Genomic DNA, 72089 nt, shown 5'->3' on the forward strand with positions numbered 1-72089 from the left:
TCAAATTCAACATGCAATTTCGCCATTTTTTAATATTTTCACATTTTTTTGTAACATACTTAAATACATGGTCAGTTACACCCCAACTATTTTAACTTGTACCAAAAAATATAAAATAAAATCAAATAAAAAGACATCCAATAAAACTGATTTTTGGGTCCTAATTTTTTAAGAATTTCTTGATTTTCGAAACTCTTAGTTGTCTTGATACTATGTTCTCCAAAAGTTAGTTGAACAGTCAGTAAATTAATATATGTAAAAACACAAACACGTATAGTAAAATATTGTTTGTGGAAATGTTATGAAATCCATGTGCCCCCACCCACCCCCGTTCTTTCCCCCTCTCCTTGATACGTTGCTGGATATACAGTCGCATTTGGAAAAGCAATGTTCCACAAGCTGTTCCGTCCATCCAGATTTACATTGTTTCCATAAGTGCCATAAGGCGAATAGCAGGATGATTCCTTTGAAAAGGAGACGTGTAATTTCGTTTCTCATTCTTTTCCCAATCAGAGCTAGTGGGTAATCAGGTATTTTTCCCCTATCTAAACGCCTACGAAAATGATCCCCCTTGCATGTGTGAGTACTGAGTTTTCTATATTTGCAATCTTTGCCTAGCATGCGCTAGCCGGTAAACCTTAGGCGCCCCACACAAGAGCGAAGGATCGTAGCGATCTGTCACATCTGATGTCGTTAAAATTGGTCGCCCGCGTAGACCCTGCCACACATAGCGATACGTCAAGCAATTTCAGTCAGTACTACGAAAGCCACAGTTTCGAGAAATGCTATGGAAAATGAACTACCTCATTTAGCAGCGGTTGCAGTTTATCTCCATATCCCCTCGAATACTTGCAAAAAATAAAGTAAGAGAAACAGGAATTGTTATTTCTTAAACTTGTTTCGGAACGCTGTTCTCGTGAATTTTAGGTTACTTTTAGAGTCCATTGCAATTGTCGCTGATGCCAATTGGGTTGTGTACATCTTTTTAGTGTGTTAATGCAAATTGTTTCTTCCTATTAGTCCCCAATATTCATTCATTAATCTTACAGGTCAACTGCAAGTATTCTCGCAGATTGTTTTGCAATTTCGCAACTGACTTTTACTTATTTTTTTATGATGGAGGTCGCAATGAGAAGTCCATTAGCTCCAGTTATAGTCAACCTCTTCAGAGAATACTGCCGCGCGGAATGCCACGTGGTTTGAGGCACCATGCACGGACTAGATGGCCCCTCCCACTGGAGGTTCGAGTCCTCCTTCGGGCATGGGTGTGTGTGTGTGTGTGTTGTTTTTAGCATAAGTTAGTTTAAGTTACTTTAAGTAGTGTATAAGTCTAGGGACCGATGACCTCAGCAGTTTGATCTCTTAAGCATCCACACACACACACACACACACACACACACACACACAAATGGGATACTTTGAGAACATATTCCTGGCCACGGCTCCCGCAAAGTTTGTTGCTTTTACCGTTACGCCAACGACACATTCGTTGTCTGGCCTCATGGGCGTGAAATTCTGCGTGAATTTTTCAACCACATCAACAGCACCCGCTTGTCTCTCACTCCGTTTCCCACCCCAGTCCGCTGCCACGCCTGTACTCCTGCATCCCACCTGTTCTCCATCTTACCACCCTCCATACCCTTGCCCAAGGTGGCTTCCGCCAACTCCCCTTCCCAGATGATGGCCTCGCCCCTCTATCTACCCCTCCTACCAGATTTGATCCTCCCCTTCCTCCTCATGAGTTTTTCCTTCAGGGCTCCCTCTTTCCCTTCCCTCCCTCCTAACTTCCTTCCTCCTCCTCTCTCCCTCTCCTCCCCCCACTAGCATTCCACACCCAACCCTATCCTCTCCCCTCCCCCTCACTTCTTCTCTCCCGCTGGCGTCCTCCCCAACTCCCTCCAACACTCACCTATTGCCTGTGGCAGCCCTCCCCTTCTTTTTCGTGTAACAGTGTGTGCAGTGCGTCGAAGATCATCGTCAGTGTTTTCTGTGCGGTGTTTCTCCATTCCAGTGCAATTGTGCCTCTTCAATGTCCTCCAGTGTTCGACAGTGTACTCATTGTGCTTTCGTGTACAGTCTCACTTGCTTATGAAATTCAACGTCTTCAGTTTGAATGTCTTCGTTATTAACATTGTGTGTGCCACCTTTTTTTCATATTCATATTTTTCTTTATATCTGTCTAAATGTTATCTATTCTTTGGTTTTCTATGGCCGAAAAGCTGCGTAGATAGGACGCTGCCGACCTACCTTTTGCACAAGGTTTTAAAATAACAATAAAGGCAAAAAAATCATTCGAGAGTCACCACCTGACAATGGCCGAGGACAACACGGCCGAAAACTCGTGGATTTTAAACCATTGGACGCGGATGAAAGCCAGAGAAAATTTTATCAGTGCATATCGTCGAGAAACTATACATTCGTATATAACAATTCCATGAACGCACAAAACTTTACAGTTTCGTTTAGCCCTACCCCAAGCAGGCTCAGTGCTATGAAGATCCGGCGACTGATCTCATATGCGATCTGTGTAAACTTACTAGTTGGTATAATAACTTCTGGGCAGTTTGGACAAGCAATAATTATCGTGAAGCCTAAGTCTCAAGGAGTTATGTCTTGTAAGATGATGCCTGCATTGTACGTTCTACATTTCACATGTTGCGAAATAACAGAGAAAACGGCGAGAAAATTTACAATGCTATAGCTCCGTAATTCATATCAAAATCCTGGTCACTGTCTTTCAATTTCCTAGCAGAGGCACTGGCTCTGTCCGAACTACTGTCAGCCTCATTCCTGTTCTGTAGACGCTTTGATGAGATATTGTTTCGACGGCGCGTTGGATACTAAATTTTCTTATCTTTTCGGCCCGAGAACACTTTCTTAACACTCATTGTTACTTGAGAGACAAAACCGAATACTATAAGAGCACAAACAAACTATCAAAGTCTATACTGCGCAAAATAATAAAGATTCGAAGAGAAAGAATCGACTTTCTCGTATACATACTGACACTTTCTGAAGCCAAGCTGACGTATTATTGTTTTGAAGTGACCACGCGCTACAGGGATATCGAGTTGACGGAGGTACACCGCATCGGGTCATCCAAGGTGTCAGAGGAGGAGCTAGGAATTCCACAGAACAATTTGTTTTTCAGGGATTAGACTTTTCTTCTCACATTTCAGACTAACTTGCTGTAGAAGACATTCCAGACAGGAAAAGACGTAAATATTCACAAGCTGATTGTGGCTGACGCCAACAACAAATCTGACGCGATCCACGTGACAATAGATGGAAATGGCAAACCGCTGGAGGTGAAGAAAAGGAAGACAGAAGGGGACACACGCTCGGCTAAGAGAAGGTAACAGAAAGACAGACTTTTACGAATGTAGGGGAAAACGAAAGATATAGCACTCTCTCGATTTACACTCAGATAGCTGTATTCTTGGGTAAGTGAAACACTGTTAATGGTGATTGCACACTTAGCTTTTATATGATACCAATTGTGAAGCTGTAACAGTTCGTTGCTATTACAGTTCATTAGCACTCTTCCGCCTTTAGGGACAGTTTCCGACACCGAGGACAAGAGAATGCCCTGAACATCTGTCCGCTGCTCCCCCCTCTTTGACAAGGCCGTTGGCAGGATGAGGGTGACTTCTTATGCCGGAAGTCTTCGTCCGCCAATGCGGATTATTAATCAAAATTTAAGCGACGGTGGGATTCGAACCCGGGTTCGAGGAAGTTCTGATTGTGAATCAAAGATGCTACCATTTTTTTCCATTTTGTTCGATATGGTTCGTTGCGTTTGGTTTAGGCGGACGTCACAAAACATACATTCATGTTGATCGTTGATTCGTTTACTCAGTTTTTTTTTTATTACACAGGCCAAGCAACCCTCTGGCCGAACACGCTGAGCTAACGTGCCGGCTTATTTTTTTGGATAAGTTTTCGTCGATGGGAAGTCCTGATCGGAGACTGTGGTAACAATAAAAGTGCCGCAGGGAAGAGCGATAGAACTGTTGCTATTTTCTATACATATATCAATGATCCAGCAGACAGGGTTGGAAACAATTTTTGATCGTTCGCTAATGCTGCTGTGATATACAGGAAGGTGTCGAAGATAAGTGACTGTAGCATTATACAAGATGACCTAGACAAAATTTCTAAGTGGTGTGATGAATAGCAGCTAGCTCTCATTGATGAAAAGTTTAAGTTGATGCAGATGGGAAGGAAAAACAAGCCCGTAATGATCGAATACAGCTTTAGTAGTGTCGTGCTTCACATAGTCACGTCATCTGAATATCTGGGGATGTCAATGTGAAGGAATAGGAAATGGAACGAGCATGTGAGGACTGTAGTAGGGAAGACGAATGGTCGACTTCATTTTATTGGGAGAATTTTAGGAAAGCATAGTTGATCTGTAAAGGAGACTGCATATAGACTACTGACCATTAAAGTTGCTACACCAAGAAGAAATGCAGATGATAAACGGGTATTCATGGGACAAATATACACTCCTGGAAATTGAAATAAGAACACCGTGAATTCATTGTCCCAGGATGGGGAAACTTTATTGACACATTCCTGGGGTCAGATACATCACATGATCACACTGACAGAACCACAGGCACATAGACACAGGCAACACAGCATGCACAATGTCGGCACTAGTACAGTGTATATCCACCTTTCGCAGCAATGCAGGCTGCTATTCTCCCATGGAGACGATCGTAGAGATGCTGGATGTAGTCCTGTGGAACGGCTTGCCATGCCATTTCCACCTGGCGCCTCAGTTGGACCAGCGTTCGTGCTGGACGTGCAGACCGCGTGAGACGACGCTTCATCCAGTTCCAAACATGCTCTATGGGGGACAGATCCGGAGATCTTGCTGGCCAGGGTAGTTGACTTACACCTTCTAGAGCACGTTGGGTGGCACGGGATACATGCGGACGTGCATTGTCCTGTTGGAACAGCAAGTTCCCTTGCCGGTCTAGGAATGGTAGAACGATGGGTTCGATGACGGTTTGGATGTACCGTGCACTATTCAGTGTCCCCTCGACGATCACCAGAGGTGTACGGCCAGTGTGGAAGATCGCTCCCCACACCATGATGCCGGGTGTTGGCCCTGTGTGCCTCGGTCGTATGCAGTCCTGATGGTGGCGCTCACCTACACGGCGCCAAACACGTATACGACCATCATTGGCACCAAGGCAGAAGCGACTCTCATCGCTGAAGACGACACGTCTCCATTCGTCCCTCCATTCACGCCTGTCGCGACACCACTGGAGGCGGGCTGCACGATGTTGGGGCGTGAGCGGAAGAAGGCCTAACGGTGTGCGGGACCGTAGCCCAGCTTCATGGAGACGGTTGCGAATGGTCCTCGCTGATACCTCTGGAGCAACAGTGTCCCTAATTTTCTGGGAAGTGGCGGTGCGGTCCCCTACGGCACTGCGTAAGATCCTACGGTCTTGGCGTGCATCCGTGCGTCGCTGCGGTCCGGTCCCAGGTCGACGGGCACGTGCACCTTCCGCCGACCACTGGCGACAACATCGATGTACTGTGGAGACCTCACGCCCCACGTGTTGAGCAATTCGGCGGTACGCCCACCCGGCCTCCCGCATGCCCACAATACGCCCTCGCTCAGAGTCCGTCAACTGCACATACGGTTCACGTCCACGCTGTCGCGGCATGCTACGAGTGTTGAAGACTGCGATGGAGCTCCGTATGCCACGGCAAACTGGCTGACACTGACGGCGGCGGTGCACAAATGCTGCGCAGCTAGCGCCATTCGACGGCCAACACCGCGGTTCCTGGTGTGTCCGCTGTGCTGTGCGTGTGTTCATTGCTTGTACAGCCCTCTCGCAGTGTCCGGAGCAAGTATGGTGGGTCTGACACACCGGTGTCAATGTGTTCTTTTTTCCATTTCCAGGACTGTATTATACTAGAACTGACATGTGATTGCATTTTCACGCAATTTGGGTGCATAGATCTGAGAAATCAGTACCCAGAACAACCACCTCTGGCCGTAATAACGGCCTTGATACACTGGGCATTGAGTCAAACAGAGCTTGGATGGCGTGTACAGGTACAGCTGCCCATGCACCTTCAACACGATACCACAGTTCATCAAGAGTAGTGACTGGCATATTGTGACGAGCTAGTTACTCGGCCACCATTCGGCAGACGTTTTCAATTGGTGAGAGATCTGGAGAATGTGCTGGCCAGGGCAGCAGTCGAACATTTTCTGTATCCTGCAACATGCGGTCGTGCATTGTCCTGCTGAAATGTAGGGTTTCGCAGGTATCGAATGAAGGTTAGATCCACTGGTCGTAACACATCTGAAATGTAACGTCCACTGTTCAGAGGGCCGTCAATGCGAACAAGAGGTGACCGAGACGTGTAACCAACGGCACACCATACCGTCACGCCAGGTGATACGCCACTATGGCGATGACGAATACCCGCTTCCAATGTGCGTTCTCCGCGGTGTCGCCAAACATGGGTGCGACCATCATGATGCTGTAAACTGAACCTTGGATTCATCCTAAAAAATGACGTTTTGCCATTCGTGCACCCAGGTTCGTCGTTGAGTACACCATCGCAGGCGCTCCTGACTGTGATGCAGCGTCAAGGGTAACCGCAGCCATGGTCTCCGAGCTAATAGTCTATGCTGCTGCAAACGTCGTCGAACTGTTCGTGCAGATGGTTGTTGTCTTGCAAACGTCCCCATCTGTCGACTCAAGGCTCGAGACATGGCTGCACGATCCGCTACAGCCATGCGGATAAGATGCCTGTCATATCGACTGCTAGTGATACGAGGCCGTTGGGACACAGCACTGCGTTCCGTATTACCCTCCTGAACCCACCGATTCCATATTCTGCTAACATTCATTGGATCTCGACAACGCGAGCAGCATTGTCGCGATACGATAAACCGCAATCGCCATAGGCTACAATCCGACCTTTATCAAAGTCTCCGCCGTACACGAGGCATCATAACAACGTTTCACCAGGCAACGCCGGTCAACTGCTGTTTGAATATGAGAAATCGGTTGGAAACGTTCCTCATGTCAGCACGTTGTAGGTGTAGCCACCGGCACCAACTTGTGTGAATACTCTGAAAAGATAATCATTTGCATATCACAGCATCTTCTTCCTGCTGGTTAAATTTTGCGTCTGTAGCACGTCATCTTCGTGGTGTAGCAATTTTGATGGCCAGTAGTGTAGGATGCTAGTGTCTCATATTCTTGAGTACTGCTTGAGTGGTTGGGATCTGCACCAGGCTGACTTGAAAGGCGACGTTGAAGCAATTCATATGGGCAATGCTAGATTTGTTACTGATAGGTTCAACCAGCATGCTAGTGTAACAGAACTGCTTTTGGAGCTCAAGTGAGAATGCGTGTAGGGAAGAAGCCATTCATTTTGAATAAGACAATTGTAAAAATTTAGAGACCAGCATTTGAAGCCAACTCCAGAATGACCCTACTGTTGCCGACATATATTTCATGTCGGGACTACGAAGATAAGGTACAAGAAATCAGGACTCATATTGAGGCACATAGACATAGACAGTCTTTTTCACCCCACTCTACCCGCAAGCGGAACAGGAAAGGAAACAACTAGTTGTAGTACAGTGTACAATCTGCCACACACTTTGCAGTGACTTACAGGGTATGTATGTAGATCTAGAGAGATTGTATATGGTAACAAGCCAGATAAGAAATGTGGTAGGACTGTGAAAGTTTTCTATGTAGCACGAGCCCCACAAATCTTGTAGTTTCCGTGACCTGAAGAGCAACAGGTCCAAGATGTAAAGACAAAAAACAAAACAAAAATGTTCAAATGTGTGTGAAATCTTATGGGACTTAATTGCTAAGGTCATCAGTCCCTAAGCTTACACGCTACTTAACCTAAATTATCCTAAGGACAAACACACACACACACACACACACACACACACACACACACACACACACACACACACACACCCATGCCCGAGGGAGGACTCGAACCTCCGCCGGGATCAACCGCACTTGCACTGTTAGAAATTCATACAAATGGTTTTGTCTGCGGAAAAGCTAAAGCCATTGTCGATACTCCGCGAGTAAAGATGCTCAAGTCATCGTTTAAGACAATACTTATGGGGAAAAGTCAAAGCTAAAATTTTGACAGAGCATTTATTTCGGTGTATTCTTCCGGTATGAAAAATTTCGGATAGGTTTCAACATGATGGACTGGACCATTCGCTTGTAAGTACTGACAGGCTCGCAAGCACTGTTATGTTGTATGATTTGAAGCATACTCACACGCACTACACATTGGGTGATTTATTTCAGCGCTTTTATCAAAAGTTGTGTGATTTTTTTCAGGCAGTCTTGCAGCAGAATGTTACATTACAGGTGGGGAGTCAGATCTGAACTGAGCTGTGTTACCCTTGTTGTGCAGGTTGATATTAGGGGCCGTGAGAGTACAAGGAATTTTTAAAGATTTACACATTACTATACAGATTAGTATCAATGACCGTGCGTCGTTGTTTTATACGTCAGTTAATATCTCAGACTTGATTTTTGTAAGTCATCAGTCACAAACACTACGTCAAACTGCACATTGTGTTGAAAAAATTCCCTTCACAAAGTTCTGTACCACTATATATATTCAGAGTTTTGTACAGGGACGTTTCATATTCAGAAAGTTGTCCAGTCATATTACTTTGGTGTCACAGTATATTGGCTACATAGCTTAAAGGTTATACAGCAGTCACAATTAGAACCTTCCATTCCATAATCAGAATATTACACAGAAAGATTATACCGTTAGAAGGCTACACAAACATAATTATTCGAAAGTTATGCAATAGTAGTACGAGGAGCGTTTGAAAAGTCCGTGCAAAATAAAATCTACTTACGTGTTTGGGGTAAACCTTTCTTTTTATTTTTGGACATAGTCTCCTTTTAGACTTATACACTTCGTCCAGCGCTGTTCTAATTTGTTGATCCCTTCCGAATAATAGGAATTGTCCAAGTCTGCAAAGTAGCTATTAGTTGCTGCAATCAGCTCCTAGTTTGAATAAAATCTTTGTCCCGCCAGGCATTTCTTCAAATTGAGGAACGAATAGTAAGCCGGCCGCGGTGGTCTCGCGGTTCTAGACGCGCAGTCCGAAACCGTGCGACTGTTACGGTCGCAGGTTCGAATCCTGCCTCGGGCATGGATGTGTGTGATGTCCTTAGGTTAGTTAGGTTTAAGTAGTTCTAAGTTCTAGGGGACTGATGACCACAGCAGTTGAGTCCCATAGTGCTCAGAGCCATTTTGAACAAATAGTAGTCCGTGGGAGCAAAGTCTGGAGAGTATGGGGGATGTGAAACGAGTTGGAATCGTACTTCCATTAATTTTGTGAGCACAACTTCTGAGGTGTGTGCTGATCCATTGTCGTGATAGAAAAAGGGCTTTTTTGCGGTCCAATCGCCGGCGTTTTTCTTGCAGCTCGGTTTTCAAATGTTCCAATAACGATGAATAATATGCATCTGTAATAGTTCTACCCTTTTGTAGATAGTCGATGAGCATTATCCCTTGCGAATCCCAAAAGACAGTCGCCATAACCTTTCCGGCCGAAGGACTGGTCTTCGCCTTTCTCGGTGCAGATTCTCCCTTGGTAACCCATTGTTTAGATTGTTGTTTGGTCTCAGGAGCATAGTAATGTATCCATGTTTCATCCACAGTGACGAAACGACCCTTAAAGTCCTGCAGATTCTTTCTCAGCAGCTGCAAACCATCTTTGCAACACTTCAAATGATTCGGTTTTTGGTCAAGCGTGAGCAATCGCGGAACCCTTCTTGCGGATAGCTTTCTCATGTCCAAATGTTTATGCAAAATATTATGTACCCGTTTATTCGAGATGCCCACAGCACTAGCAATTTCATGCACCTTCTGTCATCCGTCACCATATCATGGATTTTATCAACCATTTCTGGAGTCGTAACCTGCACAGGGCGTCCAGAACGTTCAGCATCATTTGTGCCTATATGGCCACTCTGAAAATTTCGAAACTACTTATGAACTGTTATAATCGAAGGTGCAGAGTCACCGTAATGTTTATCAAGCATCTTTTTAGTCTCCTGAGGCGTTTTGCCTTTCATAAAGTAATGTTTAATCACAACACTAAATTCTTCTTCGTCCATTTTTTAACAATCAGTCGACTTCCTGGATTCACACAAATGCCAAACACAAAGAAATAGACCAATATGGCTGAACCTTGGTGTGCGTTCTTTCCAAAGATGTTACTAACCAAACATGACCTCGATACGCGCCGGTGGTACCATCTCTCGGACTTTTCAAACGCCCCTCGTACAAACACGAAGGTTCTACAACAATTACAAGAAATAATATAAATTCAGATAGTTTCACAAACTAATATTTGATTTCGAAATTACATCTACAAGGCGCGTTCAATAAGTAATGCAACACACTGATTGAAATACACTGTGTTATTGCCAATCTTTTGGCTACAAAATCTTATATTTCAACATAATCTCTGTTCAATGCATTGGCCTTACGCCAAATTAATGGGAGTATCTGTATACCCGTATGTACCACTTTGCTGATCGATGTCGGAGTCTGCGTCTTGCTGTATCAGTAAGCTCCCCATCATCCCCATCATCCACTCACAGCTTACAGTGGAGTGTTTTCTTCATTGGGCCAAACAGGTGGAAGTCAGAAGGTGCGAGATTCGGTCAGTAGCGTGGATGAGGAATAACAGTCCAATGAAGTTTTGTGAGCTCCTCTCGGGTGCGCAGAAGTGTGTGAGGCCTCGTGTTGTCATGAAGAATGAGAAGCTGAAATACTAAACGCCTTTTTCCAAAGCAGAAAAGAAAAAAAATGGCTGACATCGAAATAAGTGTCCAAGGAATAGAAAAGCAACTGAAATAACTCAACAGAGGAAAATCCACTGGACCTGACGGGATACCAATTGGATTCTACACAGAGTACGCGAAAGAACTTGCCCCCCTTCTAACAGTCGTGTACCGCAAGTCTCTAGAGGAACGGAAGGTTCCAAATGATTGGAAAAGAGCACAGGTAGTCCCAGTCATCAAGAAGGGTCGTCGATCAGATGCGCAAAACTATAGGCCTATATCTCTGACATCGATCTGTTGTAGAATTTTAGAACTTGTTTTTTGCTCGCGTATCATGTCGTTTTTAGAAACCCAGAATCTACTCTGTAGGAATCAACATGGATTCCGGAAACAGCGATCGTGTGAGACCCAACTCGCTTTATTTGTTCATGAGACCCAGAAAATATTAGATACAGGCTCCCAGGTAGACGCCATTTTCATTTACTGCCGGAAGCCCTTCGATACAGTTCCGCACTGTCGCCTGATAAACAAAATAAGAGCATACGGAATATCAGACCAGCTGTGTGGCTGGATTGAAGAGTATTTAGCGAACAGAACACAGCATGTTGTTACCAATGGAGAGACGTCTACAGACGTTAAAGTAACCTCTGGCGTGCCACTGGGGAGTGTTATGGGACCATTGCTTAATGACCTAGCAGATAGTGTCGGAAGTTCCATGCATCTTTTCGCGGATGATGCTGTGGTATACAGAGAAGTTGCAGCATTAAAAAATTGTAGCTAAATGCAGGCAGAACTGCAGCGGATAGGCACTTGGTGCAGGGAGTGGCAACTGACCCTTAACATAGACAAATGTAATGTATTGCGAATACATAGAAACAAGCGTCCTTTATCGTATGATTGTATGATAGCGGAACAAACACTGGTAGCAGTTACTTCCGTAAAATATCTGGGAGTGTGCGTGCGGAACGATTTGAAGTGGAATGATCATATAAAATTAATTGTTGGTAAGGCAGGTAACAGGTTCAGATTCATTGGGAGAGTCCTTAGGAAATATAGTCCATCAACAAAGGAGGTGGCTTACAAAACTTTCGTTCGACCTATACTTGAGTACTGCTCATCAGTGTGGGATCCGTACAAGGTCGGGTTGACTGAGGAGATAGAGAAGATCCAAAGAAGAGCGACGCGTTTCGTCACAGAGTTATTTGGTAACCGTAATAGCGTTACGGAGATGTTTAGCAAACTCAAGTGGCAGATTCTGCAAGAGAGGCGTTCTGCATCGCGGTGTAGCTTGCTGTCCAGGTTTCGAGAGGGTGCGTTTCTGGATGAGGTATCGAATATTGCTTTCCCCTACTTATCCCGTGGAGATCACGAATGTAAAATTAGAGAGATTCGAGCGCGCAAGGAGGCTTTCCGGCAGTCGTTCTTCCTGCGAACCATACGCGACTGGAAGAGGAAAGGGAGGTAATGACAGTGGCACGTAAAGTGCCCTACGCCACACGCCGTAGATGTAGATGTAGATGTAGACGATCGTTTGCATTTCTGTGGTGTGGAACACACTGATGCCGTTCTTCAGTTTATGGGGGTAGCACAATACACTTCATCGTTGACTGTTGCATCATGAGGGAGGACATCAAACAGTTTAACTCCTTCAGGATCTCAGAAAATCGTCGTCATGACTTCACCGGCTGAGGGCGCGGCTTTGAACTTTTTATTCGGAGGAGAGGTTGTGCGACGCACTTCGTGGATTACGATTTTGTTTCCGGTTCGAAGTGATGAACCCATGTTTCATCGCCTGTGGCAACATCCGACAAAAATTATCACGATTATCATCGTAACGCTTAAGCAAATTCCGCACTGATGATCCTTCACTGGTGTTTACGGTCTTCTGTCAGGCAGCGGGGAACCCAGTGGTCACACACCTCTGAGTACTCCCAACTGGTGTGCAAGAGTGTCAGCACTACCAACAGAGATGTTCAGTTGCGCAGCAAGGTGTTTGACTGTGATCCGACCTTCACCTCAAATTAGAGCGTCCGCAGTTGCCAACACTGCAGGAGTCACGGCTGTGCGCGGACCGTCGGCACGTGGGACATCGGACAGGTTCGCGCGACCTTGTTACGATGATGAGAGACGCCTCACCCAACTATTCACCGTGGTCTGGTTCATTGAAAGGTCTCCGTAAACATTCTGAAAACGCCTATATGTCTGCGACGCTCTGGTTTTTCCTCAAGAGAAACTGACAGCTCTCTGCTTGGAACGCATCCCCATTAGACTCCGTCTGGATGATTACGCATAGCGCCAGCACGTATCGGATCTTTATGAAACTAAAGGGGCTAAGCGGGAATGCTCCATGACGTCCCACAATTAATTCCACATTTTTTTCAACCGTAACTGATGGAGGAAAACGCTCCTCGTATATCAATACTGCGTGAGCCAGCTGACTGTGTGTGGGAGAGGGTACTTCTGGTACTACAACTGATCTCTTCTTCCGTGCTCCTCGCCAATGGCGAATGAGAAAAATGATTGTCGGTAGGCCTCTGTGTTAGCTGTAACTTCTCGAATTTTCTGGTCGTGGTCATTACGCGAGATGTATCTGGGAGGAAGTAATATGTTGTCCGATTCTTCTCTTTCGCAATTTAAGTAGTAATACCTTACCTCATGCACAACACTTCTCTTGTAGAATCTGCCTCTGGAGTTTGTAGAGCATCTCTGTGACGCTCTCGCGGCGACCAAACGATCCTGTGATGAAACGAGCCTCTGTTCGTTGGATCCTCTCTGTCGCCTCTGTTAGTCCTACCTATCTCGCTAGGGTTCGAAATGGTTCAAATGGCTCTGAGCACTATGGGACTTAACATAGTCTGACCATGATGTAATATGCTATTTTTGAATAGCACATTTGCTACAGATAGCAGGGGTGGCCGAACGGTTCTAGGCGCTTCAGTCTGGAACCGCGCGACCGCTACGGTCGCAGGTTCTAATCCTGCCTCGGGCATGGATGTGTGTGATGTTCTAAGGTTAGTTAGATTTAAGTAGTTGTACGTTCTAGGGGACTGATCACCTCAGAAGTTAAGTCCCATAGTGCTCAGAGCCATTTGAACGCAGAACTTAGAACGTCTACTCTCTCGTTGCTTGTATGGAGCGTATGTTCTTCCGCTGCTGTGTTCTATTTCCTCGCCTACAACAACGTTTCAGACACTCAAGAATATTGGTTGCCGACAACAATGTTTCAGTCGCCCAAGAATATTAAATGTTCTTCTCTCTTTACATACTGAGTTGCATGTTGAATACCTTCATTTATTTCATCACTTCGCCTGTTGCGAGGCCTACGAGGAAGACACGCAGTGGCACATACGTCACAGCACGTGCACTGCAGGTCTTACGAGTGCCAGCAGCCGTCTATTTCAGGCGATTTTAATTATTCTTGACTGCGTGTTTAAATGCATGCAAGTCCTCCATGGCACAAGACAAAATGAAGACGTTTATTGGCTACCTTTTCAATCAAATGTCGATTTCCCGTGGAACCTGCACGGAACCGAGTGTTCGTGAAGTTAAGGCGAAATAGGTGATTAGTATGACGTCACAAGTTCGTTGCAGGGCTCATGTATCTCGTTGGCCCCGACCTTTCGCCTATAACGTCGGCAAATATACCTCAACTTTAGTTGGTGCTGATTTGCTGTCGATTCTACTGGGAATAATCCTATAACTGAGCTGTTCACAATAAGTCACTCTCTGCCCTACCTTCATCACTTTAAATCATTTTTTGCTGCTGTTGATATTACCTTAGATTCCTCTGACTGGAAGTCATTAGTTTCTTTCAAATTCAACTCACTGACCCCAACCATATCTAGACTGGTTCTTCGCTGTCACCTTTTGAGATTTCCTAGATTTCCTAATACATAATACTTGCGACATTCTACGTCTGACTTGTAGAATGTAACCCTTGCATTGATTATTCAATATTTTTTCCATGGCCACCTCCTCTTTGACAGTCATCTACGAGATATCCAAATGGGGTACTAACCCGGAACTTTCGCCAATGATAAGATCATCATGACTCTGTTTCAACTCAGGCTTTATGCCCTGTGGATACACAGTACCTGTCTTTAATTCTGTGGTTTCCATTGCCATCTGAATCTTCATGCCGTTGATAACTGCCGATTTTTCCGTCCTTTAGGAGCGGTTCCCGATCCCTAGAGCCATTTAGTACTCCGATCCTCTAACTGTTCTTCGTTTCTCTTTGACAAGGCCGCTGGAAAATAGGGGGTGACCCCTCATAGCGAAATTCTACGGCCAACATCGTCGATGATTTGATTTGCGTTTATGTATGTAGGCCTACATTATCTGATGAAAAGTAATCAGACACCACTATGTACTGCGAAATTGACCACTAGATGTCTCGAGAGGCGAACCCGCCAGTGTAACAGGAGGCGGGGAGTATTCTGGTGCCACCAGAGATGTAGTAAGAGTAAAGTAGATCAACCACGAGAGTTAACAGACTTCGAACGTGGGCTAGTCATCGTAATATGAATAACATATTTATAAGCAGTGTATTTACGCGTCTAAAGCCGCACAAGTCGACTGCTAGTGATATGATTGTGAAGTAGAAACGTGAGGGAACAATTACAGCTAAACCAGATCAGGCAGATCCCATGCATTGACTGATAGGGTCTGTTGAACATTACAGATGGCCACAGAAAAAAAAGTCGCTTGAGATCAGCGGAAGGAATCACTTGTGAACTCCCAAGTGCTACTAGCACAATGACTGTAAGAGCAAGTTAAAAGGAAACGTTCAGCGGCCGAGCAGCTTCTCGTAAGCCACATACACTCCTGGAAATTGAAATAAGAACACCGTGAATTCATTGTCCCAGGAAGGGGAAACTTTATTGACACATTCCTGGGGTCAGATACATCACATGATCACACTGACAGAACCACAGGCACATAGACACAGGCAACAGAGCATGCACAATGTCGGCACTAGTACAGTGTATATCCACCTTTCGCAGCAATGCAGGCTGCTATTCTCCCATGGAGACGATCGTAGAGATGCTGGATGTAGTCCTGTGGAACGGCTTGCCATGCCATTTCCACCTGGCGCCTCAGTTGGACCAGCGTTCGTGCTGGACGTGCAGACCGCGTGAGACGACGCTTCATCCAGTCCCAAACATGCTCAATGGGGGACAGATCCGGAGATCTTGCTGGCCAGGGTAGTTGACTACACCTTCTAGAGCACGTTGGGTGGCACGGGATACATGCGGACGTGCATTGTCCTGTTGGAACAGCAAGTTCCCTTGCCGGTCTAGGAATGGTAGAACGATGGGTTCGAAGACGGTTTGGATGTACCGTGCACTATTCAGTGTCCCCTCGACGATCACCAGAGGTGTACGGCCAGTGTAGGAGATCGCTCCCCACACCATGATGCCGGGTGTTGGCCCTGTGTGCCTCGGTCGTATGCAGTCCTGATTGTGGCGCTCACCTGCACGGCACCAAACACGCATACGACCATCATTGGCACCAAGGCAGAAGCGACTCTCATCGCTGAAGACGACACGTCTCCATTCGTCTCTCCATTCAAGCCTGTCGCGACACCACTGGAGGCGGGCTGCACGATGTTGGGGCGTGAGCGGAAGACGGCCTAACGGTGTGCGGGACCGTAGCCCAGCTTCATGGAGACGGTTGCGAATGGTCCTCGCCGATACCCCAGGAGCAACAGTGTCCCTAATTTGCTGGGAAGTGGCGGTGCGGTCCCCTACGGCACTGCGTTGGATCCTACGGTCTTGGCGTGCATCCGTGCGTCGCTGCGGTCCGGTCCCAGGTCGACGGGCACGTGCACCTTCCGCCGACCACTGGCGACAACATCGATGTACTGTGGAGACCTCACGCCCCACGTGTTGAGCAATTCGGCGGTACGCCCACCCGGCCTCCCGCATGCCCACAATACGCCCTCGCTCAAAGTCCGTCAACTGCACATACGGTTCACGTCCACGCTGTCGCGGCATGCTACTAGTGTTAAAGACTGCGTGGTGCTCCGTATGCCACGGCAAACTGGCTGACACTGACGGCGGCGGTGCACAAATGCTGCGCAGCTAGCGCCATTCGACGACCAACACCGCGGTTCCTGGTGTGTCCGCTGTGCCGTGCGTGTGATCATTGCTTGTACAGCCCTCTCGCAGTGTCCGGAGCAAGTATGGTGGGTCTGACACACCGGTGTCAATGTGCTCTTTTTTCCATTTCCAGGAGTGTATTTCCGTAGTCAATGCCAAGCAGGTCTTACGGTGGTCTAATGGACCAATAGTGAAATGTGAAGGAGGTGGTGTTACGATGTGGGGGGTTTCTTGTGGTTAGGTTGTGATTCTCCTTCTGCTCTTAAGGAAACGCTGACTGCGGAAAGATATGAGTACATTTTGCAGCTTTGCAAAATGTGGGGGAATAGTTCAGACACGATAGTTGTGCTGCGCTAGTGTCAGCCCTAGTCGAGGGAAAGGGAAATTTTCGCAAATAATGAAGGCGCGCTTTGGCGCTGGCAGAGTGTGGTAGCAGACGACAGCCAGCACGCCAAGCAAGGTAAACATGGCACTCGCGGGCGAGGAGCTAGGATGGCGCTATTGAAAGCACGATTTGTTTTGAATGGAGCAACAACGAGGCAGGAAACTGCAGCGTTGCTATAAATTATTGCGGTGTATGGGGAGGGGCACTAGGCCAGAGACAGGAGAGGCGATTTGTAAATGGCTGACGTGTGGGAATTTATCCCTGCCATTGTTTCTGTCTCCCTCTGACACTACGTCAGAAGCGAGGGAGAAACCAATATAAATAGACCGACAATTTTAGCTTGACAGGGTGTGCCAGGTCACCTGTGCTGGTCTACGCTTATAGGGGCCAGCCTGGCAGGAATGATATAAGTATTCTATATAAACTTGTACTTTGATTCTATGTACTTGTTCGGGCTGTATTCCGCCTCCGGGCACACAACTCTGGGGTGGGACAGAACGGCAGCCTGGAACTTGGAGATCACACGGTCTGTCTGAAAGAGGGCAGCGGTCTGCAGCGGGTCCAGGAGGGGCTCGGTTCCACTCCAGACTACGGGCCACGTTCGCTTGCCACCTTGCGTACCGGAGTCCGGGTGAGACGTATGCTGTGGGAGGTGCAGCAATGCCAGGGACAGCTGCGGGTGTTGCCATCTGGCAAGCACCACTAGCGGCAAGTTACGGCACCCCATCCAGGAGGGCGTGGGTTCGAGTCCGGTCCTGTCCTGGGAGCAGCGGCGACCCGAGGGCCACAGGTGACCACAGCCACCTTCGTCCCATGGTCGGACAGAGCAGGCCAAACAGGGCTAACAGGGACTGTAGCAGTCTCTGGAATCGCGGGCAGCAGCGCGGTGCAAGACACGACACATTGGCGGGTGGCGACCGAGTAGAGCGTGGCCGACTTCCAGCAGAGCGACCTGATGATGGCAGCAGCAGCGTCGGCATAGCAGAAGTTGCTGAGCCGCCTGGACTTGCTGGACAGTACAGCTGGCGGCACGCCGACACTACGCTGCACCCATCGATTGCTGTAAATTAGCTGAATAAAGAAATGCTACCGAATACCGCTGTATCACTCTGCATTGTTCTCGAACTTGCTCGGCCTCCTGGCGAAATACGGTGTGGGGGATCACAGCTTGAGCTCTGCCATCTGGAGCTCCGGGTACGACCCCCAACCCCGCAACAGTTGTATCTGCATGTCGATGCATCCTCTCATAAAGCAGCACCTGTCAGGCGATGATCCGTGGACGATAACATTCCTGAAAAGGACTGGCTTGCAAGCTTCGATCTAATTATACTTATGCTTGCACAGGTTCTTTAGAACTTTTGTTGTTGGTTTATTATTAAGGAGATTAAGAGCTATAGGTGTTAGATACAAGCACTAAGGTTTTAACGTATACCATTTCTCATTTGTAGAGTTTAAATTATTTATTTGTATTGTGAAAGGGTATTTTAATTTCTGAGTGTAATTCTGTGAAAATTTGAAGAGCCGCCCGCTTCTGTCAACTGGTTATTGTGCATTTGTTAAATGTATTCTACACTCCTGGAAATGGAAAAAAGAACACATTGACACCGGTGTGTCAGACCCACCATACTTGCTCCGGACACTGCGAGAGGGCTGTACAAGCAATGATCACACGCACGGCACAGCGGACACACCAGGAACCGCGGTGTTGGCCGTCGAATGGCGCTAGCTGCGCAGCATTTGTGCACCGCCGCCGTCAGTGTCAGCCAGTTTGCCGTGGCATACGGAGCTCCATCGCAGACTTTAACACTGGTAGCATGCAGCGACAGCGTGGACGTGAACCGTATGTGCAGTTGACGGACTTTGAGCGAGGGCGTATAGTGGGCATGCGGGAGGCCGGGTGGACGTACCGCCGAATTCCTCAACATGTGGGGCGTGAGGTCTCCACAGTACATCTATGTTGTCGCCAGTGGTCGGCGGAAGGTGCACGTGCCCGTCGACCTGGGACCGGACCGCAGCGACGCACGGATGCACGCCAAGACCGTAGGATCCTACGCAGTGCCGTAGGGGACCGCACCGCCACTTCCCAGCAAATTAGGGACACTGTTGCTCCTGGGGTATCGGCGAGGACCATTCGCAACCGTCTCCATGAAGCTGGGCTACGGTCCCGCACACCGTTAGGCCGTCTTCCGATGACGCCCCAACATCGTGGAGCCCGCCTCCAGTGGTGTAGCGACAGGCGTGAATGGAGGGACGAATGGAGACGTGTCGTCTTCAGCGATGAGAGTCGCTTCTGCCTTGGTGCCAATGATGGTCGTATGCGTGTTTGGTGCCGTGCAGGTGAGCGCCACAATCAGGACTGCATACGACCGAGGCACACAGGGCCAACACCCGGCATCATGGTGTGGGGAGCGATCTCCTAGACTGGCCGTACACCTCTGGTGATCGTCGAGGGGACACTGAATAGTGCACGGTATATCCAAACCGTCATCGAACCAATCGTTCTACCATTCCTAGACCGGCAAGGGAACTTGCTGTTCCAACAGGACAATGCACGTCCGCATGTATCCCGTGCCACCCAACGTGCTCTAGAAGGTGTAGTCAACTACCCTGGCCAGCAAGATCTCCGGATCTGTCCCCCATTGAGCATGTTTGGGACTGGATGAAGCGTCGTCTCACGCGGTCTGCACGTCCAGCACTAACGCTGGTCCAACTGAGGCTCCAGGTGGAAATGGCATGGCAAGCCGTTCCACAGGACTACATCCAGCATCTCTACGATCGTCTCCATGGGAGAATAGCAGCCTGCATTGCTGCGAAAGGTGGATATACACTGCACTAGTGCCGACATTGTGCATGCTCTGTTGCCTGTGTCTATGTGCCTGTGGTTCTGTCAGTGTGATCATGCGATGTATCTGACCCCAGGAATGTGTCAATAAAGTTTCCCCTTCCTGGGACAATGTATTCACGGTGTTCTTATTTCAATTTCCAGGAGTGTATTTATATGCTTCAGAAGTACCAGTGACTGCGCTATTTGTCCAGCGTTCTGTAGAACGTCGCTTACGGTACTATGAACTAGTGCTGTGTTTGACTTCCACCCGCACTCTGTTGATAGTAAAAGGAAGCTAACTGGAAACCTACTGGCGCTTTTAATTGCACGGTAAACTTCTGGGCAATCATTTCTATCTTGTTACTTAATGTGAGCAGTGCTGGTTTATTTTAATGCAATTGTCATTGTGCAAATGATGTTTATTTGACGGTGTAGCCCTACCAGTCCCAACTACCTAGTTAGCAGACAATTCCCATGTTAGCGTTGTTGATCCACAGGCCTCTGGATTATTGGCTCAGCACGCTTCCACTTGCAAGAACTGAACAGATTCTCCTTCGCTCCGGAGAGAGTGGCACTCACCTCACCAACATTGCCCTTAGTGGCTTGCAAAGACACGCCCCCAGCTGGGTGATGCTTCCCCCTGTCGACTGACCACATATCTGGGGCCTACACTGCAGCTGCTCTTTCTTTAAATGTATTTTCCCGAGGACAGTCGCTGTGGAAGTATGCTGCTCCGGAGGTGTCACTCAGCTTGTCCATTCAGAATGGACTCTGCACTTCTGTTCTCAGCTGGACCCTTCCTTCGTGATCGCCAGACAGACTCCTCTCCATGACCCCTGTACGCCTGTAAAAGGCACGGAAGTCACCACCCACGCCCTCTCGGGTGCCGTGCGCAAAGCCAAAGAGCATAATCATACTCAGCATCAATAAGATCTGGCACGGCTCAGTCTCTTCCCCTTAAACTAAAACACCATAGGGGTGAAGTTTACAAGCATCAGTCTCGACATGGTTTAGGTGTACTTGGTGAGCCTTACCCACGGATTGGTTCTCAACCAGAAAGCTAAACAAAGGGAATCCGATTAAAGTCATATAAGTCCCAATCAGTGCAAAAGGCGGTAACAGGCTTCAGATTCTCCGCCATACGTATTTGAAAAATGACCTTGCGATTTAACGCCCTATAATCCTCAACTGACCTATAGCTTACACGATTAGCCTTGAGAGTCAGGAACATCGGCGATGCATAAGGCGAGGTCGACGGCCTAGCCACCTTCTCATGTAACATCTGGTCAATCAAATGGCCCAGGATCTTCATTTTCGGGGCGACAGCTGATAAGGCGGTTGGCGCATCGGTATCTGACAGCTGCTTATTTTGTCCGTGACCTCTAGCTTATCAGTCAAAACAGGGAAACTCCATAAGCACTTTGAGTAATAGCTGCATCTCATCGGATCGTAACTAACCGAATTTGACTCATTGGACATGTTATACACACCTTGAACACCACTGTGTTCACATGAATTATGCAACTTATGGGACCGACATTTAAAATAAAATTGACTACCAGCATATTCTAAAACCAATCCAGTATCCTGAATAAAATCACAGCCTAGAAACAATTATGTACTTAGTCCCTTAGCTACAAATATCTTCAACGGCCATGAATAGCCCTCCATTTTACAATAGCCTCTTACCAATTCAGAGTCACGGATTTCAATGAAGAAAGCCTGCATAAGTCACGATTCCACAGATATCAGGTATGATCGAGAACAGAGGCACTGCACCCAGAATTCAATAAGGCACAAATAGGTCCTCGGTTGAGCTGTGCACACATAAAGGAAAGTCTACGTCTTGTCATTGCCTTCACCTTATTACAACCTCTTGGTTGGACTTCAGACCAATGCTTCCCCATTTTCAGATACCCGTCAATTTCTTTCGTCCGGAACGGCAGTCATGTCCTAAATGTCCAGACTGACCACAGCGTAAAAAGCTCCTCTGGCCTTACCATTTTGTATCACGTGCTCAACCATGGGATCCTTATGATCACATCTTTCATCAGCAAATCTGATACTTTCTATGCTCGCGACTATCTTATCCAAATCATCGAAGGTTACAGTTTCCTCAGAAAATAATTTTAGCGAACAGTCATCCGGTCGCATCCTTTCTAAGACATTGTTTACAACCGCGTCATCTGTAACACGAAATAAATGCTGACAGTTGAACGGAATGGATAGTGTCTTGAAAGGAGGATATAAGATGAACATCAACAAAAGCAAAACTAGGATAATGGAATGTAGTCGAATTAAGTCTTGTGATGCTGAACGAATTAGAATAGGAAACGAGACACTCAAAGTAGTAAAGGAGTTTTGCTATTTGGGTAGCAAAATAACTGATGATGGTCGAAGTAGAGAGGATATAAAATGTAGACTGGCAATGGCAAGGAAAGCGTTTCTGAAGAAGAGAAATTTGTTAACATCGAGTATAGATTTAAGTGTCAGGAAGTTATTTCTGAAAGTATTTGTATGGAGTGTAGCCATGTATGGAAGTGAAACATGGACGATAATAGTTTGGTAAGAAGAGAATAGAAGCTTTCGAAATGTGGTACTACAGAAGAATGATGAAGATTAGATGGGTAGATCACATAACTAATGAGGAGGTATTGAATAGATTTGGGGAGGAGTTTGTGGCACAACTCGACAAGAAGAAGGGACCGGTTGGTGGGACATGTTCTGAGGCATCAAGGGATCACAAATTTAGCATTGGAGGGCGGCATGCACGGTAAAAATAGTAGAGGGAGACCAAGAGATGAATACACTAAGCAGATTCAGAAGAATGTATGTTGCAGTAAGTACTGGGAGATGAAGAAGCTTGCACAGGATAGAGTAACATGCAGAGCTGCATCAAACCAGTCTCAGGACTGAAGACCACCACTACTACTATTGAATCACTCCTGACCGTAGATGATAGTCTGCCCCAAACAATTCTTTTCATGATTCTCGCAATGTGCTACAATCATACAAGTTGGTACTATTAATTAGACTCAAGCAACTACAAGACAAGCGATTTAAAATTTGAAAAACTACTGAATGATCGATCTTCAGAATGTCGGTTTGGTTTTCCAAGGCAACAGAAAACCACAAATACCGGATCACATCTTGAACATTGTAGACTGAGAGGTTATCGGCACCACAGAATTTTGACAAAATTGTGTTGGGAAACTTAGAAAAGTAGTGCTCTCTAAATTCACTAACATTCCGTCTCATCGCACTGCTTACCCCACCTCATGAAAGAAAGAGCAACTTCATCTATATCACCAGGCGAAGTGGCACCTCACTCTAACGCATTCAACTTCACTTGTAATTCCATAACTCTGGTTTGCAATTCATTAATCGTGGCAGCCTGTTCCGGTTAGTATTAACTAGCTTCAGGTCCTGAATACAGTTATACAAATGGCTAATGTGGCTTGTACTCGATATACACAGTCCAGTCACATTAATGTGATCACCGCCTACGTTCGACGTCGAAGAGCAGTAACCACTCATAGACGGCAGATAGCAGCGCTATCACAGGGGAGTATATAAAGCATGATAGGGTATGGAGAGAACAGTGCAGTTGTTGTCGTAATCTAAAAACGGAGCGATTTATGAGACGTTCAAAACGGCACAATATTTTGATTTCGGGCCAAGGATGGATGCGTTTCTGAAATAGCAAGTTTATAAGGCGTTCGCATACCGTCGTGGTTGAAGTATACCATGCATGGGAAAATGGCGCTATCCAAAACCGGCGCCGAGGCAACTGTGGTTCACCACAGACCATAGATGACAGGGGTGTATGGTGGCTGTGAAGACGTGTACGAGCGAAGAGACGTGCAACTGTTGAGCAACTGACTTCTAAGGTGAACGAAAGGGGTACCAACAGTGTCTCCTGAAATACCGACCAGGAAACGTTGCATCATATATGGGCCTGGTTCATGCACCCATGCTGACTGCTGTTCAACGGCGGTGAAAGCTGTAATTTGCACGCTATTATCGTTACTAGACGTCCACTGGGAGGCAACAGGTCGCCTTTTCAGAGTAATCACGTTTTATGCTCCATCAGACCAAAGGACTATGGCGTGTACAGAGTGAAACGTTTGAAAGAAAACACCCTGCAACAATAGTCAGAAGGGTCCAGGACGGAGGAAGGAACATTATGGTCTGCGGAATGTTTTGTGTCATTCCCTGGATGATTTCGTCATTCTGGATGGCACAATGGATCAACACAAGTATGCATCTATCCTTGGCGATCACATTCACCCCTAAACGCAGTTTGTTTTCGCTCGGCAAGAAGGCATCTATTGGCAGGAAAATGCAAACTTTCGCCGGCCTGAGTGGCCGAGCGGTTCTTGGCGCTTCAGTCTGGAATCGCGCGGCCGCTACGGTCGCAGGTTCGAATCCTGCCTCGGGCATGGATGTGTGTGATGTCCTTAGGTTAGTTAGGTCTAAGTAGTTCTAAATTCTGGGGGACTGATGACCTCAGATGTTAAGTCCCATAGTGCTCAGAACCATTTGAACCATTTTTTTTTTTTTGCAATCTTTCGCATGAGACCTGATTGGTAGGTAGTCAGAGAGCGCTCAGGATAAGGTTAAGGTTGTGGATGGGGCCGTAAACAGTTACTGTGAGTTGCACAATCAAACACACAACTTTATTTTTCTAAGAGCCACTTATTTACACATTGGCTTAAAAGATCACAACTAAACAATACGGCTGAAGGCCTAGCTACAGAAAACGTGAGATGCTTTCTGGGCTAAAGGCCCAAAACCAATCAGCAAACACAAGAACGGCTGAAGGCCTGGCTTAGAAATCAAAAGCAATTAAAAGTGTAAGGTATAAAATTTGTTTTTTAAAAAGCATGCACTGACAACAAATAACGGATGAAGGCCAACACTTCATGTCTGAAGTACAACTATAATTAAACCACATTTATAAACAATTTTTTTAAGCAAGAAAATTTCTTTTTAAACTTTGAATAGAACGCTGAAACCTGATTAACTTATTGCCCGGCTGAAGGCCACAAACATATTTAGAACAACAGCTGAAGGCCTGAACAACAAGTTGGATAAATAATTTAGAATAAACCCCTTGCTTCTTACGAAAATTTTCCTTTAGAGAATACACATGGCTGAAAGTCTTGTTAAGGGTTTAACACAAATCCTTGGCTAAAGGACACAAATAACACATGGAACAATTGACGGCTTAGGGCCTGAATTACAAACAATTTCAGATAGAACTATTTCTAAGAATAATTTTTTTCTAAAACAATTAATGTTCAAAATTGTAATTTAACACAGCTGAAAGCCTTTATGTAAAATAAAAAAAAAAACTGAATTAATACACGGCCAGAGGCCTAGCAGAATACTTCAACTAAAATGAAAAAAGCAATTTAAAATAAACAGAACAAGTGATGCTCAGAAGTGCTCCAAAATGTAATGTGAGATGAGACAGGCAGCCAAGAGTTGAAGTTAGGTAATTGGATGGCAACCCAATCTAGGGACGGCCCAAGGGCCGACCAACAATTTAACCAATTCCCTTCCGTCCGACCAACGGCACAACGATGGAGAATATCGGCCGAGAAAGAGAATACGAACAGCACTGCGACTCCAGAAATTGGTGTCTAAACGCAGCCAGGAGGAACAATAACCAAAGCAAATATGAACCAAACAACTTAAAAGGTTGTCGAACTACAGGCCGTGCCGGACAGCAACAACACGATGAGAGACACTGCCCACAAACTGCGCTAACGACCAGGGCAGGTAACTGGAGCGTTAACGGCCACAGGGCAGAAAATACCGCTGGTGCACTTCACTAATAAGTAAAAGTCAAATTAATAATTAATTACAACATAGGAAGATTTCGCAGACTCCAACACATCATATGATGCTGCTAGCTCGAACAGCCGGGGGCAACAAGTTGCAAATGAACGAAGAGCTGTCACAATGGTTGAGGTTCCATAACAGATTAATTGACCACTCAACTTCAGCGTCCGGGTTCGGTGGGAAACGAACTTGTCGCTCTCGCAGCTGGCGCCTCACGATCCGACAGCGCTTGCACACCGCCAGCAGCCCCGACCTGGCACTGAGCCGTGGAGACTTGCTTGCTGCTCCGTCCCAACCGACCCACTAGCACACAAACCACCACCCGGCTATACTAGTGGTCACACCAAAGGTAGTACGACGTACTAGTATCGATAAGCGCTGCTGCTGCCACTCAAGGAGGCAAGCCAGCAACTTGGTTACTCCAGTAAGTAAGGAAGAAACAAGGCGCCAGTCGATGTAAAAATGCCAAAGAACCAACGGCAAGAACGCGAGCAGTACACGGCTCATCATACAGCTCGCAGTGCATGTGCACGGTTCGAAGAGCACCAGGATGAGTTCACTATACTCTCCTGGTCAACAATATCTCCAGATTTAAACACGACAGACTGCCTGGGTCGGGCTGTTCGCATAATTGATGCTCAACTGAGAAACATAGCATTGCAACCCATGGCATTAGAGTGAGCATGGCTCCACAACTCTGTCAGTACCTTCCAGAACTTCACTGACTCTCTGTATGCCTTAGAGTGTTCCTCACTGCAAAAGGCTTGTGACAGATGGTGACATTAATGTTACTGGACTATGTATTTCTAAACATTCATGGTGGTGTCTGTTTGTTCTATATCGTGTCTCCCTACCACTTTCGCGCAACGACGCTCTGAGCGTGTTTTTTAGGGAATTAACTAGTTTGAACCTGGGACCTGTTGCTGGTAAGGAGACGCCAGACCACACATGACATGTAGAATTCAGAAGAGTTCAGTGAGACTAGCGATGATATAACCAAATACTTAATGATGTCAGCGTCAGCTCCACTGCACTCCCTGTAAAAGAATCTTAGTACTAACTAAATTTAGTGGAAGGGGTTCAAGGCTTTCCTATTTTTAGTTAGCTGGTAAAATAATGTCGAAAAAGCAGTTAAGTTTACCATTGGAAATTTTATTCTACTCACAAAACATGGTTTATAAATTGCACTATTGATAAAAGGAGATGTTTTAATACAGGATGGTAAAAACCAACTGCGTTCAACAAAAATGTGAACGAATATTCCCTGAATGGGTTTCCAAGTTCTACAATCGATCGAAGGATGACATATGCCATATCACATCTATAATCTATGTTTAATTTAAGTTTCACAAAAGAGAAAACTATCAAAATGGTCTACAGTGACCCTCAATTATCTTTAATTACTTATCTAACTTGTAAATTACAGTGGCTGACGTGGCTTCTCAATAACTATATAAAAGAAAAATCATCGCGTTTCAGATCTGTTCTTCAAATGGCAAATGTGAACGCCATGAGTTTTAATTAACGATCGACACTAGTATTACGCAAAAAGGGGGTGTAACAGATGAGACTTCTGCAGTTCTGAGTGAAGCCTTATGCGCTCAAAAATGCGGCATCGCGTGCGTTCATTACCTTGTCGGAGTTTAGGCAGCGTCAGGGCAGCGGCGGGCAGCACAGCTCCGCTCACCTCGCCATCTCGGAAGCAACTCTCTTCTAACTTCTCCTTACTACAATTTGCCGAAGTTGGTTTAAAAAAAACTATCTGGTTGTGTTTTCATCTGACCAATCAGGGTCTCAATGTTAACCTTAAGCTCTGGCTACAAAAATTCTGTCTATCCAATGAGAAACGTTATACTTTCCGTGGTGGGGCAATGCGTTTAAAGTTTGCAACCTAACAGAGACGCTAAAAAGTCTCACGCTAAAACCTACAGTTGGTGTGGTCCTTTTAGCGTTATCGTAAGATCTGTACTGTTCTTCTGGAGGGCTCTATCTTTTAACATGGGCTGGAGGGTGGTCCTAATGTAACAGACACGCGAAAAAGTCTCTCGCTAAAACTTGCGGGTGGTAGTCGCCCTTTTTGTGTTATCGTAAGATGTATACTGTTTTTCTGGTGGGCTTTAGCTTTTAACATGGGCTGGGGGGTGGACATAGCGGTTAGATGGCGACGTGGGTGTCCGTCCCTTATCGTAGGGCCTTCAGCTTAACACGGTTCTGCTCTCAGCTTCTGTTCTCGTTTCTCCCCTCGGAACTGCGTCGGTCTCACGGTGGGAAGGTACGACATGCATTTAGGCATTCTTGTGTTAGTCTGTGGTATTCCATTTGCTCACTCGTTACTCGTAATACTTTGGTTAATTTAATGTCACGATTTATTCGGAGCTATGTGCTTATCATGTCGGGGTTTTCATGGAAGGTGTTCGATTTGCCTGACACCTTGCATATTTACACATGCGATGGATTAGTACAGTCCAAGAACTGAGTACTTTCCAATGTGCTCGAGAGAGGGGAGTCACATACACATAGGGCGTCAATCAATTCGCCAGCACAGCCTGTGATGCCATGCCGGTCACCAGTGCAGCTGCGAGCTCAGCTCAGAGACTCTTTCCTCCCCCCATTGGACACATAGTCAGCAGTTTATACTGCAGTTGCTCCTTGTTATTCCCAGGGCACCTCTAGGTTCAAGAGTGCACAACAATACACCTAAAATATATTTTTTAAAAAAACAAGAAACTGATTCTTAAAATTTATTTGTTCTTTTCCAAAAAAGAATGAGGTGTCACAAATGTTACTTAATTCAAGTTGGTAATGCTGCCAACTCCCAGAGAACCACGCTCTGTTACCATTGAAATGTCCGATTGCCAGAGGCTCTTTCTTGACTGTCGGAGAGAGAACCGTCTCCGTGAGCTCGATATGTCTGTAAAAGGCTCGGAAGTTTTCACACGCACCCACTAGGGGATCAAGTGTGAATCCATTGTTAGAAAACAGCCAAAGAGCGTTATCACGAGTCAATATCGATAAGAGCTATCATGGCTCAAGCTGGCATTCCTCCACAGACATCCCAACACCTTACTGATAGTGTCCCCGTCTGAGTTCAAGCTGTCATGAAGGTGAAGAATAGACTCACCCCATCTTAATGTCACAGGTGTCTGGATAGTTTTAATCAGATAGTGGATATACACTACTGGCCATTAAAATTGCTACACAACGAAGATGACGTGCTACAGACGCGAAATTTAACCGACAGGGAGAAGATACTGTGATATGCGAATGAGTAGCTTTTCAGAGCATTCACACAAGGCTGGCGCCGGTAGCGACACCTACAACGTGGTGACATGAGGAAAGTTTCCAACCGAATTCTCATACACAAACAGCAGTTGACCGGCGTTGCCTGCTCAAACGTTGTTGTGATGCCTCGTGTAAGGAAAAAAAATGCATATCAACTCGTTTCCGACTTTGATAAAGGTTAGATTGTAGCCTATCACGATTGCGGTTTATCGTATCGCGACATTGCTGCTCGCGTTGGTCAAGATCCAATAACTGTTAGCAGAATATGGAGAGTAGTACGGAACGCCGTGCTGGATCCCAACGGCCTCATATTACTAGCAGTCGAGATGACAGGCATCTTATCCGCGTGGCTGTAACGGATCGTGCAGCCGCGTCTCGATCCCTGAGTCAACAGATGGGGACGTTTTCAAGACAACAAACGTCTGCACGAAGAGTTCGACGACGTTTTCAGCAGCATAGACTATCAGCTCGGAGACCATGGCTGCGGTTACCCTTGACGCTGCATCACAGACAGGAGAGCCTGCGATGGTGCACTCAACGACGAACCTGGGTGCACGAATGGCAAAATTTCATCTTTTCGGATGAATCCAGGTTCTGTTTACAGGATCATGATTGTCGCATCGGTGTTTGGCGACATCGCGGTGAACGGACATTGGAAGCGTTATTCGTCATCGCCATACTGGCGTATCAGTCGGCGTGGTGGAATGGGGTGCCATTGGTTACACGACTCGGCACTTTGAACAGTGGACGTTACATTTCAGATGTGTTACGACCCGTGGCTCTACCCTTCATTCGATCCCAGCTAAACCCTACATTTCAGCAGGATAATGCACGACCGCATGTTGCAGGTCCTGTACTGGCCTTTCTGGATACAGAAAATGTTCGACTGCTGCCCAGGGCCAGCACATTCTCCAGATCTCTCACCAATTGAAACGTCTCGTCAATGGTGGCCGAGCAACTGGCTCGTCACAATACGCCAGTCTCTACTCTAGATGAACTGTGGTATCGTGTTGAAGCTGCACGGGCAGCTGTACCTGTACACGCCATCCGAGCTCTGTTTGACTCAATGCCCAGGCGTATCAAGGCCGTTATTACGGCCAGAGGTTGTTGTGCTGGGTACTGATTCCTCGGGATCTATTCACCCAAATTGCGAGAGAATGTTACTTCATGTCAGTTCTAGTATAATATATTTGTCCAATGAATACCCGTTTATCATCTGCATTTGTTCTTAATGTAGCATTTTTAGTGGCCAGTAGTGTATGTTACAAAGAACAGTCCACCACGTGATGTACAGCGGCTTTCACGGTAATCTTGAGGCCGACCTTGGTGACGCCCTCATAGGAGGGGCCGACTATTTCTACGCGCGCGGAGTCTCGGCTGTGACGCCAGCGCCTCCGTCTCCGCCGGATGGTCTTTATTTAGTTCCGATACGGCGGCGGCAGCCGTCGATCGCGCGGCGCACACGGTGGTTTATTTCTGAGGCGGCGCCGGATGCCCGCCTGCCGAGGGAGTGCCGTCAGTCACCCGGAGCGGCAGCTTGGGTACCAGCCGAGGGGGCTGAAGGGACGTGGCGACGTTCTGCAGATCGCCGACCGATGGCTGCGAGCCGGATACAGGAGATAGCCAGTCGAGTGTGTGGTGGCCCCCTGAGTGCTTCTCAGAGGAACAGATAGCCTGGATCCCAAGCGATATGTCCGGAATGAGACATAAGTCTGGTTATAGGAGGGACGTTCAATAAGTAATGCAACCCATTTTTTGGCTAATTTCGGTCGAAAAAAATCCGAAATTTTTCTTGAGACATCCTGGAATATTTTCGCTTCAGGCCCTACAATTTCATAAAGTTCCGATAGGTTGCAGTGCTATATGTAGCCTTCAAAATGGCGTCTGTAATGAAGATGCGTTCCAAGCAGAGAGCTCTTCATTGAGTTTCTTTCGGCAGATAATCAGAGCGTCGCAGATATTCGTAGGCACTTGCAGAAATTCTACGGAGACATGACAGTGAACAAAAGCACGGGGAATCGTTGGGCGAGGCGCCTGTCATCATCGCAACAAGTTGGCACAAACTTTTTCGATCTCATGCGTACCAGCCAGCAGCCCATGTAGTGGTGACACACCACCTCTCTTCCGAAGAAAAAGTTCAAAACAACTTCCTCAGCCGGTAAAATCACGGCGACGGTCTCCTGGGACTCTGAAGTACTCCGACAGTGTGCAACTATCAACTCTGAAGTGTACTGCGCTACCTTCGGGAAATGGAAGAAACGACTTCAGCATGTCCGTCGCCACAAGAGTGCAAACGAACTTCTCCATGACAACGCAAGGCTTCATACAGGTCTGCGAACCCGAGAGGAGCTCAAAAAACTGTTCTTCCTCATCCAGTCTATAGCCCGGATATCGCACCTTCCATCTGTTCGGCCCAATGAAGGAAGCACTCCTAGGGAAGCAGTGCGTGATTGATGGGGAGGTGCTGCAAGAGGCTGGCCCTGACGTCTACCAGTACAATGGTACGAACCGGGCGTACACGCCCTCCCAGAAAGATGACGTAAGACGGTCGCACTGACAGGAGATTATGTTGAGAAACAGGATTTTATAGCCAAAAGAGCGGGAATAATGCGGTATATTGCAATCCTCAATATAACCAACCTGCTTCTAGAAAAACAAGTGTTGAATTACTTACTGAACGTCTCTCAAATAATTCTGTTTGGGTTCTGGAGAAATGCAGGAACACGCAAAGCAATACTGACACTAAAACTTGTCTTGGAGGATTGGTTGAAGAAAGGAGGACCTAAATTGTAGCGTTTGTTTATTTAGACAAAGCTTTTCACAGTGTTTTCTGGAATATATTCTTTTAAATTCTGACGATAGCAAGCGTAAAACGTAAGGAGCGAGAGGTTATGTACAACTTATACAGATACAAGGATGCAGTTATAAGAGACGACGGATGTGAAAAGCAGCCAGTAGCTAAGGGAGTGAGGCGGGGCTGTAGCCTGTTCCGACGGTATTCAGTATGTACATGGAGCAAGCAGTAAAGGAAATAAAGCAGATATTTGCAAAGGTAATTAAAGTTTAGGGAGACGATAAAGAAAAAACTTTGTCGTTTGCCGATGATACCGCAATTCTGTCAGAGATATGGATTAGGAGTGCAGTTGAATGAAATGGATAGAGTGTTGAAAAGAAATTATGAGATGAACATGAACAAAAGTAAAACGAACATAATGAAATGTAGTCACAAGGTCCGGCCGCCTTGGTGCAGGTCTTACTACATTTGACGCTACATTGGGCGACCTGAACGCCGGATGGGGATGAAATGATGATGAAGACAACACAACAACCAGTCCCTGAGCGGAGAAAATCCCCGACCTAGCCGGGAATCGAACCCGGGCCCGTATGACGGCAGTCCATCACGCTGACCACCTTTTTTTTCCACACTCTATACAATTTTTTTCTTTTTTCCCATTTTGTTCGATTTTGTTCGTGCGTTTTGGTCTGGGTGGACATCACAAGACATCCGTTCATCCGTTCAAGTTGATCGTTGATTCCTTTACTCCGTTTTCTTTAAATATTTTTTTTAATTACAGAGGGCGAGCAGCCCTCTGATCGAACATGCTGAGCTACAGTGTCGGCGCCACTGAGCTATCGGGGCGGACAATGTAGTCAGATTAGATCAGGCGACTTTGAGAGAGCTGAACGACGCAACAAAATTAAAGAATCACTTTTCCAAGATCCCTTAATGTCTCCGATTGCGACTCGTAAGTTTGACTCGAAGGCACCTCTGACCTTCCTCTGTAATGATGCAAAAGCCCTAATATGTCACCCTCAGGCTCGGCAAGGCTTCAAACAGCAACAAAGGTACGTGGGTGAAACCGAAGGCGTTGCCGAACTGTTGGGGGGGGGGGGGGGGGAGGTGGTAGAAGGGGGAGGTGGTAGAAGGATCCTTCGCCGTTTAATTCACGCACATGTTAATGTTGCACTCCTGTGTGATCACGCCACAGGAGGGTGGAAAACAGATGGTCTGAAGAAGCATAAGTGCCCTTTGATGCTTCGGATTACGTTCAACTTTCGTCCAACGGTTTTGAAGAGTCCCTAGTTGTTCCAACCTGTACAAGAGAGCAAAAACTGCGGTCATGCTACACTCCAAAGGGGTGCAAGCGTGTTCAGTGGGGATGCAGTCCCGTTACCTCCTTAGAGAATGATTGAAAGTGCGGCGGTCTGAGCAGCATGAAAGGTTGTCGAAAACATCTTTTTGTTGCTCATCGCGCACCGAACTGTCGTTTTCGACCGCGAAATATGTGGAAATCAACAATCCAAGGGAAGGGGTGGTTTCACTGACGCCCTTTAGGCATTTTCGTGTCGAATCTTCAGCGGCAGTGTGTGAAATGTTTTCTTCGGCCACCCACAAGAAAACCGCGGGATTTCAACGTCGTGTGTCGCGGTTCTGACCACCCTTGCTGAGACGTCTGAAGAACTGTTGAAATATGAGCCAGAGGAGCTATGACGACCTTCCCATAGCGTGACACGTCCACGGTGACGCTGGACAGAGTTAGGATGAAATTTTTTGCCAATTTGACATCATTAACGCTCATTAAGCTCACATTAACTTTTGATGTGCGGCCTCTTTTGTCGCATGTGTCAACACCTTGCTGTTTGAAGCGTCTCCGAGCCCCATGATGACGTCATATGTTATCACGCTTTTGCACCATTAGAGAGGAAGAGTGTACGCACCTTTGAGCCAAATTCCACGGTTAAGCGTTGTAAAGGGAGGCAACTACGGCGTTCAGAAAAAGTGATCCTTTAATTCTGTTGCCAGTTGTAGAATAGGAAATGAGACAATAAACATAGACGATGAATTTTGCAATTTGGGCAGCACAATGACTAATGGCGGCAGAAACACAGATGATTTAAAATGCAGACTGGTAGTAGCAAGAAACGTGTTTCTGAAAAAGAGAGATTTGTTAGCATTGACTATAAATTGAAGTATTAGGAAGTCTTCTCTGAATGTATTCGTCTGAGCAGTAACCTTGTACGAAAGTGGACCGTGTACAGTAAATAGTTCATACAAGAAGAGAATGTAATTTTTTAAATGTGGTACTACATAAAAATGTCGAAGGTCAGGTGGATAGATCAGATAACTAGCGAGGAGAAATTAGTCGAACTGGAAGGAAAATGAAATTCATAGCACAACTCAAGTAAAAGAGGGGCTCAGTTGGCAGGACACATCCTGAGCTATCAGGGAATGATGTTTGATGATGGGGGAAGTGGGGGTAGAAAAGATTCTAGAGGGGACCCAGGGTTGAATGCAACAGGCTTGTTCAGGATTGACTATCGTCGAGCGATACCTCAAAGCAGCAAACCCAAACAGCAACTTTGGCGAACCAATACTTTTAATGGATCAGTCTAAAAAATGCCATGGAAAACTATTTCCACCAACACATATCACGTTATTGGGACGCTAAATAAGCATTTGACTTCATATTAATGTTTTGTCTCAGCGCGGAACAGCTAATCAAACGAATCAAAAGTTGAAATTTCAAAGAACGAACAACTGCTCTAACTTGTGTTACCTATAATTCGTCTACATTTAAAAGCAAAAGTAAAAGTTTATCTGTTGTTCGTTTACTTTTCGCTGCCCGCACTATAATTCCACGAAACGCACGATCACTCAGCGTTTACCAACTCTGGAAGATGAGATGTGGGACGAAATCTTAGTAACTGCGTGCTGGATCCCGAGCCTTGCTTAAAACGAAAACTTCATCCTGGTTCATTCAGTTTCCCGGCATCTTAATTTCGATAGAATCCTTAATTACGCTGCCACAGAATCTTGACAATTACTCCACGATGCTGAAATGTCGTATTTTATTTCATAATTATTCTCGTGGCCGTGATCGACTACGGTTAATTTGCTTGGCTGTCTTGATCGGATAGGCGGCCGTGGTTCCTCGCTCCTCTTCTCGACTGTTATAATTGTGTGCCTGCCTTCGTAAAAATACATTTGCATGGAATGAGGAACGCACCTGGCTTTAGGTCTCGTTAACACTGCAACATTTTTTACCTTCTTTCACGGAAGCGAAATACGCTGTATCAAATCTTTCCGTAATAGTATACCGATCGATCTGAAATTGGAGAATTATAAGATGCAGCATATAGCAGAACCATAACTCTTCTTTTATATTCTCAGTCTCAACTTCTTCTTCACACAGTTTGACCGTACCTGCAACACCCGCTCAATTTGTCGATCTGAGTGCTTATTTCTTCGGAACGCTAATCGTCGGTGTTAAAATGGAATCAATAGCTCGGCTGCACACGTGAAAGCTCACCATTATTTCCTGAGTTACTTGATCACACTGGCAAATAGAAAAGGGGACAATTATTTAACAAAAGTATTTTTAATTCTGCAAAGAACAGCAAATTACGCGGAGAAATAGTGACGTAGAAGGCTAATAACGAACATCTAACTATGCATTCTGATACGGTATTTACAACTAGAATCACATAATGTGACATTTGAAGATGAAAAGATTCTATTTTTCGTTCAGAAAATTACGCTCGTAATTAATATTTCAAAACAAAGAAAATATTCACGCTATTTTTCGAGGATCGAAAAGAGTGGGAAAGATGTTACTCGACACCATTCTAGGCAGAGATACTGCAGCAGTCAGTAGTACACTTGCAGAAGGCTGTGGGGGTTCCGAGCGCACTTCGCTGTCTGTCCGTGGAGAAGAGGGCCGCAGAGACGCGTTGCTGACACAACATGCCCTGCGTACGGGAAACACTTAGACGCATCTGTGACGCCATTCTCTCTGTGTTCGTGTGTGGCTACCACAGGTCCAGGCCGAGCTCAAGTGCAAGCAGTTCTGATGTACGGTTATCACAGTGTTCTATAAGTTAATGTCGTTACGTCTTGATAAAACTAATACTCTTATGAAATCTAACTTGGTTTTCCAGAGTCTACGTAATTAGGCACAGTCGTTTCGAATCTTTGTACTGTTCCTGTAGTTCACGTATTGATTGCTTTAGGCTAATCTTCGATGTGATATGTCATACGTCTTGCTGTAGAAATTAGCAATTCATTTTCAATGTGTTTCGGGCTTCCATCTATAAGAAAAAACTGGTTTTTAGTAGTAGTGTGGGGCGATTGGGTGGTGCGGGGGGGGGGGGGGGGTGAGGGAAAGAGTGCTTGAGGAAGCTATTTGTTCCTTTTTCGAGTTTTATATATCATGGCACATTATTTCAGGATTAGAAAAACTGATGGAACACCAAGGGAGTGAGTACGTACCTTCTACAGAGACATTGAAGGACCTATACTTGTAACGTGGAGAAAAGAGGCAGAAAATTTACTAAATTTGGAGGCTGAGACCGAATAAGCGTCATTACCCATTGCTTTGCAATTGTTTGCTTACGTGATGGTAGGGAGACGCAAGACTTTCGCCTTAGGACTTCACGTTTAGCGCGTTAATCTTGCCTTTCTTGGAAAGGTTTGTTTTGTCACAACAGTCTTTAGAAAAGTATCTGAAATATGTGCAAGATATTTAGAAAAGTGTAATGTTTCGATAGAGTAACTATACAGTGGACGTCTAAAAAGTACAGGAGTTCGGAGAAAACTGTTTCGCTGTCTCGAATTACCTATGAATGTATACAGGACACATCCACGGGCATTTTTTTTCATTATGTACTGCCATGCCAATGTTAAGAATCCTCGCTAAGCTAAGAGCGCTGTGGTGTATGTTTTCTGGCGCTGCAGACGAACGTTCGACACTGTTTTTGGCAGAAGAATAAATGCTAACTAGTTTGTGGCAGCGCTAGCAGAGGAAAAATATTTTCTTGATTCACCTCTAATATCGTTTCTACTAAAGTTTCGATCTTGGCATTCTTCGCTAACAACCCATATTTTATTAGTCCATTAAATGTCTTCAAAGTTGCTCTTGGTTTCGATCAGAGCAGCAAAGTCAACAACGAGGTCTCTATTACCGGTTTCCTATGCTCTTCAGGCAGTTTAAGTCCAAAAGGGCTGTAGTTCGTACAGTTACGTGATAATTTATGTAGGCTGCTGTGCGGACATAGAAATATAACTGCTAGAACACCTCTCTTAAAATCACGATGGAAGAACAATGCTGCAACTAGGACAAAGCTAAGTTCGTAAAACAGCTCCTATGAGGCAAAAATTAATCATTTACTGAATGAAATACTGTAAAATTATTCAGTAAAAATGAGATGCTAAACTCTAGCACATTAACACATGCACATTAACAAATGAATTCGGATCGTATATTTTGCAGTTAAAAACCTATCTGGTGGCGCCGAAGACAGAGGTGTATTACGCATACATACGCCTTTTTTACTCATATTTGGCTTTTATGGAATGGCGTTAAGGAAAACGAAATATTTCATTGGCTGTGGCAGGTAACCGAACATTTTGCAGAGACCTGGAAAAGATCTAGGAAAGTGTATTTAGTTCCCAGTAAATTGTCACTGACAGATATTTTATGTGAAAAATGGAAATTGTTTTGTGATGTTCTCGGCTTTATCCAATCGCCAGACAAGATAATTTTCCGTGTGGGTTTTTGCTACTTGTTTAGGGCTGCGTGTGTGGCCGTGTATTCTGGTGCAAAGGTAGTCAACTAGTTCTCACCATGCCTACAGCGAGAAATTGTGGCTGTCCACGAGTCAAGATGTCAAATTTCCAATCCAAGAATCTGTAGGTTTGGAGGAATATGTAATGCGATTACGTTAATTGCAGGCAGAGATCTAACGTTCATCCATAAACCAGTTTGGACTATTTAGCCGCCTTCGATGTCCATCGTTCCCTCGGTCTTCCTGAGTGGTTCTTGCAGGTGGCTTAAATTTCCAAGGTTTTAAATCGGGCTACCAGGAGGTACACGCAATACCCCAAGCGTTTAATTTGCACTTTACGCAGCATGCTGAATTTTTCTAAATATTTACAACTGCTATCTTTTATGATCATAAGTAGGCTTGTGGGTCGTATTTACAGCTTGAAAGAACTAAAATTTGTGAACTAGAACGATGCTTACCTGGTTAACGTTGTTTCGCTACAGTATAGTAGGCGGAATAACTATTGTGTAAAATTTTACTCTTATCCTTGTTATTACCCAGAAATTTGGAATTTTATCGCTTGTTTGAAGTGATTGGTATTTGTACGGGCTCAATACGTCCCATAATCAGATTCCTGACGGCTGTCACATTTTGGAGCATAGTCTTGAGAGTATTAGTAATCTGTGTACTGCTTTTTGCAAGTCAGTTGCTTGAGGAAGGGCCACATCGTGTAAGAGTACCGTGGAGTATGTCAGAATTGAAATTGAATCCTATTTTTTAATTTTTCCGTTACCTCAGATTGCTGCAAGAGCATTGAACGGTGGTAGATCCACAGAAATCTTGTCACACCGGTCAATCGCAATTTATTCCGTTATAATGGAAGAAATATGTAGTTACAGCCTTCTGTCAAAAGTATTGATAAACTGGTTTTCTTTGATGAAATGTGAGTAGTCAACGACCCGGGAGTAAGATAAAAATCGGCTTCCAAGGGATACCCGTGCTAGCAATAGATGTAATCAGTGTTAGCTGTTGTGTAGAATTTTTCATTATTGTAAGCACAAAGAGTATATGTTTTCGTTAATTTCTCGCACTACCTATGACCTTCCTGTCCGTGGCATATTAACGTGCAATTGTTTTCTCGATTCAATGTCCTTGTATTTAATCAAAATTGAATTAGTCATGGCCAGTGGACATCAATGTTCCTGCTCTCCTCTGAAAGGGCGAGACGTCAGAACTACTGCACGCAAGACATGCTGAAGTACTTGTGCAGCAGAAGAAAAACTATTTTGAAGTTAAATACCGCTAATTGAACATACTAGTACTCAAATTTGGGGATCATTTGTCAGATCTGATATAGGATATTGTGCAGAAGGTTCTCTCTGTAAGGGTCTCTTTGAAAGAAACAAACAAGAGGATGTGACAAGCTGGTCCTAAAATATTTTGATAATTACAGGCTTTTTAAGGTCAGTACCACGTCATTCCCAAGCTTGAAAAAACGCCTTCAAAGATTCAGATTTTTGGGCGTTGCTAGGTACAAAAGATTCTCAGTTTTTACTGAGCCACCGATAAGAGTGCAAAGCGTAAAAGTTTAATAGCAAAGTTGCTGGTTGAATTCTAACTGGCAGCTACATTGTTACTTAAATCTGAGTTGTAAAATTTTCAGATTGGAATGCCAATTAACATATCAAATCATTTTTATAAAAGTTTTCATTTTATTGTTCGTATGAAAATTTGATACAGAAATGGGAAATGCTTTACTGTTAAATGGAAAAATTTGTACATATAATTTCAAGAGTACTGTAAAAGTCTAAACAGAAATTATTTTCTATTTGATATTTTGCATTTTTGCCGCAAATTTTAATTTACTGCTATTATTAGCATTTTTTGTGATTAGCAGCTAAAAGCCTTTATACTAAATTATGCTTGAACGTTTAAATTACATTTGTTAATGTAGAATTTGAACAAAACTGAAAATGCTAGTATTGAGAGACATACGAACGATATATTAAGATCCTTACGGTCCCTCTTCAGCTACTGGTGATCATTAAAGCGAAATGTTTTGTCCTTGCCAGCACTCCAAAAAGTTTATTCTTGGAATTTGATCTTTTCCTCGTACTGCTGTAAGGAGCTGCCAAAATACAAGCATGAAGAAAACCGAATGTCAGTCGAGAAATTCTCCTTGCAAATCTTTCATGAAACTCCTGATGGATAAGTCTTGCATTAATATTTCTGCCTGTGGTGACCAGTTAGGATCACGTAACAACTTTATTTTCTGTTTCCAGCACCCCTCCTCCCCATACATTTCTTCTGTGCATGTTCGCCATTTATTTCAGCCTTGAAAGGCTAGAGGTTCCTACACTCACATCAACAGACCGACCAATTGAGTGTTTAGGCGTTTTGACCGACCGGCGAGCAGTACTTATCAGGCTGTCGGGCGGGTAGGACCATCCGGCAGCCGAACCCTCCCTCAACAAACCCTACTTAGCGCTGTCGTGCCAACCTCACAACAAAAATTTGTTGTAATATGTGGCAGGGTGTGAGGCCGACGAATCTTTAAGTAGTTTATGGAGAAATTTAAGGACTGCAGATGTTTGGGGCACATGTCGTGCGAGGGGCATAGCAATAAAGATGCAAGAAATGAAGCAGTTTTTATTTAACGTATTCATACGGTTTCGTGTGGCACGTAAGTCCGTGGGCCTTGTCTATTTGTTTTCAGGCGTTATCGAATCTTACCAGAAATGATAACTAAAGATGGAAATATCGGCATTCAGTGGACGTGAATTCATAAAATGTACTTGCACTCTGCCGTCCGGCGACACGACAGTGGTGTCGCGTGCATAGTACCGCGCAGTGGCCGGCGACAGTACTTTAGTATCTTTTGCATTCTGTTTTGTTTAGCTAACAGTAAGTTAAACACGTCAACAAGTTTTTAGTTTTTATAAGTACTTCTGCCATTTCATCATGGCAGATGAGACGGTACGATTATTTACGATGAATGCGCGAAGTAAATCTAGGAGGTTGCCACTACGTCGCGTACGTCTCATGATCCGGTTGACACGTTCCAGTCACATAAAGAAACACCAACTAATAGCCCTACGTATTTCCGAAACGAATAAACGAAAACGGAGAAACTGCCATGTATATTCCAAAAACAAAAGACAAACTTATGTGCTAGTCTTGTGTTCAGTTAAATCTTGAAGACTGTTTTGCTGCATATCATATGAAAGAGAAATACTAAGTACAAAAGCCAATACAAATAAAAAATGACAAATTTTGTATTTACGTATTTATACCTTCGAAATTTCATGAAATTAGGAAACACGGTTGAGAACTTAAGAGAACTAACGATGAGATTAGTAAAACGTAACAATTTTAATCTCCCGATAATGTCAAGAACGGCTGGCGAATAGCCAAGTAATCCGAATTCACGCTGCTGGCGTCAAACGAATAAATTTGAGACGTGCGGACGGGAAAGTATTTAAGTCCAGCGTACATCAGTCTTCTGCTACGAAGAGCAAAGTGATATTTTTCAGTTCTAACATTTGCTAAATGCTGTATTTCTAATGTATCTGTTATATCAAATGTGCGCCATCATCGTATGTAGACTTCGTTGAATTTGAAATGTTACTTAAACTTACGAACGACTTGCCGCGCGGGGTAACTGCGCGGTCTTTGGCGTCTTGCCACGGTCCGCGCGGCTCCCCCGTCAGTTTAGTGTGTGTGTGTGTGTGTGTGTGTGTGTGTGTGTGTGTGTGTGTGTGTGTGTGTGTGTGTGTGTGTGTGTGTGTCGTTCTTAGCATAAGTTAAATAGTAAGCTACGGGCCCGATGACCTCGGCAGTTTGGGCCCATAAGATCTCACCACAAATTTCAAATGTTACGAAAGACTTTTCTTAGAGGTATTGCAGTGTCTGTTCAGAAGTACGATTCAAGGTTCCTTCGGGCATGCAAGCATATCTGAAGGAACAGGCACTGCTGCGACTACAGTCGTTATGAAATGTAATGCATGAAATATATTCGTAATTGCGAATACATACAACCATCAACTGTATAATGGAATAATGAATATTTGTGCCGGATGGGAACTCAAACCCGGATTTCCCGCTTGTCGCCTTCCCATTAGGCTATCAAGAGTAAGACACTCGCGGCCGGACCAGAGCTGTAGTCGCGCAGTGCCTGTTCCCTCTGACATGCATACATATACGAAAGGTCACTGCATCGTACTTCTGAACAATATAGGCACTACAATATCGTATTTATCTGACAACACCGGGTAAGAGACTGTCAGTTAAAATATCTCCTCTTTACGGGAATGTGCGTACTGGATGTAAGAGTGCATGTTACAGACACACGGTTGACGGCATGTGGCAGTTTTCGTCTGGCCGTGAGTCGTGTTCGGAAGCGTCATGGAAAGGCGACCGCTGGCTGTATGCGGGAAGTCTGCGTTCGAATTCCGGTTCAGCACAGATTTAGTGTCGTTCCATTCTACAGCGATAGTTGTCCATATTCGCAACTGCGAATACATTTCATGTCTTTTATTTTGCTTTACCACGATGCATTTCCTCAGTAAACTTTAAAAATATGTTGCAGGTTTGACAGTATTTGTCAGTGGTTGTGGGGATACAACGCAATTGAATTTGAGGTCATGTTAATTTCTGCCAGTCGCCAGAGATTACAAAGTAGCTAACATCCTCTTCGCAGGTTACTCTCATGACTATTCTTTCTCGTTAAGAATGGTTTAAAGTTCATCAGTTTCGAAATGCAGGATTAATCCAGTTCGTTTCTGGCCACGTGCATATCTTCGGTAATGAACTTACTAATCGTCTGTCTGGAGGGGCTGCCACCTACCCCCTGTTCATTGTGAGCCACTGGGGACAGGTTTGAGATTTGAAATCAAATCCATTTTGCCCAGTTATGAGCGGACTATTGGGAAGCTACCCCACTGTCTAATAATCTTTGCGCAATCAAGGAGACTTCCATCATGTGGCATTCTTCACTCTGCCTCTCCTGGTGGGAATCTTCCTATTGGTCATAAGAGGTTGTCACATGGTTTTTTACTCCACAATGAGCCGCACCCCTTTTTGCATCTGCTGCGCTTCTCCCACGTTTTGGTGCTTCATACTAAATATGCCTCCCACCTTTCTCATCTCGGGTATTAGCAGACAACCCTCACATGGTTACATCTCTCCCTAGGTTTTATTTGCGTAAGTGGTCTGTCTTCTTCAGGTTTAAGTCCTAGTATTTTTCTCTGGAATTGGAGTCTGTTAGCATAGGCATTGGTTATAGAGGCCTTGGCCTTGCCTCCGTAGGAGCTACGTTCTTCCCTCCTTTTCCTCCTATTTTCTGCCTTTTCTTGTTTCTCCTTTCTCTGGTGTTGTCTCCATTGCATTGTGATAATGGTGTGGTTGGGGCGTTAGGATGGGTTGGTAGTGGTGATGGTGTTCCAGCGTATGTAGAGCTTCTGTGGCACCCCTGCTGTCCCTGTTTCCCACCACCTACTCCTCCTCTTTCCTCTTCCTGCTGCCCTGGTGTCCCTTTCCTTTGTTTACCCGTTATCCCCTTCCCTTGACTAGACTGTGCTGTCTGCATTGTTCCTCTCTTGATTTCTGCCATGTTAGATTATGGGTCCAATGACTTCGCTGTTTGCTCCCCTCATCCCTTCCCCCAAACCAGTCAATTCTACCGAGATAGCGTTCCCAGGATGAGGATGCGTCTGTTTATGACCCAGACATTGGAGCGATACTAACGTGACTGTCGCCTGCCATATGGCCTGACGAGCAGTAGTGATGGTCTTGGGTGCCATTAAATTTCATAGCGGGACATGTTGATTGTGATCCGTAGCACCTTACAGCACAGTGGTACATAGATGATAATCTATGCCCCATTTTGTTGTCCTTCATGGTATGCCATCCTGAGGTTACATTTCAGCAAGTTAATGCCCTCCCACAGGCGGCGACAGTTTCTACGGTTTGTCTTCGTGCTTCTAAACCCTACCTTGGTCACGAAACAAGTCACAGAATCTCTCCCCAGCTGATAACGTTTTGAGCATCATGTGCATAGCTCTCCGACGATTTCGGGATTCTTACAATCTAAAGCGCGAATTGGACAGCACTTAAGATTCCACCTAGAGGACACCTAACAACCGTAGATCCCAAGTGTAATAACTGATTGTATGAGGGCTACAGGTGGGCCAATGTGTTGTTGACCTGCTCAGTTCGTGAATCTTTCTCTCGAATGGACCATCGGTCCCGAATTCAGATGGATCTCCGCTGAGGTCCGAAAGATTCCATTCCTTCCATGGTGTTCCGTTGTTTATTCCGCTGAATTTTATGGGAGCTTAGGGATGCTGATTTTTACACAGATGGCTCTAAATCTGCTGATAGTGTGGGATATGCCTTCACGTCCTGTGGTGGCAAGGAAAATCATCTCCTGCCACCTACATGTGGGATGTTTACTGCGATGAGTGTTGGGGTATCTCCCACTATAAGCCGTGTTTGGAGACTACGGACTCCTCTCCCTGACTGCGAACCTGTTTTCTCCCCTTTTACTGTTTTATCATTTTTTAGATTTGGTTAGTCTCCTTTTCCCATACGCACTTCTACATTCTAGCGGTTGAACGCTTTCAAATAGTGAAACCTTCCCGTCTCCTCTATACATCTTTTGTTAATGATAACATTCCCTTTTACAATAACCTATGTAACCTTTCCTTAGGATTTCTATCTCTTGATTAATAACAACAAATGAAATCTTCCCTTTGAAATTTGTTCTTTCTCAATCTTCATACAAATTTGTTTTTTTAAGTGATTTTCGGATTATTTCGACAAAACATAGAATGTGTCGTCATCGTGTGGCCCTCAGTCGTTATCTGCAATAACCCAAAACTGTTCCTTACCATTTTTACTTATACTGGATCGCCATCTGACTGCTACATCGAACTGCGACATGAATATACTTACTTTTTACTATACTCTATCAGCTGCTGGTGGGCTTTCATAAGTGGCTGTATTTATTACCAAAGCTGACGTTATTCTTTCCTTAATTTGACTGAAGTTACGTAATTAATAGTTAAACTTTTTCTTAACAATAAAATTTTGCAAAGTTTTTGGGGTGGACTATAATTAGAAATGCAATATTACTGGCAAAAGTTATTCAAAATGAAATGATTTTACTAACGTTCAAATAGGACTCACTTTTTACAATACTCTTACAACTAGCAATGCGCAAACATACCTTCAGTAGTCTTGAGTTGCTCAAAAATTAATTCAATAATATTAGTCCCTCTTATTATAATAGTTATCTGATGTCTCTGTACATCCGTTTATAATCTCTTGTAAATCATAGCTTGTGGCTGGCAGGCACACTGCTCCTCTTAAACTCTCGCTTCAGGCCTGCTACCGACTCGCTTCACTTCTCGCTTACTACTGACTTCCTACGAACGCTAAAGTGCTGTTTCTCCTGCCAACAATGCTTTCTGGTGCAGACAATCCCTGCTACCATTACAAAATGTATCAGTGCGTGGTCCTCTCCGCTCTTTTCTTAAAATGTATCCGTACGAGGTTTCTCCCGCCCCTTTTAAAATTATATATAATACTTTGGTGCAGATATTCCCTGCTACCATAATTATTTCCAACATGACAAATATTAATTATTCCTACTAGATCCTATTAATAAAATATAACCATCTTTCATAAATTGTGGTTTGACAATAGAAATATACACGTCTTAAAATAGCTGGTGGTCTTGCCTCTACTGCTTCAGAGGTGGGATATTTCCTGTCTCTAGCATAGCCTTGGGGTTGCTCTCTTACTGACTTCCCTCATTTTATTTTTACCACTGACGACGTGACTGCTCTTTTACTTTTTAAAGTTTCCCCTTTTATCGTTCTGACTACTGAGATGTCAATGTCTGAATGGACCACATTTGAAACAAGGAACTGATGGCATTGCTGTTTGGTCCCTTCAACCCCAACCAACCAACCACCTTTGAAACAAGTGACTGATGACCTTGCTGTTTGGTCCCTTCAACCCATTCTAGTAGATAGTGTCGGAAGTTCCATGCAGCTTTTCGCGGATGATGCTGTAGTATAGAGAGAAGATGCAGCATTGTAGCGAAATGCAGGAAGATCTGCAGCGGATAGGCACTTGGTGCTGGCAGTGGCAACTGACCCTTAACATACAAACGTAATGTATTGCGAATACATAGAAAGAAGGATCCTTTATTGTATGATTATGATATCGGAACAAACACTGGTAGCAGTTACTTCCGTAAAATATCTAGGAGTATGCGTGCGGAACGATTTGAAGTGGAATGATCATGTAAAATTGTTGGTGAGGCGGGTACCAGGTTGAGATTAATTGGGAGAGTCCTTAGAAAATGTAGTCCATCAACAAAGGAGGTGGCTTACAGAACACTCTTTCGGCTTATAGTGGAGTATTGCTCATCAGTGTGGGATCCGTACCAGATCGGGTTAACGGAGGAGATAGAGAGCGGCGCGTTTCGTCACAGGGTTATTTGGTAACCGTGATAGCGTTACGGAGATGTTTAGCAAACTCAAGTGGCAGACTCTGCAAGAGAGGCGCTCTGCATCGCGGTGTAGCTTGCCCGCCAAGTTTCGAGAGGGTGCGTTTCTGGACGAGGTATTGAATATATTGATTCCCCCTACTTAAACCTCCCGAGGAGATCACGAATGTTAAATTAGAGATTCGAGCGAACACAGAGACTTTCCGGCAGTCGTTCTTCCCGCGAACCATACGCGACTGGAACAGAAGAGGGAGGTAATGACAGTGGCACGTAAAGTGCCTTCCGCCACACACCATTGGGTGGCTTTCGGAGTATAAATGTAGAATGTAGATGTAGACTGCACTTTTACTTTTTAGACTTTTCCCTTTTATCGTTCTGACTTTAATGAGACGTCAAACTGACTGAAGCGACCACATTTGAAACAAGGGACTGATGACCTTGCTGTGTGGTTGGTTGATTGGGGTTGAAGGGACCAATCGAATGGACCATCCAGTTTTTTGAAATTACCATTTATCTGTAGGTGTAAAACACATCACCCGATTGCCATCTCATTCCGATAATTTCTTCGTGGTGCATAGTTTCTTTGTGTAGTTCCTTATCACTTCCACTATTCTTTGTTGTTAGTGGTACCAGTTCAGAGACAGACAACCAATTGTGCATTGCATGAGCAGAGCTAGCAGTCCCGGACTGAAGGCAGCGTCGCTTTACCCTGTTGCAGGAGGGCGCGCTCATCGCGTCGGTCCCCGAGGCAAGCAGCAGCGCGAGGCTGTCGCCGCCTCCCGCGTGGCAACGCCGGCATCACGCGCTGGAGCTGGAACTGGAGCTGCCTGAGGTGGCGGCGGCGCCGCTGCTACTGTGGGACGAGCCGGCGCCGTTACTCCAGCGCAGCCCCACGGAGGCCGAGCAGAGGCCGAAACCTCAGAGGAAACCGATGCCCCGCTTAAGGCGCGTCTTAAAACGGAGATAGCCTCTCTCCACGGCTTCCGTACTCAACACTGTTCCTATTTAAATTTTAATGTAGCACTGATCACCGTGTAGGACGCGGAACGCGCTGTTCCTGTGGAACAAGTGTCTCCCGTACGACTTAGTATTTTTAACTCAAATTGACCGTCATACAGAGCAAGTCACTTGAAATCGTGGACAAAGCTTATATTATGTGATAGTTTTTAGAGGGTAGTAACGAATGTATAGTTGCATGGCGACTGTGAAACAACTAAAAGTTCTGTGTCTTAAGGTACGACGATGTAAGAGTGTACATAGCTTTCATCCATTTTAATAAAACTAGTTTTTAACATCTTTGTCGCCGCAGAAACTGCTGTGGAACATTGTACATTTTACTCATACGTTTGACTGTAAGATCGTAAAATCAGGTGTTTGTGACATTCACAATGCATGAATAGACAATAAAATTGTTTTGCATTGTAAAATACAGTAGTTCGAATACTCTCCAAATAGTATTCGTATGAAATATTACATTCACTGATTTAGACGTTGGCTTTACTTATCTCTAAGGAATTCTTGCTGCACCCGAAAGGTTTAAGGTTATTAGTATATAAACTTAAAATAGTTCATCCGGCCACCACACACTTCCTGCGTACTTCCTATTATAACGCATACACAGGGCGGGCGAAAAGTCCTCGTACCACCTAATATGGAATGCTTATTTGTTTTAGCACAAGTACTTACATATTATTTTCCCCACTCTGTAAATACGTTTCCATACGTTTCCATACGCTCCGATATTTTTGACATTTGAGTATTTCCGATACTACAGTACGACATGAATGCTCGGCAGCATTCCGCAGTACTTCGTTTATATCATAACGACTGGCAGGTTCATGCCTGCTAATGACTCAGTATAATGAGTTGTCAAGTTAATTTCAGGATTCCTGGTGGCTATTTCAAGGGTGTTGCTGATGAACCACGACCTTTCCACCGTCCTGGCAAGTGTTCATTTAGGAACTCCTACACTGTAAGAGCGTAATGAGCAGGCACTCTGTCTTGCTGCAACCATTTGCGTTCTATGAAGCTCTTTCCCTTAAGCTGGGGTATGAACCACGCTTGTACCAATCGACACTTCCCAATAATAAACTGCCGGACGTGAAAGCTCTTCCCTGTGCTTGGACCTCTTTCTCCCGAACTCGTCGCCGGGAGGAGGTAATTTTAACTAGACTCCGGATAGGGCACTGTCTTTTTAGCCATCGGCATCTTTTTAGCGGCGATCCTCCCCCACTCTGTCCCCACTGCTCTCTACTGTGGACGGTGAGACACCTTTTACTTGAGTGCCTCTATTTTACTCCGTTACGCGCCCGTCTACAGCTGTCGCCTGATATATCTTCCATTTCAGCAGATGGCACGCGCTCAGCCGATCGCCTTCTCGAGTTTATCAGTGTCAGTGTGATATGTCATTTGAAGCTCTTTTTTTTGGGGACAAACAACCCCCTCTATAATGGTTTTTAAGCTTTCCTTCTGTTTTTAGTTTCCCTAGTTTTGAGTTTAGCTCCCATTGCTACTGGTTTCCAGTTTGGTTTTTACCTTTCCAAAGTCAGACCGGGCGTTAATGACCGTAGCAGTTTTTCGCCATAAAACCACTAAAAAAACACTTGCACCATGTGTAAATAATTTGCATCATTCACTCTCTAAAAAAAATACGGTCCGAGCAGATGTTAAGATGTCATTGCTGCCCATGTAGGTACGTGAGGCGGATTCTTTTGTAATTAGAATGTGTAATGAGGATTCTCTTCGGCCCAAAAGATATTTGTAGCACGTGAGCTGCTTAAAGTGGCATGTTCGTCTGAAACCGCGGCACAGTTCATTGCGTGTGGAAATTAAAAAAGCACGTCATGCCAATATACTCATCCATGCGTGACCTTAAGGTCTTTATTCACGTGATTTTCCATTGTTGTCCTCTATATACCGAGTTCAGAAGCATGTTTACGTGTCTTCTTTGTAGGAGATTGTGGAATTCAAGCAGAGGCTCCGGGACATGTTCCTTTTCGTGCCTGCTTCCTTACACTCTGTCTACAATACTGCCAAAGCAAAACAACCACGTCTTTCATAATCCTAAAGAGTTGCCTATCGCGGCGGGACCTTATTAAATTTTTGCTGGAATGCCCTATGTCTGCCCAGTTTTCTATAGTGTACCCACACTCCTTCACTAGCTCTTCTTAATAGCAAAACTAACAGCTCAAGTCTGCCGTAGCAACTCCGTTGCTACTGCGAAAACATGTAAACATCAATTCCACCAATTGAATCAAACAACTGATAACATGACTAGCAAGCTGCATAATATTTGATACTGAACAGGTATTGTAGAGGTAAGGGAACTTCTCGCACACGTTGGGCATCTCAAATGTGCACGAATCTTCCGCTTATCTCGTAAAATAGCTTTCGTGAAGTCATCGTTTAACTATCGTCAGTATTTAAATTTATACCAACATAACTATCCAGGATATTTCATCAGTTTTTAGAAATATCGTAGTCGGAAGTCGGTCTAATTACTGTCAGTGGTACTATGAAACGAGAATAACTGTTTATTGGCTTTACGTTACCAGTGGATCTATCTGAAAGGGCGCAAGTCGGTTATGCGTTCTGCCGTAGTAAGCGCTTTGATAATGTCTAAGCGATAAATGGTGGGGTGGGAAATGAGCCTGCCTCTTTAGTCACTTTAAAAACTTCTCATGCATTTCTTGTAGAATATGGGTTATGGCTCTGGAGCCGCATCTCTGCTTCTATAGTGTCCACATTCTCTGAGAAAGGAAAAATATGCTAAACACCTAGCAAATGATTAGTTGGCTGTCAAGAGGGGGCGCTAATCAAACCGAATAGCTTGTGCTATCTGGGAGGAAAACTGCAATACAGGAGCCTGAGAATCTATTTTAGATGCCCAAAAAGTATTTGGAGATTTCTGTAAAATTTCAATAATTTGACTGTCAACTGTTCATTTACTTTACACCATCAAGATTTGGACTTTACTGCACGTTAAATGTTAAAATATCTCTGATCTGAGACGTCATCGTCGGAAGAAACATTTATGGTCTTAGACAGACCACTTGTATTACAGGATAGGAGTATACATCGAAGATACATAATACGGCTGACATTGAGACCATAAACACATAGTACGGCATATTTAACAGCCATTCGTCACATGTATTCAGCTGACCTTGACATGTCAAGGGTGTTAACATATGTTAACGTCAGTTGAATAGAATTGACGAATACAGGTCACAGGAATATATTGGCTGTTAAATATGCCGTACTGTGTTAATGATCCCATTGTGCACAGTGTTTATATATATCACATCCTGTAATACAGACCAGAAATAAGCTTTTTAAACGATAGTATCATACAGATCACGTATTTTAACATTTTTAACATTTCAACGTGCACTTCAGAATAGCTAAAAATCTGAAGTCGTGATTGTGTAAAGTAAACGATCAATTAAGTCAAATGGCAGAAATTTTTCAAATGGCAGAAATTTTTCAAATGGCAGAAATTTTTCAAATGGCAGAAATTTTTCAAATGGCAGAAATTTTTCAAATGGCAGAAATTTTTCAAATGGCAGAAATTTTTCAAATGGCAGAAATTTTTCAAATGGCAGAAATTTTTCAAATGGCAGAAATTTTTCAAATGGCAGAAATTTTTCAAATGGCAGAAATTTTTCAAATGGCAGAAATTTTTCAAATGGCAGAAATTTTTCAAATGGCAGAAATTTTTCAAATGGCAGAAATTTTTCAAATGGCAGAAATTTTTCAAATGGCAGAAATTTTTCAAATGGCAGAAATTTTTCAAATGGCAGAAATTTTTCAAATGGCAGAAATTTTTCAAATGGCAGAAATTTTTCAAATGGCAGAAATTTTTCAAATGGCAGAAATTTTTCAAATGGCAGAAATTTTTCAAATGGCAGAAATTTTTCAAATGGCAGAAATTTTTCAAATGGCAGAAATTTTTCAAATGGCAGAAATTTTTCAAATGGCAGAAATTTTTCAAATGGCAGAAATTTTTCAAATGGCAGAAATTTTTCAAATGGCAGAAATTTTTCAAATGGCAGAAATTTTTCAAATGGCAGAAATTTTTCAAATGGCAGAAATTTTTCAAATGGCAGAAATTTTTCAAATGGCAGAAATTTTTCAAATGGCAGAAATTTTTCAAATGGCAGAAATTTTTCAAATGGCAGAAATTTTTCAAATGGCAGAAATTTTTCAAATGGCAGAAATTTTTCAAATGGCAGAAATTTTTCAAATGGCAGAAATTTTTCAAATGGCAGAAATTTTTTCAAATGGCAGAAATTTTTCAAAAAATTCATGACTGTGGTTCCCCAACAAGGAAGGTCATTTGGACATAGATATGTGCACGTATCTAGGGAAAAGGAACAAGTGCTATGGCACGAAGATAGTTTCGTGTTAAAAGTGGTTGTATTGCAGCATTAACTGTCGGAACACTAAGCGGACAAGGTGCAAAAGATAGCCCAAAGCGCTCCACGATAAAAATTTACAAGCGGTTGTCCACGCTCTAACTTCGAAGTGTGTGCACGAAACGGAAACAGCAAGCAGTCAATGGAAGGTATGTTTAAGTAACAATGGTTTCGTTTCGAACTGTTGTGAAGTATTAGCGTAAGAGCCACCTTAACAAAAGTGCTAAGTTCAGTCCAATCCAACAGATTTTCGGAGAAAAAGCTTTGTTACAGGGCCAAACACTTAAATGTAACACTGAGTTTCGTCGGCCGTAGTGGCCGAGCGGTTCTAGGTGCTAGTCTAGAAACGCGCGACCGCTACGGTCGCAGGTTCGAATCCTGCCTCGGGCATAGCTGTGTGTGATGTCCTTAGGTTAGTTAGGTTTAAGTAGCTCTGTCTTGGGGACTGTAGACCACAGATGTCCCTTAGTGCTTAGAGCCATTTGAACGCTGAGTTTCCTATTTGATAATTTTGTTGCATCTGCGCGTTTATCTACGTATTACCAGGGAAAAAATAGAGCATTCTTTAGGATTGTCCGGTGGCACCAGAACTTTGTGGATACTGAGGGGTTGTATGCTAGTGATTTGTCGTCTGAGATCAGATATTCAGGACGCCTATTTGTACACCCTATGTTTCGACTCTGCAGGAAGCAGTGTTCGGAACAATCACGCCCCACCTTAAGGTACGTATTCCTGTTGAGCAACTCCAGCCATTTGAATGGGATAACATCGTGGGCCTGCAGGAAGCTGGATGGGTATCGATGGATTGCTGTAAATGTTGAGAAAAATGTTCAAATGTTTTGCAACTGATTTCAGTTGTACCTGTTGTGTACTTGTTGTTAAGGACCATTGGTGTCATCTGTTTGCATCAGGACTAAGATCACAAATGCCAATGGTCAGCCTACCAACAACATTGCGACACCACCGAGCATGGCCACTCTGTAATGTGAGTTAAGTGAAGAGTGGAATAACACTGTTGTCTTCAATGACATAGGTTCGTCTATGTGCATGTGATGGATATACACATGTAGAAAATAGACTTGGTGAGTTGCCTATTCTGGAGCGCATTTGCACACAATACACAGGGTCCACACTAGGCTTCAGAGTGAAAGCAATGGGGCGGGTGGCGGCGTTACTTAAAACTCAGGCTAAATCTTGGTATTTCTGCATTGTAAAATAACCAGAGCCCGCTAAGTTGACCAGGCTGTTATTCCCGTGACACTGCGTCTTATTCGACAGGAAGGTGATGCGCTTTTCCGGCCGGACAACGCACGTCCAGATATGGCTGTACAACCGCCCTGACCAGTAAATTCCCCAGATCTGTCACAAACTGAACACGTCTGGTACACAATGAAGCGGGTTCTTACTCGTTCTCCTTCGGTCCTTCGGTCCTTCGGTCCTTCGGTCCTTCGGTCCTTCGGTCCTTCGGTCCTTCGGTCCTTCGGTCCTTCGGTCCTTCGGTCCTTCGGTCCTTCGGTCCTTCGGTCCTTCGGTCCTTCGGTCCTTCGGTCCTTCGGTCCTTCGGTCCTTCGGTCCTTCGGTCCTTCGGTCCTTCGGTCCTTCGGTCCTTCGGTCCTGCTTGGTGCGAAGACGAGAATCATACATTCTGCCTCGTGAGGCCTGAGGAGGCGCGACTTGAAGGAGAAATAGCACTTCTGGCGTCGTACAAGCTACATCAAAGGGCGGGGGAGAGGCATGACCACCTCAGGCCAGTCAGTAGTAAAGTTTGATGACTTCAGGTGGCGGTGGACTGGATGATCGGTAGAGATGGCTCGTAAAAAAACTAACCTCGGGTTTTTTCTACAATAACACCTATTTGGAAGATTTCGTCAGTACGTTCCTCTTTTCAGAGAGGAAATAACGGAAGTACCAAACTAGTAAGAAGGTAGTGAAACACCCCAAATATGGAAACCCCAATGAACTCCGTTTGGTAGTAACAGAAATTAAAAGAAATAGCAAAATTATTTATCCTGACGTTTAAGGGAGCTACTGACGACAAAGTTAACACTATTGAAAGTTTGAATAACAGGAATACTATGTAACTACTAACGTTTATTATTAAGGACTAAATGAGACATGATACGAAGCCTGAAACTTTAAATAAACAGTTAAAAATATATTCTTTACGAAGGTTAAAGCCCAGACCATAATAGACAACATTTATCCAAGGAGAGTTGTAGCCGCATCGAGCTGAAAGTTCGCTGCGACTACAATCTAACACTGCAGTATAGATGTTAATTACGTCTCTTGTAGACGTAGCAATAGTAGTAAGCTTATTGAACGCCACTAGATTGTTTCAAACCAATCTGAAGTCTTAAAAGTTCTCCAGTATCGACTTGACGTACTAGTCAGAATTTCGAACTGATGTAAAAGTTTACGATTTGTCCAGACAACGGAGCTGCTGTTATATGTGAAAGAAAAGTAAATCGTGTGATTCCTGATTAACGCTGAGACTTAACCTTCGTGATCTGTGATTGTCACGAACATCAGACACAGCAATATACAAACCGCCAACTTACACTACACTGTACTAGGCTTGAGTAGGAAACAGCTACACGCGATCACGAAGAACTTAGTTACACCGTGCTATCGGAAGCTTTAGTCAGTCAGAATCGCTGATGCAAATAAAGACCCTGAATCACAGATTGGTGTTTTTTCTTTTTTTCAGTGCAGGTTTAAATAATTACCAAGTTTAATAAACTTAAATTATAACCTTAATGCTTCGTGTCGGCTACATTTAATGGAAGTTTACCACGTAATTGTGAAATTAACTATTTTTTGAGAGAACGCAAAAGTGACAGGTGATTTAAAGATTTTTATTAGCAATGAACAGCAAGTTTACATAGATATACGATGCTTTCTGTACGTTGTCAGAGTATTTTCTCTCTGGAATTACGTCGAATCAGTTGTTGAATTAACACCGTAGCGACGCCTTGACGACGCTATATGAATAAATCAACATCCTCGCAAAACTACGATGTGGCATCGGCTTAGGTGATGGACTTTATAATTCAAGATATCCTATTATCTGTGTTTGTACACTCATTCGAAAACCGGGCATAAGAACTACAGTTAGCAAGTTCGCGTATGCTTATCAGCCTGTCCCGAACACGCGAAGCGTATGTGGTTAATTGTATCAGATCGAGGTAGTTGTTGCGGTACCGAGTGGTGAAGTCGCTGTGGGTTTGAAGTAAAGAAGACCGGCAGACTTCGAACACCAGTGCTTCAGTTCTAAACAAGGAATACTCTCACAGCACGGCGTGCTGCTACATCGGTACGCTGTGTCTAAGGGAGATAGTGTCCGAAACTAACCAAACAAGCGAGGAGTTTGTTTTTAAGTTACAGATCGGAGTCGTCGCGATCGACGGACGCTGTTCCATGTCAACCAGACTGGGACAACCATCACCATCGAGCCGACACAAATAAAACGCCACAGTAGCCATAACGTGCTAATCACGGATGTTGATGAGTGTTAGCCGTGTAGTAGTGACCTGTCCTGAGTGCTTGGCTAGCGGCTTTACATACGATGGCGCCTAGCTCTCGAGAAAATATTTTATGCATACCCGCTATCCCGCTATATGTCATGTATGAAATTTATTCGCCGTTCTGTCTGTGTGTGTGTGTTCGCGCGCGCGCGCGCGCGCGCACACACACACACACACACACACACACACAAAATCAGCTGTATAGTGGAATGACTGTGTGCCGTATCGGGGCCGAGCTTGGATTTAGCGTTTTCGTTCGCGGTCGCCTTACCATTAGGCTGAGCACCTTTCACGGCCAGATCCAAATACCCATATGTCTACGACCGACACTCGTATACCCATTATGTGTAGGCCCGTACAGGAGACACTTTTACCTGAAAGTGCTTGCCCGATGTTGGCGGATAAAGACTATCGGTTGCGATAAGCGGGAAATCTAGATTAAAGTTCGGCACAAACTTTCGTTATTATTAATCATGCAGCTGTCCGAAGAACATTGCATGGTACTTCAGAGCAACACAGGCACTGCAATATGGTCACTATAATGGTGTTTTAACAGAATGTAGCACAGAGGTTTACGGCTACCACGCAGGTGGTAGGGGTTCAACTCCGCCCAATCTCTCTCATATTCCAGGCCCGCAGCTCGTGGTCTCACGGTCGCATTATCGATTCCCGAACTCAGGGTCCCGGGATCGATTCCCGGAAGAGTCTGGGATTTTCACCTGCCTATAGATGACTGGGTGTTTGTTTATCATAGAAACAACCAAAACATGGTTCAAATGGCTCTGATCACTATGGGACAGAACACTGCGGTCATTAGTCCCCTAGAACTTAGAACTACTTAAACCTAACTAACCTAAGGACATCACACACATCCATGCCCGAGTCAGGATTCGAACCTGCGACCGTAGCGGTCACGCGGTTCCAGACTGAAGCGCCTAGAACCGCACGGTCACACTGGCCGGCTAACCAAAACATGAATTCATAGATAACCAAGCTTATTCAATTTGAGCTACTGTATTGCAGCCGCACAGATTTTTCAGAAACGAAACCGGGAAATAGATTAAATTTAGAGATTCTTTTCTTCAATGAACTTTAATTCGATCCTCGAGTATTATATCATTCCTGTGAAAGCAGATCCACTGAACTGATGCAGAATTAGAGAACTTATTGTTTATGGGACCTTACCTCAAAGCGATTTCTCTAGTGGTCTTTAGCAAGGCGGGAGCATTTTGAATTTTTGTCGTGAAACTTTTAGCCTGTTTCCCACACCTGTGACATTTATTTTTGCAAAGTGCACTATTTGTGTGGACTAAGTTTTACACATAGTCTCAAGCTCGATATAGTAAGGGTCAGCGAATGAAATAAAAAGGCAAGGATTGGTAGTCAGATGAGTATAGGGTAATATCAACAGCAGCAGAAAATGGTGTAAAGGGAGTAGGATTCGTTATGAATAGGAAGGTAGTACAAAGCGTGTGTTACTGTGAACTTCGTAAGATCGACAGCAAACCAACACAGGCAACGATACTTAAATTATACACTCCTGGAAATGGAAAAAGAACACATTGACACAGGTGTGTCAGACCCACCATACTTGCTCTGGACACTGCGAGAGGGCTGTACAAGCAATGATCACACGCACGGCACAGCGGACACACCAGGAACCGCGGTGTTGGCCGTCGAATGGCGCTAGCTGCGCAGCATTTGTGCACCGCCGCCGTCATTGTCAGCCAGTTTGCCGTGGCATATGGAGCTCCATCGCAGTCTTTAACACTGGTAGCATGCCGCGACATCGTGGACGTGAACCGTACGTGCAGTTGACGGACTTTGAGCGAGGACGTATAGTGGGCATGCGGGAGGCCGGGTGGACGTACCGCCGAATTGCTCAACACGTGGGGCGTGAGGTCTCCACAGTACATCGATGTTGTCGCCAGTGGTCGGCGGAAGGTGCACGTGCCCGTCGACCTGGGACCGGACCGCAGCGACGCACGGATGCACGCCAAGACCGTAGGATCCAACGCAGTGCCGTAGGGGACCGCACCGCCACTTCCCAGCAAATTAGGGACACTGTTGCTCCTGGGGTATCGGCGAGGACCATTCGCAACCGTCTCCATGAAGCTGGGCTACGGTCCCGCACACCGTTAGGCCGTCTTCCGCTCACGCCCCAACATCGTGCAGCCCGCCTCCAGTGGTGTCGCGACAGGCGTGAATGGAGGGACGAATGAAGACGTGTCGTCTTCAGCGATGAGTCGCATCTGCCTTGGTGCCAATGATGGTCGTATGCGTGTTTGGCGCCGCGCAGGTGAGCGCCACAATCAGGACTGCATACGACCGAGGCACACAGGGCAAACACCCGGCATCATGGTTTGGGGAGCGATCTCCTACACTGGCCGTACACCTCTGGTGATCGTCGAGGGGACACTGAATAGCACACGGTACATCCAAACCGTCTTCGAACCCATCGTTCTACCATTCCTAGACCGGCAAGGTAACTTGCTGTTCCAACAGGACAATGCACGTCCGCATGTATCCCGTGCCACCCAAAGTGCTCTAGAAGGTGTAAGTCAACTACCCTGGCCAGCAAGATCTCCGGATCTGTCCCCCCATTGAGCATGTTTGGGATTGGATGAAGCGTCGTCTCACGCGGTCTGCACGTCCAGCACGAACGCTGGTCCAACTGAGGCGCCAGGTGGAAATGGCATGGCAAGCCGTTCCACAGGACTACATCCAGCATCTCTACGATCGTCTCCATGGGAGAATAGCAGCCTGCATTGCTGCGAAAGGTGGATATACACTGTACTAGTGCCGACATTGTGCATTCTCTGTTGCCTGTGTCTATGTGCCTGTGGTTCTGTCAGTGCGATCATGTGATGTATCTGACCCCAGGAATGTGTCAATAAAGTTTCCCCTTGCTGGGACAATGAATTCACGGTGTTCTTATTTAATTTCCAGGAGTATATATATATATATAGTGTCGCAAGCTGAAGGTGAAGAGAAAGTATACAAGGATATTGAACACAGTACAAAAAGGAAGACGAAAAATCTTACACTCATGGGGGACTGCAATGTAGATGTAGTGAAAGGAGTAGAAAAGGTTACAGGAGAATACGGGTTTCGAACAAGAAATGAGAGAAGAGAAAGACTAATTGAGTTATGTAATAAATATCAACTAGTAATAGCGAAGACCCTGTTAAAAATCACCAGAGGAGATGATAAACTTGGGAAAGGCAGGGGATACGGGCTGATTTCAGTTAGAGTACATCGTGGTTAGACATAGATTCCGAAATCAGGTACTGGATTGAAAGGCATACCCAGGAGCGTACATGGACTCAGATCATAATATAGTAGTGATGGACGGTAGGTTAAAGTTTTCTAAGGCCATAGATACAGCAATAAGGAACAGCTCAATGGCTAGTGCAGTTGAAGATGAATGGATATCTCTAAAAACTGCAATCACAGAAGCTGGAAAGAACATAGTTACAAATAAGTTAACTGCGAAGAAATCATGGATAACAGAAGAAAGTACAAAAATGTTCAGAAAAATTCAAGAATACAGAAATAAAAGTCGCTGAGGAATGAAGTAAACAGGGAGTGCAGGAAGCTAAGACGAAATGACTGAGTGCAAAATTTGAAGAAATCGAAAAAGAAATGATTGTCGGAAGAACTGACGCAGCATACAGGAGCATCAAAACAACCTTCGGAGACATTAAAAGCAAGGGTCGTAACATTAAGAGTGCAACGAGAATTCAAATGTTAAATGCAGAGGAGAGAGCGGATAGATGGAAAAAATATATTGAAAGCTTCTATGAGGGGGAAGATGTCTGATGTGATGGAAGAATAAACAGGAGTCGATTTGGAAGAGATAGGGACCCAGTATTAGAATCAGAAATTAAGAGCTTTGGAGGTCAAAGATCAAATAAGGTAGGACTACATAACATTCCATCAGAACTTCTAAAATCGTTGGTGAAGTGGCAACAAAGACTATTGACGTTAGTGTGTAGAGTGTAATAGTCTGGCGACATTCCATCTGACTTTTGGAAAAATAACATCCACTAAATTCCGAAGATCCTAATGAGCTGACAAGTGCGAGAATTATCGCACAATCAGCGTAACAGCTTAAGCATCCAAGTTGGTGACACGAATAATACAGTAGAATGGAAAATTGATGGTGCTAGATGTCGATCAGTTTGGCTTTAGAAAAGGTACAGGCGCCAGAGAGGCGATTCTGACTTTGCTGTTGATAATGGAAGCGAGACTAAAGAAAAATAAAGACATGCTCATGGTATTTGTCGACCTGGAAATAGCTTTCCTCAATGTAAAATGGTCCAAGAAGTTTGAAATTCAGAGAAAAATAGGGATAAGCTATAGGGAGACACGGGCAGTATACAATATGTAAAACAGCCAAGAGGAAATAAGAGTGAACGACCAAGAACGAAGTGCTCTGATTAAAAAGGATGTAAGACGGGGACGTAGTCTTTAGCCAACACTGTTCAATCTGTACATCGAAGAAGCAGCGATGAACGTAAAATAAAGGTTCAGAAGTAAAGAATTAAATGATCTGCTGAATGGAGTGAACAATCTAATGAGTACAGAAAATGGACTGGGATTAAATCGAAGAATGATGAAATTAATGAGAAGTAGCAGAAATGAGAAGAGCGAGAAACTTATCAGGATTGATGGTCACGAAGTAGATGAAGTTAAGGAATTCTACAAGGTAGGCAGCAAAATCACCAGTGACGGACGGAGCAAGGACGACACCAAAAGCAGACAAGCACTTGCTAAAAAGGGCATTCCTGGCCAAGAGAAATCAACTAGTATTAAGCATAGGCCTTCATTTGGGGAAGTGGGGAAACCGGAACGGAAGACTATCGAAGTATTTGAGATTTGGTGCTACAGACGAGTGTTGAAAATCAGGTGGACTGATAAGATAAGGAATGAGGACGTGCTGAACAGAATCGGGGAGGAAAGGAATATGTGGAAAACACTGAGGAGGAGGAGGAGGAGGAGGAGGAGGAGGGGGAGGGGGGGGGGGGGAAAGAGAGAGAGACAGGATGACAGGACATCTGTTAAGACATCATCATGGAATGACTTCCATGAGGGTACTAGAGGACAGCTATAGAGAGTAAAAGCTGCAGAGGAAGACAGAGATTGGAATATATTCTCCAAATAATTGAGGACGTAGCTTGCAATTGCTACTGTGACATGAAGATATTCCCACAGGAGAGGAATTCGTGGTGAGTCGCATCAAACCAGTCAGAAGACTGATGACAAAGAAAAAGTTTTACGCTGCAGGCGTGTACTTTACTGTCATCTGAAAAGATTTTATGGTGAAGTGTCTGAACAGACTGTCCTTTCCACGAATCAAGGATGTATAGTAATTTTTCTTGTCCCACGTAGGAGTGACAATTTCAAAAAACCTTCGTACAGCACTTTCGTGGACGTATCTGATTTCATGGAGGTCCCAATTACATTTTTTGATTTACGTCATTTCTTTTCTGAACGAATCACCCAAATTTCCTGGACGGTTCTGGCATAAATAAGAAAACATAAGGTAATACCTTTCCTGACGCAGTTATAACGTACTGTACTATGGAATGAATGAATGAATGAATGAATGAATGAATGAATGAATGAATGACTAACTAACCAACCTTGTTCAAATTTAGCGACGACCGCTTTTGTCTATTTCTGCAATTACTTAGTTCATCGATGCAAACTCTTAGGAGCTGTCCAAACAGTTAGAGTTTCAACTGCGAGCTAACAGTGGTGTACTGTATTGATTGAATTATTAATGAAATTACTACGGCGAAAACTGGTTTTGTGTAATTTTGCGTGACATGTTCTATTTTATACTAAGTACTATGAAACTAAAAAAAACACACACACACACGGATGGGGAGCGATCACCTACGTCAGCCTGATAGCCGTAAAAGCTTAGCCCATGCTCGATACACGATTAAAGTGACGGATATAGTACATACGGATAAAATTTAAACACAGATTTTCTCTGAAGCTAAGGTCCGTAGCATGAAAAGACGCTAGCCAGGTAGTACGGCCAGGTCTCTTTACAGGCGAAGACTCGTAAAGATCCGTAATTAACTGGTCTTATGCTCCACTAAGTCTTAATGGTGTAGCAGTTCTCTGCGTATACAACCGTCTCTTATTATGCAGTCATCGAAGGCACATCGATCGGCCATTTTGCTGAGACACGTTTCAGAAAGCTTTGTTTTATGGGATTGGACGCCATGTGATAAATACAGAATGAATAAATGTTACTTAATTCTGCCAGTGCTTACCTGGTATGAGCTGTTCAGTAATGGGGAATTTAAGCATAATTACAGCTCACAATACTAAACAAAAGGAGGCTCACAATGTCAATGTAATTAGGAATTTTAGGTGTAATGGGCATCTTTAATAGGTCATGGGTACGAAAAATAAAGACCATGCCTTCAAGAAATTCGTGTTGTTTAAAATCTTAAGTGTCACTTAAGGCTGGGAATATCAGGTGGTTATAAGTAGAAAAACTGGCGGTGTTGAGGGTGCTGGCCGAATACATAGCAGGACGCTGAAATATCGTAGGTATGTTTATGGTAGGTATGTTTATGAATCGGTGCACTCATGGAATATGCTGAAAAAGGTGACACTTCCAGCTAGCAAGTGAAAATACGACGCTGTAAGCAGTCACAATGTGAAATGTTTCCTGTTTCCAAGTCAGTATGCTGTTTGTTGGCGACGCGTGTTGATTCTTTTTATGAAGTTCCTATTAGTGTAAAGGGTCAAGGAAGGCTAAAGTTTTCCGTGTGATACGCAACGGCTATTGAGAAAAGTCCGTGTGCTGTTGGTAGAGTTGCTTTATCAGAATAACAGCATTAGCAGCGCTACACTTTAACCCTTTCGTGAGCCGTTGGAAAAATGCTTCCCACTACAGTGAACTCGCTTCTAGTCCCGTGGGATTCACAGTTCCTACGGTGCTACCACCTAGAGAACAATATAGGGCACTGCTTCCAATAGGAAGTTCCCGTCGTTTTTGCTGTACCTTCGAGCAGAGGCATTGTAGCTGAGTGTTGATCTGTAGAGGAGCCTTTCGGTGCTGTTTGCATGATATTTTGATTTTTTTCCTCGAAGCTATAGTATAAAGTAAATAATTTTGATTTACCCAAATTTAAGAACGAAAACGTAAAAGTGAAACGAGAATTCCAGTTTGATACAAAAAGAGCCATTTCTGCAGTAAAACCGTCCAGTCACTTTCCTGTCCTCATTTCATGACCCATGAGAAACAGCCACAGTGAAAAGGAAAAACAAGGATGGTACTAGTACAGATATTTCTTGTCCTGAAGTTGTGGCAGAGTACAACGAAATAATGGGTGGTGTTGATAAGTTTGATCAATTATGAGAAAGTTATGCTATTGGCAGACGTTCTATAATTTGGTGCCACAGAATATTTTATTTATTGGTGGACGTTGCTGCAGTGAAGTTTTATCCTGTGGAAAATAAGTAAAAGAGAAAATAGACTGCATGATAAGCTTACATACAGGATCCATATAGCCAATTGATCGCTGGCTTCTCATCCCAAAAAAGGCGTGGACAAAAACCTGTCTTCCTGGCAGAAAGGGGTAAAGTACCTGAAGATTTGCATCATGTGGCTGTAGGGGAGCATCAATCCGTTTTAGGAGAAACGTACTGGACGTGCCGTCATTGTAGTACCAAAGCTGCGAAAAGAGCACTCGCTGTGTTTGTAAATATTGTCAAATACCACTTTGCAAAAATCCATGTTTCAGAAAATTTCATGGCGAGTAATTGTGAACAATCATTGTAACGAGAGAAGTAAATTTATCAAATACATATGACATGTCGAAAAAGTTGTTTTTGTCATTTAACTCCAAGGAGGGCAGTGCGAAGAATACTTCCCATCTTGTTGTGTGCCCTTACTTTCACAGTTGGAGCAAATTTGATACATATACCTATCTGTTAACTCTCCATTCATTAAAGAAACTGCTCAATTTTGCCCACGAAAGTGTTAAGAATATCACCGACAGAAACTGCTGCGAAGAGGCCCAATGACAATAAATGAGCTAAGGAAAATGATCAAGAATTTTGAAGAAGCAGGTGAATTAGTTAGTTGGCGCAGCTGGGAGATGGAGACAGCGCATCCCCCTGGCAGTAGTTGAAGTTGCTGTAGTTATGGCCGACCGTGCAGCACATGCCTCAGATTCTGCAGCCTGTGATCGAGCTGTCACGAGAATTCCCTTCCCCAATTAAACATTTCAAAAGACTTTAAGGAGTATTGTGCACTGGCATCCCTACAAGATTCAGAATGTGCACCAAACGATACCTGACAATAAGGATATAAAGCCGTGACTTTGCCTTTCATTTCTTGGCAGGCGTGCAAATGAATGAAATGTCCGGGAAATGTTCTTTGGACGGACGAGGCACGTTTTACTCTGCACGGTGCCGTGAATGCACAGAACTGTCGCATGCGGGGCTCTACTCTGCCACATATCATGCAGTAACGTCCACTGCACTCAGCTTACGAAACTCTGTGGTGCGATTTCACAAACTCCTTCATTCTCGGTCCGTTTTCTTCGAATAGGTGACACACCGCGGACCTGTAAGGTGTAAAGTGACATCTGCACGTTGTAAGCACCTCCTTGTGCAACATGTGATTCCAGGTTTGCAAAAACGCAACTGTGTCCACACGCACTATTTTCATGCAAAATGGGGCGACACGAGGTGAACGATTTGTTTTGAGAAACCTTCGGTAACGACCGCATCATCTCTAGGCAATTTCAAGATGTTTGGCCTTCCAGATCCCCTGACGTAAAGCCATGTGACTTTTGGTTATGGGGATATCTGAAAGATCGTGTCTATGAGGGATGTATCCGGAGTCTTCCTGATCTGGAGCATGATATCGGATATACTACTAGCAACAGACGGCCACGCCGAGTTACGGATGCAGCATGTTGCTGAGAGTCCGCAGCTCGTGGTCGTACGGTAGCATTCTCGCTTCCCGCGCCCGGGTTCCCGGGTTCGATTCCCGGCGGGGTCTGGGATTTTCTCTGCCTCGTGATGACTGGGTGTTGTGTGATGTCCTTAGGTTAGTTAGGTTTACGTAGTTCTAAGTTCTAGGGGACTGATGACCATAGATGTTAAGTCCCATAGTGGTTGGTTGGTTTTGGGGAAGGAGACCAGACAGCGAGGTCATCGGTCTCATCGAATTGGGGAAGTACGGGGAAGCAAGTCGGCCGTGCCCTTTTGAAGGAACCATCCCGGCATTTGCCTGGAGCGATTTAGGAAAATCACGGAAAACCTAAATCAGGATGGCCGGACGCGGGATTGAACCGTCGTCCTCCCGAATGCGAGTCCAGTGTGCTAACCACTGCGCCACCTCACTCGGTTCCCATAGTGCTCAGAGCCATTTGAACCATTTGTTACTGAGTCGGGAGACAATACTGAACACACGTTGTAAATTGCCCATATTCTAATGAACACGCCAGACCCACCATTGTTTGGTAGTTCCTCCCCTTTTCCTGGATCCATACAACATCCTAACTGCCAACAGCGCCATATTTTTCTCTGATGGCAGAAAATGGAACTATTTTTTTTTTTAACATACTACGAGAATGCACTGATTAATGAACGTGCTGCCATCTATACAACCCGCAATGAAGTACTCAGCGCTCACTCAGTTTAATTAAACTACACGCTAGTTCAAGCCTACGTAGAAATTAGATTTGTGATTTCTGTGGTGTTAGAGAAAGCAAGCTACTCTTCAGTGCCACCAGATAGGGATTATAAATAAGGGGTTACGTCTCAAAAATATACTGTGCTTTATGAAACATGCAGAATTTAAGAATGGATGTACTTGTGTTGTGGTTGGGTATCACTTAGAAACAAGGAAATTTTACTTCGTGCTCAATGGATCAATAGACTGACAATGGGTCGGTGTCTGCTCGTAATCATATTACATCCCCACTAATGGTACATGCAGGGCTTGACCAGAAATGAAAGCGACAAAAGTGGGCGCTTCAGATGCCGCAGCATTTATGGCCTGGGTCGCGTAAAGCATGAGCTGTTTGTGTTGCGGTAATTTCTAGGGAGAGGTTTGCGCGGTGGAAAGGGTGCCGAAGAGTAGGTTCGATCATGTGTGTGGAAATATTTTCAACTTTCTTTACTTAAACTGCAAATAAACAGAAATATAACAAAACACTCCAATGGTATACAGAGCTATATGCTACAATCCTTTCTGGAAAATTAATGCTAGAATTCTACGGATACGTACAAATGAGTACTTGCTGTATTTGACCGGCGATTTAAAAGCGCTGGATAAGTATGCGGCAAAATATAGGAATGCCAGTGTTTCGGCAACAAATTTCTTCAGTTAACTGATTCTTTGGTAAGGTATATAAATCCACAATTATACATTTCCCAAGAATAATTTGACGTATGCACAATAAATCGTTTACGTGTCAGTCAGATCTACAGAACCAGCGAAGCACACTGGAGAAATAGACATATTTGATTCTGACCATTTGGTAAGGTCATGTTGCATCTTTTGTGGGATCGTAACAAAATGGTTGCAATGGCGATCGATCTGAAAGTTTAAATTGGATTTTAAATATTCTGCTTCAACAATGCACAAATTTATTTTCAGAACAGTCATTTAATACTGGTGTTTCTCACTTGGAGCGCGCTTTATTTCCGCTTGTCAAGTTCCGAAATTCACAAGATTATATTTCACATACCTGAAAAAGAGAGTAATGCTTAAATTCAAGTGATTAACCCGATCATTTCATGTGAACAACTCCAAATATCACGGAGTAACAGTGAACTGGTTTCGCAGACTCGTCTCCCTGCTGGGATATGGAGATGTCACAATAAACAAGAAAGAAACGCACTGAGTGAAAGGAATACACCATTAGATGACTATTACTGGCTAACGATGAGAAGGTTCTAAACTTTTTCTATAGTGTGGTCCTCTTAGCCGTAAGTGTAATGCTAATTACTCGAGAAAAATTCACAATATAGTCTCTTCGATTGGATCCAAGTACACACTACAGGCACACAAACGCACTTTTGTTGAATGCAATACTTTTATTTGAAATTTGTGTTCACTGAGTGGGGTAGAGGCATAGTTATGTTCATAGCGTACTAAAATTTGTATTTCAAATCGCATGTGAAGTAAGTTTAACATCCCGTTGATGCTGACAGACTGAGCACAAGGTTGGTAGCATGAGTAGTCTTTTCAAGGGAATCTTCCGGGCATGCGCCTTGATCCGGAAAACACCCAGAAAACTAAATCTGAATGGTCTGACGAATATTAACTCTGTTTTTTCCAAATGCAAGTTGTTTCTTACCAACACTATTAACCCGGTTGGTCTCTAATTTACTGGAAATATCTTAAATTGAAATGTATGTTTCACTGAGTGACCCATTTTTTAACATAAACTAGTGTTTGACCTAGTGTGGTTTTCAATTATAATTACAAAGTTTAAAAAACCCAGCATAAATTATAATTCTTGAGGAAAACAGTTCGATTGAGAATGAAGTTCATTCAAATGAAACATGGTCAGTGCCTCTGCCTTACACCACATATCTGCAGGTATGATTGTGCCATCTATTGGTAGAGAGATTGATGCGTGCGCACCGTTTGATGCTGCATAGCGCCAGTGTGGTTTAACGCCGAAGAGAAGGTAGTCACACAAGTTATCGTCCACTACCGAACATGCAGGCGAGTAAGTAGGAACAGCGAGGAGGGATACGATTTTTGGCGGCGGAGGGAGTTGGAGCCGTGAAATGTATCGACGGATAAAGGTTGTGTACGGCGAGTACAGTCTGAGAAGTTCTAATGTTGTGGAATGGCGCGAGTCACTGGAAGACGATGCTCGTCCTGGACAGGCTCATCGTGTCATCACACCGGAAATGGTTGCGTGAGTGAATGCTTTAGCCTTGGACAACCGTTGAATCACCGTGGACGAGATCCATCGGTTACTAGGTATTAGGGTGGGCACTACCCGCACCATAATACATCAACGCCTTAACTTTCGAATAATCTGGGCGCAGTAGGTTCCCCACAAACTGACCGCCTAACAGCGCAATACTCGAATGACGCTGTCTGAGTCAACTACAACGTTATCATGAGGAATACGCTTTCTGTCACGTATTGTCTCAGGGGGACGAAACATGGTGTCACCATTCTGAACCGGAAAGTAAGCGTCAGAGCAAGCAGTAGAAACATGCGACTTCACCACCTCCAAAGAAAGTTAATGCCGTGATTACCAGTTCTGGTAAGGTCATGATGTCTTTTATTGACCAAAAAACCCGTTGCTTGTAGAGTTCCTGGAACGGGGAACTATCAATGCCCAGTGTTACCGAGTCACTTCACAAAGCCATCAAGTCGAAACGCCGAGACATGTTGTCGAAAGGCGTTATCCTCCTGCATGATAATGCTCAGCCACACACGACCAATGCGGTGAAAATGACATTGCAGCAGTTTGGTTGGAAACTCTTGAACATCCACCGTACAGTCCCGACCTTTCACCGTGTGACTCACGTGTTTGGACATCAAACAAGCTATTCGCGGGACATCGATTCGCAACTGACCAAGTGTGTGACTGGATCCAGGCCTGGATTTGAGTGAACCTCACTAGCTTCAAGGATGGTATCGATTGGCTAGTGTTGCAAAGGGATAAATGTGCCAACACTTTTGGCGACTATTTGAATGTGTGTACTGTGTATAACTACATTTTTTACTTAAAATCGTTACCTTTACTTTAAACTAGTGACCGGGTTTAATTTGAATGCCCTGATACGTTACATTTGCTTCTGAAGATAAATTAACAGTATTTGTCCTATGTCTCCTCTGTTTTAGTAAGCAATTCTGTTTGTATTTCGGGGTGATGCAGTACAGTCTTGAGAGTTCACACATACTACTGATACATAGATTTGTCCATAAAAATTAGGCTACCTGAAACATATGAACGTGTAGAAACCACAGCTTGCGTTATTATAAATGTACTATATTCCAGGAGATCACGTAGTTGAAAACTCGACACTTAGAGCGAAGTATACGTACAGCAGTAAGCCAGGCTTACCGACTAGTACATCTATGAGTCAATGCAAAATCAATAAGACGACCACAAAATACACTTGTACCGTGTAGAACGTCGGTATATATTTTACATATGAATTCCCCTCAATGAAAGCATGACCCAAAAAAGTGAAAATCTACGTGTGGACTGGCTATCTCACCCTTAGTTCATATTACGTCATGGAAAACACTTTCAAATGATGTAGTCATATTGTGTATGCCCTGGCATATAATTGACAGAGTATTACGGGGTCCAAGGGTCCCGCCTTGGTACTACGCATACAATGAGGTGACAAAGTCATGGAGTAGCGATATGCACGTATACAGGTGGCGGTGGTATCATGTACGCCAGGTATAAAAGGGCAGTGCATTGGCGGAGCTGTTATTTGCACTCAGGTGAGTCATGTAAAAAGGTGGACGTGGTTATAGCCGCACGACGAGATTAACAGACTTTGAACACGGAAGTCTAGTTGGAGCTATACGCCTGGCACATTCCATTTCGGAAACCGTTAGGGAAGTCAGTATCCAGAGATCCAGTGTCAAGAGTGTCGAGAATACCAAATTTCTGGAATTACCAGTCACCACGAACAAGACAGGCCAACGGGTTTTACTTAACGACCGAGAGCAGCTGCATTTGCGTAGAGTTGTCGGTGCTAACGGCAGAAATCAATGTGGGACGTACGACGAACGTATCCGTTAGCAAAATGCGAAGTTTGGCAGTAATGGGCTATGGCAGTGTCCTTGCTAACGGCGCGGCATCTCTTGCAGCGCCTTCCCGGACTCTTAACTATATCGGTTGGACCCTAGACTAGAAAACTGGCCTCGTCTGATGAATCCCGAGAAAATTTGATCGTAGGTTTAGAGACTGGCGCAGAGCCCACAAAGCCATGGACCTAAAAGCGGCCTAATACAACTTAAATCCATAGTACCATAAAATATGTAGTTGAGTGTTTGCGGTAGGCTAAAAAGATGAAACCTGTATTTCATTAAACGAATAATTCAACCAAATGTATTGACATCCTGAAGATGAACATGATCGCGCACGAAAATACTCGCGGGAAATAGGAATGTGCGGCGGACGTTATGACTTTTACGCAGCGCGAAACATTCATGGCTCCCGAAAACATCTGACAGGTCTAAAGGCTGCGTTGCTTTTTGACGTTTGTTATCGTCTGACTTTAAAGTTCTGTTACGAGAAGTTTGTGAGCTTTTGTATTGACTGCGTATTCAAAATTTGCAGTGAAAGGGGGGGGGGGGGGTGGGAAGAGTTAACGAGACTGCAAATAATTTGATAACGGTTCAGATTACTCTTATCGTATTATTTGGGCAGATTTTGTTCTTAAAGGATTCTCCTGCCAGAAATGAAAAATGTTTTAAATTGCAACTACATACATGTTTGTACAAAAAGAGTACTTTCAAAAAAAATTTGCCAGTCCACAGGCAACGACAGCTACGTACAAGACAAGCACCGCAGAGTATAGAGTGGCTTGCAGAGTATAGGCTGGACGAAAATTCTCAACAGGACACTGGTATTGAACGAACTGTACAACAGCGAAAGAACTGAAGACACTTCAGTCTTGGTACCACAGCACTACATTCCCAAACATTCAGCTTCTTTCCTGGCCATATCGCTTATCTTCATGTGGTCTGCATGTTAATCTGGATTTGACAATGTTAGCGGTAGAGTGGATGCCTTCACTGTCATCACACTTTACCCCCAGGACGGAATTTTTGCAACACACGTGGCTGAGAATATTTCCGAAATATTTGAATCTTAACTGAGGCGAAATGTGGAAACCGGCCACGTATTCACCTGGCCTAGTGTGGAAAAGCGCTCAAAACCCCATCCAAGGCTGACCGGCCGTCGTCAAACCGCCGTGGTATTTGATCCTGGCCCGTCATGTCATGTGAACTCTGATTCCGGAAGCGGCTTGTTGGCGTCCGCGACTTCCATACGGGCCCGCAGATACATTAAATTTGACTACCGGAAACATTTAAAAACTTAACCCTAAGAGAACTCTAGAGTGGAATGTTTTATTATAGTTGGCGCAGTATTTTTACATATCTTGCCTGTATACGAAAATGATAAAGCTTATACAGAGCTAAACAAATTCGAAGCGGAAACATCTAGGTGACAATACATTTTACACTCAATGGAAGGAAATATAGGCCTGTCTGATCACCCGAGTGGTTCAAACAGAGCCATGCTCGATTTCGGCTTGCTAACTGTAAAGGCCCACGACTTAGTCTTTTTCGTCAGTATGAATTTAAGTATGTTCAGCAAGGCCACATCTGACTTGCGGGAATCAGCCTGCGAGAGCAAAGAGTGTGGTGGACAGGGGGGCGCTACGCAAGTAGTGTGCGACGTATTGGAAAATGCGTTGGATGGGAAGTGTGTTCGGAAAGCCGGAGCGATTAAGGCGACTGCTCCTATGAAGTGCGGTATCCGGGTTCAATTCTCAGTCCGATACAAATTTCACTTGCGATTGAATTCATTTTAATGTCAGATTACAGCCGATTTCAGAATTTCTATTTCATTCCATCATGTTCAGTGTAATTCTCCCATTCACTGAAAACTAGTTGTACAGCTCGAAACGACCGAATTCCTTGTGTTTGGCAGTGCAGCCCTGAGGGACTGTACATATGCATTCGTTACGAATAGGTAAAATCTGTTTATGGCGGCCTGCTAAAACATTGTTAGATGTCGTGGCTGTTCTCAGTAGCACAATAAGGTTGAAAGAGGCACACGTCTTCTGGAATCACGAGGCATATGTTTCAAACCAGCATCGAGAAGATGAGACATGCGCTCTCAGTTCCCATCACTGTGTCAATGATATTCGGCCCCGCTTTACAGTTGCGTGTTTGTCAGATTTCTGTATTACAGTTGATGGCATACATATGCACGTGCAGACACAGCCTCCAATTCGTAACTAAGCGTATCTTGACGTAACAAGGCAATTATATCCGACTTTTCAGAAATTCTCGTTATAGTCTTCTAGGACTATTAGAGGGAACCGATATTTTGAAATCTAACCCTGTTCCTTGCTACAGAAATTAGGGAACATACTGGTAACGCCACCGCTTTTATAATTAGTTAGGTATTACCCACCACATTACTTTTTTATAATTCCACTCAATACTCAAAGAGAAAACTCAGTTTTCACTAGCACTTTATAGTTAAAGTCAGCTGAACACCAGTCACCACTCCTCATGGTGAATGCACCATTTATCGAAGCCGTTGCCTGATTGTAGCGAAATCCTGCAAGCTTTTGACGGGGATTTCCGAATACCCTGCAGTGTCAAATCACAGTGGCTGTAGACAGACTCAATTGCGCCGTTTATGAAGTGTTTTTTTGCAGTCATCCTGTACAATTGTTGTTGTGGTCTTCAGTCCTGAGACTGGTTTGGTGCAGCTCTCCATGCCACTCTACCCTGTGCAAGCACCATCTCCGAGTACTTCTGAATCTGGTTAGTGTATTCATCTCTTGGTCACGATTTTTACTCACCACGCTGCCCTCCAATGCTAAATTTGTGATCCCTTGATGCCTCAAAACATGTCCTACCGACCGGTCCCTTCTTGTCAAGTTGTGCCACAAACTCCTCCCCAATTCTATTCAATACCTAGTTATGTGATCTACCCATCTAATCTTCAGCATTTTTCTGTAGCACCACATTTCGAAAGCTATTCTCTTCTTGTCCAAACTAGTTACCGTCCATGT

General features: G+C 44.4%; 1 protein-coding gene across 1 annotated transcript; it reads left to right on the top strand.

Annotated features, from left to right (window-relative positions):
- The first annotated feature begins 35907 nt into the window (after positions 1 to 35907).
- On the top strand, positions 35908 to 47639 carry LOC126354763 (uncharacterized). Its single transcript, XM_050004653.1, has 2 exons — positions 35908 to 36136; positions 47064 to 47639. The coding sequence occupies exons 1-2, from the start codon at positions 36029 to 36031 to the stop codon at positions 47310 to 47312; spliced, it is 357 nt and encodes a 118-aa protein (XP_049860610.1). The 5' UTR covers positions 35908 to 36028; the 3' UTR covers positions 47313 to 47639.
- Positions 47640 to 72089: the final 24450 nt, after the last annotated feature.

Source organism: Schistocerca gregaria, chromosome 3, assembly GCF_023897955.1.
Source record: "Schistocerca gregaria isolate iqSchGreg1 chromosome 3, iqSchGreg1.2, whole genome shotgun sequence".
NCBI lineage: Eukaryota > Metazoa > Arthropoda > Insecta > Orthoptera > Acrididae > Schistocerca > Schistocerca gregaria.

What these genes read in the sequence shown, in the direction of transcription:
- LOC126354763 (XM_050004653.1), top strand. Translation starts at nt 36,029, where the DNA reads ATGCCCTGCGTACGGGAAACACTTAGACGCATCTGTGACGCCATTCTC. An exon ending in CAAGTGCAAGCAGTTCTGAT is followed by an intron (nt 36,137 to 47,063) that starts GTACGGTTATCA and finishes ACCCTGTTGCAG; the next exon opens with GAGGGCGCGCTCATCGCGTC.